At 45.7% G+C, this 71,344-nt stretch overlaps 1 protein-coding gene across 3 annotated transcripts; it reads left to right on the top strand.

Annotated features, from left to right (window-relative positions):
* Positions 1–22,821: 22,821 nt before the first annotated feature.
* Positions 22,822–70,901, top strand: DCLK3 (doublecortin like kinase 3). Of its 3 annotated transcripts, XM_027581828.2 has the most exons (5): positions 22,822–22,855; positions 43,761–45,592; positions 62,687–62,819; positions 65,490–65,657; positions 67,884–70,901. In XM_027581828.2, the coding sequence occupies exons 2-5, from the start codon at positions 43,901–43,903 to the stop codon at positions 68,075–68,077; spliced, it is 2,187 nt and encodes a 728-aa protein (XP_027437629.1). In that variant the 5' UTR covers positions 22,822–22,855; positions 43,761–43,900; the 3' UTR covers positions 68,078–70,901. The 3 variants fall into 3 exon arrangements, with proteins under 3 accessions (XP_027437629.1, XP_027437628.1, XP_027437627.1); XM_027581827.1 differs by lacking the exon at positions 22,822–22,855 and having other exon boundaries at positions 43,770–45,592; positions 65,569–65,657; positions 67,884–68,039; XM_027581826.2 differs by lacking the exons at positions 22,822–22,855; positions 65,490–65,657 and having other exon boundaries at positions 43,770–45,592.
* The last annotated feature ends 443 nt before the right edge of the window (positions 70,902–71,344 follow it).

Below are 71,344 nucleotides of genomic sequence, written 5' to 3'. Positions count from 1 at the left end.
GTTGGTGATTAAGAATCTAAGGCTATCCTCCTCTTCCTAGTAGGGGAGGAGACACCTGTACAGAGAGAGATTTATGTTACTTTGACAAAGGAAAATTGATACCCTGCTTTTAGGCAGATGGGGGGAAGGTAGAGAGCTTCCTTTGAGTCTGTTCCTTCTCAAATGCTTTCAACTCAAAATAATCCTTATGCCAAAGTGGAATATTTTAGGATGGTATATTCTGATCCCCTTCAATATTATTTTATTTCCTACAAGATTATCTAATTGGTTTTGCTTGTGTAAAGAAATAGGATTATCTATTTTAAATATGCCATACAGAGGGCACCTGGGTGGCTCAGTCATTAAGTGTCTGCCTTCGGTTCAGGTCATGATCTTGGGGTTCTGGGATTGAGCCCCGCATCGGGCTCCCTGCTCGGCGGACAGCCTGTTTCTCCCTCTCCCACTCTCCCTACTTGTGTTCCTTCTCTCGCTGTGTCTCTCTCTCTGTCAAATAAATAAATAAAATCTTTAAAAATATATCTATATATACACAATACAGAGAGATGAATATATCATAAGAGGACAACTCAATGACCTTCCACCGACTGAGCACGTCCATGTAACCAGTGCCCAGATCGAGAATCTGAACATGACCAACAACCCCACCTGTGCCTCTTTAGAGTCACAATTCCCTCTGTGATAACCACTATTGCCTTGAATTTTAACTTTCTATATTAGTTTTGCCAGTTTTTTTTAACCTCATATAAATGGAATCAGACAATGTGTGTCTGACTTCTTTTGTTCAGTTTTGTGTTTGTGAGATTCATACATATTGTTGCTTGTGGCTGTAAATCATTCATTTTCATTGATTGTAGGGTACTTCAGGATATGGATATATCACCATCTATTTAGTCTATTCTATTATTAATGGGCATCTGCATAGTTTGTAGTTTGTGGGCTATTGTGAATAACACTGCTTACAGATAGTTTTGCACATATCTTTTGGTGAACATATGTACATATTTCTGTAAAGTATACACCTAAGAGCTGAGTGCTCCATCATTGGGTTTGCATATGTTCATTTTTAGTAGATACTCAACCGAAATGATTGAATTACTATTTTTTTTCAACTTTAAAAATTGTGGTAAAATATAGATAGCATAAAGTCGACCTTAGCCATTCTAAGTGTACAGCTCAGTGGTACTAAACATATTCATAATGTTCAACCATCACCACCCTCCATCTCCAGAACTCTTCATCTTGTAAAACTGAAATTTTATACCCATTAAATAATATCTCCCTATTCTGCCTCTCCTATAACTGGTTTTTATGTATTAGCTGTTTCTGAAAACCATGATGAACTCTGTTATTTATTTGAATAGTTGATTCTGTTATATTTTTGTGCATGGAAACTTCCCCTTCATCGAAAAGTTGTTAGATCAGAGAACAAGAACATTTTTGCATTCCTATACAATTTGGTGTGTTCGTTATATGATTTGAAGAATTACCTCATTTTTTAGAGTTGCCCACCAGTCTTTTAATTATGTCTAAATGAATCAGACTTCAGATTTGTGTGAGAAAATAAACCACGCTAGGGATATCTTTGCCTTATCAGTCTCAAATGTTGTATTTCCTTCAGGTTCTCTACCATTTTCCGATTTTTTGTTTTGTTTTCTGATTCCCATAAGTGCTGCTATTTACTAGGTAGTTGATTAAAGAGGCTCATGGAGCGGGGGGAGCCTGGCATTTATTAAATGTCAACTAAATATGAGGCACTATACGAGGCACATTATCAATGTAACTGGTATACAAAACCAGCTTAGTTCACATTTTTTATTGCTAATGTAGTTATGCAGCAGGGCTTGTTCTTCCCTCTATTGGTCCCTTACAGGTCAAGGAAAGTCTGAAGTCCAGTGTCACCAGTTACATAATAATAAACAAAACACTCCTTGTAAGAAAACTGCTATTTGGTCCTTTTTTTTAAATAGGTTTATTGAAATATCATTTGGATACAGTAAAATTCCCCCTTCTAGGTGTACAGTTCTACGAGTTTTGACAAATGTTTTCAATTGTATAACCACCACCACCACCACCACCACCACCACCACCACCACCACCACCAGTGTCAAGATACAGAATGGTTCCAGCATCCTGAAAAGTTCTCTCATACCCATTTGGAGCCAATCCGTCCTCCATTTCCATCCTTTATGGGATTTTTGCTCCTACAGTTTTACCTTTTCCAGAATGCCATGGAAATGAAATCATACACTTGAAGTTTTTGTGTCTGACTTCTTTCATTTAGCAAATGTGTTTGAGAATCATCCATGTGGCACCATTCCATTGTAGTAGTGGTCCATTAGATGGATGGGCCGTAGTTAATTTCTCTAACCACCAGTTGATGGGTTGGGATGATGATGAGGATAAGTGTAGTAAACATTCAAGTACAGGTCTTTGTAGCTTTCATTTCTCTTGGGTAAATACCTAAGAGTGGGAGGCCAGCTCATAGAAGATGTGTATGTTTAACTTCATAGGAAATTGTCAAGCTCTTTCCCAAACCATTTTGCACTCACCAGCACAGTATGAAAGTTCTAGCTGTTCCCCATCCTTACCAGCATCTGATATTATCAGGTTTGTTTTTGCCTTTTTTTTTTTTCTTAATTCATGCTCATAGGTGTATGAGCATTTCTGCTCATATTCCTACTGCTCCCCCTGCTTGGTAATATTGGTTTCTGGTCCTTCCAGGGTAGAATAGGGGAAGAAAGGACAGAGAGGAACTAGGGCTATAATAAGATGTCTCTGCAGCTCTGGATGTGACAGGCATAAGACACGGAATCCTTTTCTTGCAGGGTGCTTTCTGGATAAAGCCCCATCCCTGGGCAAACCCGCAGTTCTCTCTAGCCAGGTCAAGTCTTCTTCTTCTTCTTCTTTTTTTTAATATTTTATTTATTTATTGGAGAGAGAGAGATTGAGAGTGTGTGAACAGCAGGAAGGGGGGTAGGAGCAGAGGGAGGGTGTCAAGCAGACTCCACGCTGAGCAAGGAGTCAGACGCAGGGCTTGATCCCATGATCCTGAGATCATGACCTGAGCAGAAATCAAGAGTAAGATGCCCAACTGCCCAACCGACTGAGCTATCCAGACTCTTCCTTTACAATTCTTTATTGTAGCTCTTAACTCTTGGTTTCTCAAGGTCAGCTAAGATAATGCAGGTCACATGATTAGACCCTCAGGCAGTATCCTCGGCTTCTCCAGAGCTAAATTCCATTTTTCTTTCTAGGTTGCCCTCCTAGACAATACCTAAGGCAACTCACAGACTAGCTTTTTCTTATGAATTCTCCAAATCCAGCCTGTGGGAAATACTCTCACATTCTCTACCTAGACATGCTTAAGGAGTACAGGATAATTCCACTGCAGTGCATTCTGTCCTCTGTCCATTTCATCCAGCCTATTTCTTGCCCTGTTGATTCCCTCATGGGAATCAGGTAAGGGCCCCTGTAGCTCCGTAACTGTAGGGCAGTCAGCTTTCTGAACCCCTCTTTCCTGTCTCAAAGCAAAGTGAAAAGTACCACTCACCCTTACCTCCAGAATTGAAGCATGAATCTCAAAACAACTCTCTTTTAAGATGTATTCTGCAATCATATTGTTAAGAAACTGGCGTGTGAGGAATTCTAAGGGTCCTGCTGTCCATTTTGGGATGGCTACTTTGCAAGTCCTGTAGGGGGCTCTGGCCTTCAATTCAATTTAATATCTGATATCTATAACCTTGGGATCTCATTCCCAACCTCCATGTTAACATTCTTTCATGTAATATAATTTCCATTAATTCTAAAAGCAAACTTACAATGAAGGTATTATCAGCTCCATTTCTTTTTTTTTTAAGATTTTTTATTTATTTATTTGACAAAGAGAGACACTGCGAGAGAGGGAACACAAGCAGGAGGAGTGGGAGAGGGAGAAGCAGGCTTCCCGCTGAGCAAGGAGCCCGATGTGGGGCTCAATCCCAGGAGCCTGGGATCATGACCTGAGCCGAAGGCAGACGCTTAACGACTGAGTCACCCAGGTGCCCCTATCAGCTCCATTTCATGAGGAGGGTAGAACTTTAAATTACTCTCTTAAGCTCCCCAGCCAGTGTGTACCAGTGGTAGGATTCAGGCCTAGGTTTGTCTGATTCCAAATTCTGTGTTCACTCCATAATACCACATAAATAAATGTTGTAGGTTGGGTTCACTGGAAGGAGATGCTGAGACAGAGTGTGGGGTTCAAGATGTTTATAGGAATCAAAATCTGGGAAGGGAAGGGGGTCAAACAAGATTGGGCAGAGAGAGAATGCTGGCCCACCAAGGCCTTGGCCATCCTGGCAGGGTATCCTGGAGTGAGTATCCTGAGGTGGCCTGAAATGCCTGGACCCTAAAGTCCCTACCTCATTCAGTCACCGATGTGGACTGCCCCAGGAAGGGCCTGACTTCAGCTGAGACAGCTTTCTGCAGCTGATCCCGAAGGAAATGATGATGTAGGCAACATGTTCTCTCTTGGTGGGTGCCCTGGGTGGCTCGTGTCTACATCTGAACCACAAAGAAGACCCAGAGCCCCTCCTGGAGGGAACTTCGTCCCCTTTCCAGTGAGAGGCATAACTTGTTCTGGGTTAAGACAGAGGGCAAGATATCATGGGAGCTACTTCTGTGAATGTCATCTGCTGGGAGAGGTGTCCAGAAAAGGCCCATTCTGAGGAGCCATGAGGAACTGTGGTGTCTGAAGAATGGGCAGCCTCAGCTTCAGGGAAAGTGAAAGTAGGACTCAAGGGTGAGTGTGGGCCAGATCATGGAGAGGCTCAAAGTTGGAAGGGAGTGGGACCTCAGGGACCCAAACTGGATGAGGAATTTCCAGCACTGGTTTGTGCTAAACCCAGTAAGGGGGCGGCCTCTCTTATGACTCATCTTTAAGCGGACATGTGAAGAGGAGCAAACGTTCTCTAGATGAGAAGCTGGTAAAGAGCATTTGAGGCAGAGGGTAGAGGATAGGCAAGGACCCCAAGGTATAGAACTTGGCTGAGTCTTGGAATGAGGCCAAAGTTCAGATCAGATCAAAATGAGCAAGTGGAGGGGAAAAGGCCAGAGAGGTACACATGGGCCAAATCATAGGCTGTGAGGAACTTCACATTTTACTTTGAGAGCAAGGGAAGCCATTTGAGGACCTGAAATAAGAGGGAGCCATAGAAGAAAGATCCAGAAATACGTAAAATACAGACCTAGGCTTCTATGAATAAAGAATGTGTGTTGGATTCTGAAAGGTGATCAGGAGTTAGACAGATGAAGGTAGAGTGGGCATGTAAGAATGTTCAGGACCAGGGATCACCAAGTTTTTCTATAGCAGACGAGGTGGTAAATATTTTCAATTTTGTGGGTCATACAATCTCTACTGTTGTTGTACTACCAAACGACAATAGACAATGTGTAAATGAACAGGCATGGTTAGCTGCCTTCCAATAAAACTTTATTTACAAAAACAAGCAGCAGGCAGGGTTAGCCTGTGGGGCAGCCACAGTTTGCCAAAACCACTTATTCTAGGCCAAGAGAACAGCAGGTGCAACTGAGGTTGGAAGAAATGAGGTACAATCAAGGAACTGATTCCAGGTCAGTGTGACTGGAGTTAGTAAGCCAGGGGTGAGTGGTTTACAAGAAGGGTGGATGTGTGGGGCAGGTACTAGATGATTTGTGGTCTTGTAGGCCATGCTAAGGAATTTTTTTCTTAATAGGAAGTGATTGAATAATCTACATAATTTTTATTTAACCATAAACACATATGGAAAGTGCACATAAGCACACAGCTTGCTGAATTTTTCACAAATGGAATATCCGTATAATCAGCATCCAGATCAGAAAATAGAACATTACCAGAAACCAAGGAGGACTTCCCTTACAGCTGCTTCCAGTCCTCACTCCTTCCAAGAGGAAGCACTATCTGGACTTTTAACAACATATACTGTATTTGTTTGCCTGTTTTTGTGCATTATATAAATAGAATTATACAATATGTTCTCTGGTATCTGGCTTCTTTCACTCAAAATAATATCTATGAGACTGATCTGTTATTTTCATAGTTATAGATTGGTCATTGTCATTGCATGAACATACCACACTCGGTTAATCTATTCTAATGTGGATGAGCATTTGGGAAGTTTCTAGTTTTTTGGCTGTTACAAATTATGCTGTGCGGAACTTGTGTGACTATAATGAATAAATACATATTTGTGTTGGATATATATACTTAATGATATAATTGCAGGGTTACAGCATGGATATATGTTCAGTTTTAGTAGGTAAATTGTTTTCCAAAGTAGTGGCATCATTTTACGTTCTCATCAGCAAGTATGAGAGTTCCGGTCTCTCAGTATATTCTGTATACTTGGTATTTTGCCCCTTTTTCATTTTAGCTCTTCCGGTTGTTTTGTAGTGGTATCTCACCATGTTTTTAATTTGCATTTTCCTAATGAGTAAACAGGGGAGCAACTTTTCAAATGTTAATTGGCCATTGGAGATTTTCATGCAGGAGCATGGCCCAATCGTATTTGCATTCTAAGAAATCCTCTCTAGCTTCTGGTGTGGAATAGGTGGGTGAAGAACAAGAATCTAAGCAGGGATAGGAATTAGGAGATTATGGTGGTGGTTGAGGCAGGTTGTGATGACAGATTGGATGAGGGTGGTGGTAGTTGAGATGGAGACGGGTCATTTGAAGGCCACTTCGGAGGTAAGTTGACAGGACTTGTGATGCACTAGATGCTGGAGCTGAGAGAGAGGGAGGTATAAAAATTGTGGCTAGAAAATTTCTGGTGAAGCCACCAGCCCTTCCTATTCTATATTTAGGTTGCTTTCATTACATATATTTTCTTTAAGACTTTTTTTTTTTTTTGGTTACTTTCCAAAGACTAAAGAAGAAAGTTTTAATTAGAAAAAAGAAACAATACAGTAATTGAATATGACCTTTTTATTATTCATTTTTATGGGATACTTCTTTCCTATTATCCAGGGTCTCTAAATTTTAAAGTTTCAGATGAAACAATGCAAGGACCTGGATAAATATGTTGGTTGTGTGAGAATTCTCGTAAGCACAGGGACCTTTAGAGACCGTGGGTCTGGCTGGTGGGTGAAGCGTTTCAGGAGATTTTTTTATGACCTGTTCTTTCTGTGGCTGGTCTTCATGCAGATTTTGGGAAGGATGCGACTCCTGTGGGAATCCAAAGGATCACCTGGGATCTTAAGTGAACCTACGCTGAGAAAGCCCTCCTCCAAAGCTGGCGGGGCTGAGAGGGCTTCCAGAAGCCTGAGAAGCAGTGAGAGAAATGTGGCAAAGTAGGGAGGGGAGGGCAGCACCCTTATTTCTGGCAAAAGCTCAAACAGGCTATGGTCACGAGTGGCCATCACTTTCTTTCATATTTTTCATTCTTTTAGAAAAGCCAAAAATTACTGTTTCCTTCCAAGGTATAAAGCCTGATCTTAACCAGGACAACAAACTTTATCCCTGGCTTTCAACAAGGCAAGTGCACACCTGAGTGATCTTTAGCCTCCATCCCAAGATGAGCATGACAGACAGACAGCAACTATTGCTCATGGGGCTCTTGTCCACAAAGTCCGTATTGGAATGGAAGATGTGGCATGGCAACCCCATCTATGAATTCTTCCCTTGAGTCCCTTTCTTTGGGGGAGTGTCTTCTTCCCCTGACCTGACTACTCAGAGCACTCCAGCCTCATGGGCCTCATCCTCATGTAAGCTGAGCAGAAAGAAAGGGCTTTGGGAGTCTTATTAGCTATTCCCTAGAATGTCCCTGAGTCATGTCAGATGTTCCATGCTTTAGGTCTCAAGAGAGTTGTTGATGACTATTAACAGCAGCATTATTTTTATGTCTCCAAAACACATTTTTTCCAGTAAGTGGATTTCTTGTGGGCAATTCCCACGACACACTGACATCTGTCTCTATGCCCTTGAAGATGGACTTTTCATTGAGAATTGAAAATTTAATGATGAGCGCCAATGCTTGCATGCTTGGGTTTCTCTCAGAACTTCCTTTCAATCCAGATGTTTTCCTCTAGCAATTTCCCAAAGGTGAAAAGAGCAAAATTTCATCTGATGACATTTATTTGGAATCTAATCAGTATCCTCCAGCTGAGGGCTTCAGTTGTGTCTCTTGAAACCTCAAATTCCCACTCAGTTTGTCATAGACATTGTGACTCTGGTAAGAGGGAAGGGAGATGAGGGGGGTTACCAAGAAGTGTGAGGGATGATGGTTCTTCTGAGCACAAGTGCTTGATAATCAAGACATTTCAAAGACACAGAATTGTAGTCTTCGGCGTTAGTTCAAGCTGGACGGGAATGTCTGTGTGATGTTAGATAAGTTACTTAGACGTTGTATAAAATGGAATCAATAGTATCTAAAACTAATGGTTTTTTCAGGGTCCCAAACCCCCAGCAAAACGTCTCACAGAGTAGGCATGGGGTAAATATTAGTTTCTTTCATCTTTCTGTATCTAAGATTATTTCTCCAGCACAGAGTCTTAGAAAGGAAACTTCTGAGGAAAAGAATGCAAGTATTTTTTTTTTACAGAGTCTTGAAACCAATTATATTTTGACGACCGTACCACTATCAAAGCAATGGTTATGAGCATTCATCTTTCCACGTTTGTCAGCATTGAGTACAATGGGCAAAAAGGGGTTCTGTCTGTTGTTATATTGTTTTATTTCCTCACTGCATTATGTTGCTTTGAGAGCAAATGCAGTTGAACATTTTCCCACAAATTTTTTTTAAAGATTTTTAAATTTTTTATTAGAGAGAGAGTACAAGCAGGGGGAGCGGCAGCAGAGGGAGCCCGATGCGGGGCTCGATCCCAGGACCCCGGGATCATGACCTGAGCTGAAGGCAGACGGCTAACCATCTGAGCCACCCAAGCGTCCTTCCCACAAATTTTTAACACTCCACAGACTTCTGGGTTACCCTCTGTATACTCGGACACCTTGCCTTCTGCATCCCGGGACTTACATAATACCTTATCTTCCATAAGCTCTCATTTCAAAATTTTGTGTTCTCAAAACAGTCTCATCATTTAACTTTACATCATTAACATACTCATCATTTAACTTTACCATGAGTATGTTATAAATTTGACTATATAAAATGAATCTTTACCAAGATAATTCTGTTGTTGTGTGTCTTATACATTAAGATTTCCTATAAGGTTTCAGTTGAAAAAAAGTTTTCTGCTTTAAAAAAAAATGTTTGAAAATTGCTGTCATATCTACTATTATGGTACAACATTAAAAATATAACTTTCAATAATTAATAGATTAACCAATAAAAAATCACTAAAGATAATGTAAAATTTGGAAACATAGTTAATAAGAATAATCTAGAAGACATGTATAGAGCATTGTATTCAGGAGTGGATGAATGCCCGTTCTTTTTAAGAACATGTTGAATATGTAAAAAGTTGACCACATGTGAGTCCATAAAGCTATCCTCAGCAATTTTTAAAAGATTGGCATTATGTCCATATACAATTAAGTTAGAAAATGATAATAAATATATAACTAGAAAAATTATATGTTTGGAAATTAAAAAAAATTCCCATTTTTTTTTTTTAATTTTAAGTAGGCTCTGTGCCCAATGTGGGGCTTGAATTCATGACCCTGAGATAGAGAGTTGCATGCTCTACCGACTGAGCCAGCCAGGCACCCCTAAAGACTCCCATTTTTAAAACAATTCCTGGGTCAAAAAAGAAATCATAATGGAAATTAGAAAATACTTAGAATGGAACAAAACTTGTGAGTAGTTCTTAGAAGAAAATGTGGAGCCTTCAAATGCTTATCTTAGAGAGGAAGAAAGCCTCCAAATTAATGAACTAAGCATTTAACTCTAAAAGACAGAAAAAGAGGGAGGCCTGGGTGGCTCAGTGGTTAAGTGTCTGCCTTCAGCTCAGGTCATGATCCTGCGGTCCTGGAATTGAGCCCTGTGTCAGACTCCCTGCTCAGCGGGGAGCCTGTTTCTCCCTCTTCCTCCACCCTTCCCCAACCTCATGTTTGCTCTCTTTCTTCAAATAAATAAATAAAATTTAAAAAAATTAAAAAAAATAAAAGACAGGAAAAGAAAGACAGGATAAACCCCAAAAGTAAAAGAGTAGAGAAAAAGGTAAGTGCAAAAATTAATGAAATATGAAACAAGCATAGAATAGATGTTGATCAAGCTTAAAGTATCTTTTTAATGAATAAAATATGCAAAAAGAGGGAGGGCTTAAATAAATAATATTCAAAAGAATAACATAATGACAGTGCTGCAGAGATTACACAGAAATTGAGAGTGTGGGACATCTGGGTGGTGCAGTCAGCTGAGTGTCTGACTCTTGATTCTGGCTCAGGTTGTGATCTCAGGGTCATGGGATCCAGCTCCATGTTGGGCTCCATGCTTAGTGTGGAGTCTACTTAAGATTCTCTCTCCCTCTCCTACTGCCCTTCCCCCCACTCGTGCGCTCTCTCTCTCTCTCTTTAAAATAAATAAATAAATCTTTAAAAAAAGAAATTGAGAGCGTGTTATGAATTAATTTATACCAATAAATTTTAAAAATTAGATTAATGGATGAATTTTTAGATAAACAGAACTTATGAAAAACAATTCTCGAAGCAGCAGAGAATCTACGTAGTCCTATAGCCATATGATGACTTGAATCAAGCATTCAAAATCTTTCCACAAAGAAAATACTTGACCTGTCTGACTTTGCAGGCAAATTTTATGAAATATAAAAATAAAAGCTAACTCCATTTTTATATTTACTGCTCTAGACAATCTAAAAAATGGAATACTTCTGTTCATTTTAAGATGCAGTCTAGCACAACATTGCTAACAAACACTTACAAGGAAAGAATGAGGTAAGATAAGTTATATATCAATCTTATTCATAAATATCAATGCAAACAACCTAAAGAAAATATTATCTAACTAAATTCAGTGACATATGAAAAAAGTCAATACATTATTATTTAGTTGGGTTACTCTAAGAATACAAAATTGTCTTAAAAAAAGATTGTCCTAAGTCTAGGAAATTATGTAAATTAACATATGAAATAATAAAAACCATATGATTATTCTAGTAGACACAGAAAAAATTTCACTAAAATTCAATATGCTTTTATTATGAAAAGCTTTTAGTAAATTAGGAATAGACAGGAATTTCTTTAACCTAATAAATGCCATCAGTTAAGACTATAGCAAATATCATACTTAATGATGTAATAGGGAAAGCATTCCCTTTAAGGTCAGGAATGAGTAGAGTAACTTTATAACTTATCACACAAACAGTACACTTTACTTTTTAATAAAACTATAAGTTTATTTGGACTTCGTCAGTTTTCTACCAACATCTTTCTTCTGTTTCAGGATCCATTTCACAAACCTATGTCACTTTTAGTTGTCATAGCTCCTTGATTTGCTCTGCCAATCTGTAATTGTTCCTCAGTCTTTCCTTATCTCTCATGACCTGGACACTTCTGAAGAGCACTTCAAGTATTTTGAAGAATATTCTTCAATTTGGGTTCCTCTGATGCTTTCTCGTGGCTAGAGAAAGGCTGTGGATTTCTGGGAGCAAAATCACAGAGGTGGTGCACATTGTGGCTTTGTAGCTCCTCTCTTCAAGAAGTGAAGTTTATGTTTCCTCTCTTGAATCTGAGCTGGCATTGTGACTTGCTGTGGACAATAGAATGTGATGGAAATGATGTGATGTGTCTAGGTCTCAAAAAAGTCTCACACACGTCCGCTTGTTTCTTGGGACACTGAGCAGCTCCTATGTGTACAGGCCTGAGCTAACCTGTTGTATGATTATAGACCCCATGGAACAGAGATAAGCAATGCCAGCCAAGGCCACCCTGGACCAGATAGCCTCCAGCTAACTTATCTGCTGACTACAGGTTCATGAGCGAGCCCAGCTAAGACAAGAGGAACTGCCCATCTGAACCCAGTCTAAACCATTAACTCACAAATCATGATCTGAAAAAATAGGTGTGATTTTAGGTCACTAAGTTTTGGGGTTATTTGTTACACAGCAAAACTAACTAATACACTCATTTCCCAGCCTGCAACGGTGTGGTATAGTAAGCAAACATAGACTTTGGTGTCAGACAGACCTGGGTTGAAATCCTGTTTTTGTTGCTTATTAGCTGTGTGGTCTTGGACAGTCACTTCATCTGATTCATTTTTGAAATGGGAATAACAATTTCCACAAATAGTTTGTTGTAAGGAGTAAATAGAACAATTCATATAAAGCTAGCAACACAGAACTTAGTACATAATAGATGCACTATAACTGAGGTTCTGTCCAAGAACCAAGGTTATACCTTCTTAAAATTCAAGGTGTAGGAGGTGCCATCTTTCTGGGAACCAAGTCTTCTGTCACTAATTGTGTGTCATTTGCTTTCGTTTTTCAGAGAAAACATTCTTTAAACCGTATCTTCACTGTTTTCATTACCATTAATTTCCATTTGCACTTTTCAACTTCTCTTTTCCTAAAGACTGAAATACAGTGGCTGTTTCTGCAAGACATTTCCTTGGTGATAACCTTATTCAGCACCAGAGATCTCTGGAGATCTGAGGCACAAAGTTCTGTAGACACGAAGGAATAAAACGAATCCCACCCATTCCTTTAAACGAAAGTTATCATGCTGCCAAGTGCTGTGGAATTATATAATTATAAGTTTTGCTTTGTTAGGTAATTGTGCTTTTTAAATGCTTTCCTGAAAATAGCTTTAAAGAAATCTACATTATTCTACCTTCTCTGAAACTTAGGGATTCTGTGAGGGGGTTTTGTCCAATTTTCTTGGTGCTAAATGCTGCAAGAAACAATATTATTAAAAGTGAACGAAAACAAAGTTAGGACATTTTTTTTTCATCCTTAGTCTTTTCAGTGACACAGAAAAGGCTGTTTCATTTCCCTGGGTCTCATGTTCTCCACCCACTCTGACTGCAAGTGGGATGGTCTAAAGATTCATGGAAGACTTGCAGCATTCTTGAAATTTCAAACCGGGAAGGTTCTATGCAACTGTAAAGACAAATTCAAGGACTACATACAAAAGACAATGGATATCCAGACCCAGCCCCGACTGCCTAACTTTCATATTGCAAACATAACTGTGTTGCAGTTGTATTTTTATTTTTAACATGCTTATTTGGGAACTTATTCTGTTTTTTACTTTAGACCATTCATGGGGATTTGGATCACGCAACTTACCAACTTTAGGTTAAAAAAAATCATCACAATTTTCAAATATGACAAAGCATGACATTAAAAAAGTCAAGATGAACAGCAGTAGTTTCAGATCACCTAGGAGAAGAGTATTTTTTTTTTCTCACAAGGGTATCTACATCTGCCAGCATGAACAGTAGGTCAGGCTCACTCTCTCTCTAGCTGTTTTCTTTCCTAACTCCTTATTTCTACTACATCACAATTGCAAGCCCTTAGGAAACCAGCAGGTGTTTGATAGCTCTATTAGTTTGTTTGGATATTGGAATTGGACTATCACTCAGAAATCGCATGCTGAAGACTACATTCAAAGTCTGTTAAGTTGACAGTGACATTGCACTCTGCGCCCTGGAGGGTGAATATTTGAACTTGGAAGAGCTTCCTTCCTGCATTCCAGTTCTGCTCTTGCTTGACTTGGCCCGGGAAAGATTTTTCTTCATGGTCTGGTGCAGTGTTTGAATGTGGCCTTTAAACATGCTCAGTAATATGATAATGACTTTTCTCTGATGAATAAAGAAAAGAAAATGTTGGGTAAATATCCTACTCAGTGATGGACTCATCTGTGCCAGAACTCAACCTCCCTCTGGAATTCTGCTATCTCATCTTTGATATTTCCAATTGTGATATATTTATTAGCTTTGAGGTTATAAGTTCAGCCTCTCTAAGATACTGTCTATGTCATCGACACTTGCTACTTGGAATCACAGAAGAGGTCCTTTTTTATGTTATCAATGACACGAAAATACCACTTTTACAATCTCATCTTCATCTCTGTAATTCTCTGTAACACTTCTTGAGCGGTCATCCTTGAGGGTAGGAAAAGCAGAATTGTTCTCAGTGCTCATTCCTTCTCACAGCATGCTGAGAAAGCAAACACTGAATCGCTGTACTTTGATCATGTTCATGATTTTTGCTGGCTCCTTCGACGTGATACCAGGACGAGCAGGCATGCTGTTGACCTCTGACTATCCTCTGCTGATAAGGCTGTGTGTGGATTGGCCCTGAATCTTCCTTTATGCTTCCCATGTGGCTGAGGCTCTAATCAGTCCTGACCCCAACCCTTGTTTTCCAGTTTACAGCACAGCTGCCAAAGCAATCTCTTCTCCCAGACCGTGAGAGTCACTGAGGACTTTGCCCTCATGTTTGGGTCAAGAGCGGGATTACATTTTGCAGTGTTTCATCCAAATCCAGGCTAAAGTAACTTCTATCACGCACACACATAGTGCATACTGCCCTTTCCTCTTGTATCCCACTGATTTTATGTGACTCCCCATGTTGTCATTTGATAAGGGACTTTTGCCAGTATCCCTCTCTGCTTTCTCTCCAGGCATAATTCTGTCTTGATTGTTGCTGCTGATTTTACAAGATATTCACTCCTGTTTTCACTGTAAGGAATACAGCATGGACTCACACACCTGCAGCCTTGCTCTTTCTTTCAGCCAATAATGAACAATTTGTCAGTTTCACACTGGGGCATGGAACGTTCTGGGGAGAGTGGAGAGAAACTGGCTAACTATAACTGTGGCTCTGTCACTGTACTTCGTTTGAAAATGATGAAAAGCGTAGATGACTTCCTACCGTTTTTTCAACAGGGATTCAAGATAGATTGTTTTCGAGCATTAGGGTTCAGTAGATGATCTAATGATGGTCAGATTTTACGTCTTCACTGTTGAACCTCCTACTTGCTTCTAAACTAAATTAGCAAAAAACCCCACCTGTGTGTGTGAAACCACATGCCAGTCACTTGTCACATCACATCACTTGTCACATCATTCACTTGTCACATCATTCACTCATCACAACACAGACAGCAAGTTTGATGCTTCTACTGGAGTCTTCACTATTTACATTTAAAACATTACTTAAAAAAAAAACCATCATTTAGAGTGGCGATGTTTACGATACTATTTTCTTTACCACTTTTAGGCTTTGATGAAAGGCTTCATACAGCTATGAAGAGTCAGTGGAAATAAATAAATAGAATTAAGATGCTCTGTCAAGATTGTAGAAGAAACTTCCAATATTTTAAGCTCTAGACAAGAAAAATTGCCCAAGACCATACTGGAAGAATAATGACACCCCAGTTAGGGAGCATAGCACAATGATTGTGTCTGACTTATTACAGTCTAGTGGGTTCCGTGCCAACAGGACAATGGAATTATGTCTGCAGTGGTGGCTAATAGAAATTCAAAAAGGTAAACTAGCTAAAAGAAAAACTGAGTTGTCTTGAGAAATTGCTTCAGATTTCATGAGCTCCTTCTCTGACATCATGCCAACAGTCAATACATGATGGATAGACTTCAGGGTTATGACCTAATTACTCAACACTACATCTTTTAGAAAAAGAAATCGTGGAACTATCACAAGGATATACTTATTCTTAATTTTTTTTAATTTAGATTGTGGATTGAGGGAGATTCTGAGGTGGGAGGGTCACAGCAATCTTATTTGGAATGTATCTTATTGTGGGATCAGTCACTCTTCATTGTTTTTGAGGATCTTTGTGTCCTCATTGCCCAGCATGGTGACATAGTGACTGAACATAGTGCCCGGTAATTATTTACTGGATGAATAAGTGGATAAATTCATCAGGCAGCGAGGCATGGTGGAAGGAGCATGGGCACTGGAGTCAGACAGACCTGGATTCTGATTTTACCTCTGCAACTGATGAGGCTGCTATGTGACTTTGTGTGAATTTCTTAACCTTTCCAATTCTCAGCTTCACTAAGTGTTTAAAAACAGAGGGGACAGCTTCAGAAAAATGGTAAGATGACCCTATCTTACAGAGTTATGAGGTTTACAAGAGATGTCCCTTTGTGGAAGCTCTTGATAGTTCAGAAATGCTTGTCTACCCTCTTGCATTTGATTTCTCTCCTTGGTAGAGATTTTGAGAATGTTCAGAGAGGGTATAAATCTACTGAGTGGTTGGACACTAAAGGATTAGATTAAACTAGAATGACTGTCAAACCTGAGAATGAGGAGCTTGAATTTTTTTTTTCCAGAAAAGTTTTCACCATTATTAAACATACAACAAATAAGTACACTTTGGTGGCTTCTCCATTCCATCCAAAGACAGACCACAGAAATGTGTTGACAATACAGCCGGGCTCTGCAAACTTTTTCTGTAAAGAACGAGGTAATAAATATTTTTAGCATTGTGGAATACACAGTCTCTGTCACAGCTCTTCAAAAGCAGCATAGACAATATGTAAAGGAACAGGTATGGCTGTATTCCAATAAAACTTTATTTACACACACTAGCAATGGGCCAGATTTGACGGTGTGTTCCACACAGTATATGCAGATCCTTGCCTTAGAGCAGCAACCCTTCAGCTAAATATAAGAACCAGGAGGGGTGTTTGGGTGGCTCAGTTGGCCTTCCACACAGGTCATGTATCTGGGGTCCTGGGATAGAGCCCTGCATCAGGCTCCCTGCTCAGCCGGAGTCTGCTTCTCCCCTCTCCCTTTGCCCCACCCCCTGCTAGTGCTCTCTCTCAAATAAATTAATAAAATCTTAAAAAAAAAAAGAAAAAAGAACCAGGAAAGGTCTGTCCACTTTCTCTCTGTTTACCTTTGAGGAGAGCACCCATATCCGAGGTAACCTATCCTTTGTATTTGACATCTAGATGAACAGGAACAATTCATCTAAAGCCAACCTAGTCACTGATAAATTTATTTTAAAGTTTTATATAAAAGGATCTGAGCCCCTAATTTAGGAATTCCTTTATAGGGTTCCCAGTTTCAGTGTGTCCCATACATAGGCATGAACCATATGTATGTATACATTTTGCAAATGTGCATAGGCCAATGTATGTTTTTAACTTAGCCTACATGTCTTATTCTGGAATATTAGGATTGGAAATCATTTATTTAATATCTCTTCTTTTTTTGAGGGCAAGTGTGGTAATTCAGTAAGAGATTACACATACTTTTGTATTAAAGTCTAGCTTTCTCAGACTTAGGCCCTGTTTAGTTTTCTAGTTATTGTATCTAATTATAGGCCCAGTGTTTTGAGAGATGCTGCTTGTTTCAAAAGTAACATAGTATCCTATGATACTTGAAATCTTGCCCTGAATCTACTGCTCTACTGTAAGGACTTGAGAATGTTTTCAACTTTCCATTTATTACTATTCCACATTTGAAAATTGATTAGTAGTTTTGCAAATGGGTTTGTTTTTATTGCTAGAGTAAAGAAACAATGATCTGCGTCTGAGTGCAATATTCTTGGGCATCAGGAGGGCCCAAATGGCAATTTTAACAGGATCTTGTACCCAGAAAAAGTGGTAACATTTTAGATATATTCCTTCAATCATGTCTACACACAGCTGACACAAAGTTATCTGAACCAGAATGAGAAAAGTGATTATATGCATGAAGGACATCCGCAGGAAACCCTGTATTTTATCTTAGGCAGTAGTTTTGACTTCTTCCCTTTTAAAACCTTTCACTGGTGTTGACTCAGGCTAAACCTGACGAGTCTTTCAAGCCAGACGAAAGCATCTGGGCTGACTTCAGGGAGATAAGAATCTCTGGCTGGATGGAATGTGCCAGTGACTGGGTAAGTTGTCAGCACTGGGGAGAGATCAGATTGGCCATGCTGTGGTCACTTCAAACACCCTACTTTCTTATCTTCCTGCTGGTGGTGAGTAGGGACTAGTTAGGGCTTGAATCATGGCTTGGCAGTTTACTTACTGGGGGGAGGTGATGTGGGAGTAAGGGCTGCTCAGGGGAGATGGAGCAGTGTATGGGAAAACATGGCAGCCAAGACAAAGCACGGAATGTGCACGAGCTGGAGCCCAGAGGGTCCATGGGGGAGTGGCAGGAGATGACAGTTCATAGGTAGACAAGACTAGAGGTTGAAGAGCCTTGAAGACCATTCTAAGGGGTTTAGAATTTAACTCTCAGGACAGATTTTTATTATTTTCATTGGCAGATTTTTAGTGGAGAATTAATTATGTAACATATAGAGCAATATTGGCAAAGATTTCCTTGAGTCCAGTAAGGCTGATGATCTGGGTGTAAGTATGGAAAGGATGTAGCTGTGTAAGGGAGGAGATGCTTGGTGTAGTCTGGATGGGATGTAATCAGAGTGTGAACAAGGCGATGGCAGGTTGGCAAGGAGAGGAGTGGGGGAGAGTAGAGGGTTTGGTGACTGGGAGTGAAGCTGACATTCATTGCTGGGTTTATGGCTTGGACATCTGAATTAAATGAGACCAAGAATCCAGTAGGAGGAACAGAATCTGGGGGGATGGATTGATGAGTTTTGTTTTGGATATGCTGTGAGAGGTGCCTAAGAGAGGCCTCTGAGGAGCTGTCTAGTAGGCCACTGAGCTGATCTTGAGAGAGGGGAGATGAAATTGGTCTGAAGTTGGTACTAAGGCATTGGATAAGGTCAGCCAGGTCAGTGAGTCTACCAAAGCTAAGAGCAAAGCCCTAAGACAGAGTAATTTAAGTCCTAAAAAGAGGAAGAGGGACCTACAAAGCAGTAAAAATGTTTTCTTTGAGAAAGTGGGGTAGAATAAAAAGCGACTGGTGTCATCGAAGCCAGGAGAGGAGAGAATTTCAAGACTGATCACATGCTGCAGTACGATGAAATAAAACAAGGACTGTATCACGCGGCGCTCACTGAGTCTGACAGATAAGATCGTTAGCAGTGCAGTTAAAGCAGCAATGCAGAAAGATAGGAACAAGTCTCATCCCAGCACGTCTGAGGAGCTGGGCAGAAGGGAGGGTGTGGAGATGAGGAAGGTGCAGTAATCTCTCAAGAGGCTGATCTAGGGAGGGAAGGAGAGACATCGTGACAGCTGGGGGTGGGGAGGTGCCTAGAAATGCCCTATCCATATGGTAGGGAGACATGTAAAGTGTCACTGGAGAGAGCACATTGCAGATTTGTTGGAATAGTGGTCTGTGTTAAGATGCTGAATTTCTCTCCTTTTCCTCCATCTCAATCTGGAGTCATCCTGGGCAATGCTGGGAAGCAGAGCAATTTCTCTTAGAGGCTTCATTATCCCTTTATCTAGGTCTTTCCTGCAAGTTTCTCTGGCAGTGGTATCCCACCTGGGATTGACCTCCTGAAAATTTTCTAGCTCTTTCCTCAACAAAGCCTACCTGGTGTCCTGGATATGTCAGTCAATTTCCCTGCCATTAGCAATTTCCCCTCCAGGCTTAGAATATCCCAGGCACAGCCTCTGAAAGGCCCTCCTCCCCCTACCCGGGCCCCCCCAGGCTTGACTTCCATTCCAATCCCTCTAGCTGCTTTCCCACAGAGCCATGGGTATTTGGACCAGGGATGGACTCCTACCCCAAAGCAGCTGATCCCGTATAAGTGGCCTGGTCAGAATAAATAAGCTGGGCTGAGTATGTTCCTTACTGGAGAAACTGGTGTCTCAGATGGATCAATTGCAGGAGATATTTGAGAGTCAGGTCATGAGGTGGTAGCCAATCTGCTTTTGGATATTTGTGAGATTTCTTCAGATATCCTTAAATCCTTAAATCCTATCCTGTGCTCCCTGCCACTTTGAGCTAAGGGGTGAATTTTGATCACTTGCAACCAGAGTAGTTCTGACACCCTGACTAGACCAACAGGAGTATTATTCCATTCGCTTCAGCTATGCTCAATGAGTTGCTAGTTAAGTGGTTCACTGTAAGCAAGATGGTTCTTTTCTGTCTTCTATTTGACATAAATGATTGCAAATGTACGTGATCAGTGTTTCTCCTAATATGAAAATAAAGTGATTTCATTTTTGAGTGAATTGATACCAATCATCACTTAGGAGCTAATAACAATGGACTCTGACTATGGTGACTTAAACATACAAGGATTCACTCTCTCTTAAAAGGAAAGTCCAAAGTTGATAGTTGAGGGGTGGAATGGTAGCTCCAGGATGTAAGGGACTCAGGCTTCTATTTTTTCTGCTCCGCAATTCTTAGGGCTTGGCTTCCATCTTCAAGGTGACTGACCACATGACCCAAGATGGCTGCTGAAGCTCCAGCCATCATCAACCATCATGTGTGCTAGCTTTTGCCATAATGCTGAGAAACAAACCAGCCCCAAACTCAGTAGCTTACAATAATTGGCATTTCTTTGTCTCACTCCTAGGTCTGTAAGTCTGGTGGGGTAGCTCTGCTTTAGTCTGCAGGTTGGCTGAATTCAGCAACAGGTCCAAGTTTAGGTCTGCTACATGTTTCTTGACATTTTGCTTCAACCAGCTGTTGGCAGGAGCATGTAATGGTTAAAGCAAATCACAGGAATACATTCCAAGCCTCTATTCCCATTATGTCTGATGACATCCCATGGGTCGAAGTCAGGAAAATGGTCAAGTCTAAAATCAAGGTTTGGGAAGTACATTCCATGTACCTTAAAGGGTGGGTTGTCTAATTCTATTAAGGGATGGGGTGAAGAGTTGAAAATAATAATTGAACCAACCACACATTATGTATGAAATCCTGGACAAAAGAAGGAGGTTGAAAGGGACAAAGGAACATAGCTATTAACCACATCTGTTTTTAAGGAGCCCATTCGAAACCCCCACACAACCCACCCTATTCTATTTCATTGGCCAGAAACTTTCCATGAGACCATCCCTGATTGCAAGGGAGAGCAGGTAATGTATTCTTTATTCCAGGCTGCAGGGTGCTCAGCTAAACACTGGGGTCTCTTTCAAGGTCAGAAAGAGGGAAGAAGTATTCAGGCAACTAGTGATGTCTTTCACAGTGTTCAACAAGATGCATAGTATTTACCCCTCACTGTCGCTAGCTAATCTGATAACTTCAGTTATGGTGTTCATCATGCATCTAATTAACATATAAATGATTATCTAACCAGTAATTAAACACTGCTGGACTGTTGCTTTTGCAAGAAGGAAAATATAAGTCATCTGAGTTCTCTTCCACAAGTTAAACGTTTTTCTCAAACTCAGTTTCCGTTTTATTTACTCCTAAAACATAAATGATGGGGCCAGGAAGAGTGGCTGCTAAAGGCTTCTAAAAAGAAAGTATTTAAGTAGCTGAAAGGCACTTACCTCCGAAAGAAATTTCCAAATAGTCTCTTCCTTCAGGCTTTTGCTTGAGTGTTACCTTGTCAGTGAGGCCTTTCCTGACTACCCACTTTCCCCTTTCCTTACTTCCTTTTTCTCCGTATCATTTATAACCATACTTGATTATTTCATTATCTGCCTCCTCTCTCTAGAGGGTGACTTGGAGGCAGGTCACTTGTCATTTTGATCACCGTTGGTGAACTGGATTGCTGACTATGGTCTTCTACGATTGCTTTGGGTTGTCTGGTCATCTTGCCAGCTAGAAGCAGAAGCTTCTTTTTCACACAATGGCTTCATGAGGCTGTTGCAGCCATTCTGTGACCCTGAGTCTGGGGAGAAAAGGCAATCTGTTGAAGGTGGGCTTTTAGAAGCCTGGAACGGTATTTGGTCCTAAGCTCATCCTTGAGAGGCAGAAACAGCCTTCTTTTAGGCTTGTTCTGTGTGAGAAAGACAGATGCTGACACTTGGGACCCCGCCTGGTACTCTTAGCTTAATCTCAGTGTTCTGTTGAACCCGAACGATTTCACAGAACATCAACATTGGACAAGGTCGCTCTGTGACCTGATGGATCGGGCAAAATCAAGACCACTTCTGTAATCTTGTCAGTGGCCACGTGGAGAGGTGTGTGTATGGTGGTCCCCGGCATTCACCGTCTGTCCCAGGAGGAGCCTGAGAGCCGGTGCTTGAGGATATGGGTCCCCTGGGCCTGGGACCTGGGATATCTGCAAATATGAGGAATGGGCAGGTGGTACTTGGAAGGGGTACAACCGTGCAAGGGACATTGAGAAGCCTTTGGATGGTACCAGGAAAGCATGAGGCTGAGGGCTGTTTTGTAGCCTTTGCCTTAGAAGCCACGGGTGTGGTCAGAGTGGGAACAGGTCTCTGAATCCAGGGGGCCACAGGATGTAAGTGGCTGCGGGACCTGGGGTCAGCGTGCTAGAGTAGTGGGAATGAGGTGAGATGGAGGGAGTGGTGCGGGAAGTCTGGACTCAAAACTGCCAGGAGGCGCAAGGGCTGGGGGGTTCCTGAGGCTGTCTTTGGTTTGCCACCTACAGAGAACGTGGGCGAGGCTCACGTTCAGAGCAGGATCCCTCCTGGCTCCAGGGCGTGCAGGGCGGGGAAGGAGTGCGGGAAGGCTGGATCGGGCGGGGCCGCCCAGGGGTCCCCGAGGGCCACCTCCCGGCACTAGCTGGCGGAGTAAGGGTGTGGGCGCAGGTTCCCCGCCCGCCCCGCCTCCAGGGCCAAGAGCAGCGCGCACGCTGGGCCAGCGCGGGGAGCGAGGCTGCGGCGCCGCGCGGTTGCTAAGCCCGGCGCCCCCGGAGACGTTCCTGGTGGCTGTCGCCGGGCGCGGCGCGGGGCGGGAGGCGGGAGGGAGAGGAGAGAGGGCGGGCGCGGGCGGCTGGCCACTCGGTCGCGCCCCGCCTCCCCGCGCCAGCTCGGCCGTCGAGCCGCGGCCCCGCGCTGCCACCGCCGCGCCCCGGGCGCCCGAGCTCGCGGCCCCGCCATGCCCGCCGCCGCGCCCACTCCGCGCCCGCCGCCGCCCCCGGCCCGGCCCGCGCCGCCCGCCCCGGGTAAGTGTCGCGCGCCCGGGCCCCAGCGGGTCGGGGACGTAGAGACCCCGTTCCTTGCGGGGTGGGGGCGCCGTGCCAGCCCCGCAGGGGTGCCCCAAGCGCTGTGCGTGCGTGTGTGTGTGTGTGTGTGTGTGTGTGTGTGTGTGTGTGTCCGCGCGCGCGCGCGTCTACACCCGCTGGAACTCGCTTGCTCGGGGATGGGGGATAACGCTGTCCACAGCTGGTTTCCTCATCGTTGCCAGCCAGAGGGGCCTTCCCGGGAAACGCGTGGGCATCCTTCGAGGTGCTGTGGGGCTGCGGAAGAGTGCAGGCAGCCGGCAGGCAGCTGACGTTTATGGAGCATCTCAATGTGCCAGGTGCTTTGCCTGGAGTTGACCACCTTCCATCCTTTCCACAACCTGTAAGGAAGGTGGAATTATCCCCATTTCTCAGATGAGCAACGGCCCTGCCCAGAACTCTTGACTTGCCCGAGGTCATATGGCTTGGTAGCTATAGAGCTGGGATTTGAGCCCAGGTCTCCGGACGGAGCTCTCCGACCGAGCTAAAAGAAAGGAAACTCCTTAGAACTAGGTAAAGAAACACACAGGAGAACTAAAGACCATAGGATAAAGGCTACGGGCAAAGCATTTGGGAATTAACAGAAAAAAAAAAAAAAGAGTTCGTGAAATCTCCCGTCACTTAATTTCAAATCTAAGACCGCATTTACACTGCCTTCTACGTCTGGCTCTGGGGGCGAGGTGTTGGGAGGTGGAGAGAAGACTGCGCCAGGGCTGGGCAGAGGCGGCTGGGGACACCTTCTCAGCGGATCCGCCTGCTGGGAGTGGGGGTGGGGTGGGGTGAGGAGAAGTTGTGGAGGGAACTCAGTTGTTATTCATCGCCAATGTTAGTCATCCCTTCACCTCACCCCAACCCGTGGATTCTATTTCCTTCCTTTACTCCGTGTTTTGTCCAAGATGACAGTGGTCAAATTGAAGCTGGTCCTACTACCATCACTATGTTTCACCACGGGTCTTGGCATCCGGTGGTCCTGTGCTTCCGTGACTGTGTTAGGAGCTGTGAGGTCAGTCTGGGTTACTCCTGGAGGGGTGGTCTGGTGGGCTGGTGTCGAGCTGACAATCACCATCACAACCAATAAGGCATCTAGAGCCGTAGCCAAGCACTGGGCTTTTCCTTAAGGGGCAAGGTAGCAAGAAGGAGGGGCCTTAGGAAGTAAAAAAGGAAAGGCATGCTGGGGTTGCTGGAAAAGCATCTCAACTTAAAATTTGGATTGCTTTGGGTGGTGCCATAGAAGGCTTCACTGGAGAAAGAATAGAGAGGAGAAAACGATGGCTGAAAGATGCTCTGTAACTTACTTTGTTTAGATGTAAAAGGTCTTTGAGTCATGTTCTTTGATGGTGAGCTAAAAAAGTGTGAGAAGGGAGAGTCTCCGCATAAGAACCCCATGAAGCCCTCAGAATAATGGAGGTGAAGTCTTAGTTTATCATGCCAGGCTGCAGGCAAAGTTTGGAGAGAGAAATGCTAGACTGTTGAGTTTCGGTGCTAGGCTCATTGTCTGTGGAACCCACAGTTTCCCCACCTTTTCCTTTGGTGGCCTCCTATTAACGTCTAAATTTGGCCCTTCTGGTAGTGAAGCAGAGCCCCTTTTGAAGATGCATATGTGGGGGAGTTCTTTGGAAAGGATGTTTTGTTAACTGCCTGGTAATGTAGGTCAGGAGAGGGAAATGCAGGGAGAGTGGAAAAGTGGGGAAGAAGACATTTGTACTGGGAATCAGGGAGTGGCGTTCCATCCCCAGAGGTCTGCGGCTTCCTGGTGACCTGGGGACAAGTCACTAAACTTCCCTGGGAATGTCAGCCTCTTCAACTTTGTTTTATTTAATAATAATTGTCAAGCTGACCTCAGAGGGTTGTTGGTGATCGAAGGGGAAATGTTTTCATTGACTCATCAGACGCTTATTGAGCAAGTCCATAAAATCAGTAGAGGGAGAACGGGCAATCTCTCAGGGCTGGTGGTGTATGTGGAGACTTCATGGTGTAGGCAGGAAGTGATGGAATAGAGAGAAGCTCCAGTTCAGTGGTTGTATGAGGGGGCAGGGAGGAGCTGTCATTGGTTTGGAAGGCTAAGTGTTCATAGAACTTTGCAAACAGCAGTATGCCTTGTAGTGTATAGTTATGGGGGTTAGAGCTCTTGAGTCCATTGGAACTGCCTCCAAATCACTTTAAAGCTGTGTGATCCTTAGAGGGTACCCAACTACTCTGAGCCTCCATTCCCTCATTGGTAAAATGGGCATGAGCAAATTATTCTGGGGATTTAGTGGTGTAGATATTAGCAGATATTATTGCAAATGGAAAGTATTACTATTAAAGTTACCTTTTAGGCTGAAGAGATTCTATTTGGGTGCCTTGGCCCAGTGCTTCTCAAATATTCTTAGGCATATGACTCATGTGGGAATCTTGTTAAAATGCAGATTCTGATCCAGGAAGTCTGGGGTGGGGCCTGAGATTCTGCTTTTCCCACCAGCTCCTAAGTTCTGTAAGTGTTACTTGTTTGGAGACCACACTTTGAGTACTAGGCCTTAGGCCCCTCTTAGGGCTGAGGAGCACTGTGCTTGAGGAGATGATGGGGAGGGTTGGGCCTCCTGGGCAGGTCTGGTTGTTGCTGGGGCAGAGACAGCTGGGACTTGTTCCCTGTAGGGGTAATGGATCTAACTTCCTTCAGGTGCCTTAGACTAGCCCCCTGGAGGAAGCTCTTCCTGGCCAAATGGCCAAATGGTGCCTACTCTCCCTGCATGCTGGTCTTGAGGCTGTAGAGATGAGGAAGCCGCTGACCCTGTCACAGTGTGGTTGGGGGTAGGGTGGGGATAGGCATGTGAATGTGTGATCTTTTACATGGTAATATAAGCATTCTGTATAGTTCATGGGTAATGGTGATAGGGGTCAGAGGGAAGGAATAGGGAGGAAGACTTCCTGCTGGTACTTATATCTGACCTGGGTTTTGAAGGATGAATCACAGTGGTGGGCTGTGGGGAGGAGAACAGAAGAGGAGGGGGCTGGCATCCTAGGATTAAGGAACAGCATGTGCAAAGGTCAGGTGTCATGAAACAGCTTGGTGTGTTCAGGTCATTGAACTAAGAGCTGTTGGGTGTATGAGTATGAGTAGAAGGGCTTGGGCAGGGAGGCTGGGGTGGGCTAAGTCAGGATGGGCTAAGCTCTGCTGCAGTAACAAAGCAAATTCACCCTCCTCATAGCTTAACCTGACCAAGGTTACCTGTCACTCACACTCTGTGTCCCTCCAGGTCAGCAGAGGGCCAAGGTGGAAGAGCTTTGCCCATCTTGCAGACACACCATTTGGAAAATGTGGCCTCTGTAGTCACCAGCACAGGAGGAGATCGTGGGAGGAGAATTGCTCTCTGACTCCTCTGTGCTTCGCTCTGTAACTGACGCATTGTTGCTTGTGCCCACAGCCCATTGGTCAGACCTCACTGGGAGGGGGCTGGGAAAGGTTGGGGGGTGACGTGTGTGGATGGAAAGTTCAGAGAACATCACTGTCTCTCCCACATAGGCCTTGTTATGGACCTTAAGCCTCATTCCGAAGGCCAGGTTTTCTCAAATGGGAGGTTTATGTGAATTCCTTTAAAGGAAACAAAATGTTGTAGATTCCTAGTGGTGGCTTAAATTATTTTTTATTATAATGCAGTTCAAAGATGTAATAGCATGAAAGAGGTCTATACTCTATGCTTGGAGCTCACATATGACTATAAAACCAAAACAAATATATATGTAAAATATCAACACAGCCACAAATTGAGAAATTCAAATTAACTGGATGAATTTAGTGTGATGGATGAAGTTATTTTCGCTACAATGAAATCACTGTTTCTGATTCTAAAAACAACTGTTCAGGTCATGTGAATTTGGTATGATATGTGTCGTGCCACATGGGTTGCCTGATGGCTCAGTTCTCATTAGTTCTCTATGTTAAGTCTGATTTCTTATTTTCTTATTAGCCTGTGACAGTTAAAATATTTCTGGTCGCCAACTGTATCATAAATGCACGAATACACCCCGTTAAATGATGTGGCAGCACTTGGCCATAACATGGTTGTTCACATGATCCAGAATACGTTTCTGTTGATTTTCTATGGATAAGCTTAAAAGAGGTTATCATGGAAATGGAAGCACAAAGTTAAACAAACATAATTTGAGAGAACTTGCAAATCCCCTAGAATGTGTCTGAGGATCCTCGGGAATTTGAGAAGCAGGTGGAAAAAACCCCTGGAGTGTTTAATGAAGGAGGCAGATGACCAGCTTTATGGCTCAGAGACATTGCTTGCCCAGGTGTGGGTAGGTGGGGGGTAGGGCGGAAGGCCAGAGGCTGGCGGGTCGGGTCCCACGTGCTGAGGGTAGGCACCGAGGCAGTGAGTAGTTAAGGGAATGGAGAGGAGGTGCCAGGTTTGAGAGAGATTTGGGAGGTGGAAACCACAGGACCCGGAGATTGGCTGTGGGAGGTGAGGGGAGGGACGAGGAGTCAGAGATGGCTCATCACCATGGGGTGGGGGTGGCTGATGGTGCCACTGACCAGGGTGAGGACCACCCACATCCACGGGAAGCCCAGAAGAGCTCCAGGCCGGAGCTGGGCTACCCATATTCATCGTCCTGTCTTTCCTGACTGACTTGGGCTCTCCGGAACCGATTGCAGTGTCTGTTTTGTTTTTTGTTTTTTGTTTTTTGTTTTTTTTTCCTTTCTAGGACTTTTCATTAGTACTCATTTGGGACGTGATTGGCTTTGTTAGCCTTTCGGTTGCGTCTGCAGGTCCTGACCCCCTGGAGCAGGTTCTCTGTGGCCTAATTAGGCACATCCTTTGTGTCTTCTCTATGTTTTGAGAAAGTGAAAAATATTTGACAAAATCGTGGATGTTTCTGAGAGAGAAGCTGTCATACCATATAAAGTGAGATTAGTTATCTGCCTTCAGTTTTTAAGAGCACCAAGTCTGTTTTTTTTTTTTTTTTGGACAGAGATACTCAAAATTCTCCGAGGAGAGCACAGGTGCGGCGCAGGTTAAATGCTCTCTAGGTAACTACGTAACAAGGAATCTGGAAACTCTGCCCTTGGGGGAAGCTGAGGGCAGAGAACACAAGGGCACCCAAACAGACATACAAATAAAAATGTCACAAACCGAAGGCAAATCTCTATGGTGACCAGAGTGAGATCGTGTATTAATTAAAGTTACCAGCACGAAATAATTTAAAATGTCACCTGGTGTCTCCTCTTTGTGTGAATTATTAACCTCACCTACCCCCCTCCATGGAAGCCCCAGGAGCCAACTGCCAGAAACGCCTTACATTCTGCGTGTCCCCGCTCACGACCAACTGCTACTTGTCTCTTGACCTTGGCACAGCCATCACCTTCGTGGCAGAGCTTCTGACGTCCTCCAGGGGATCTGCACCCCTCCGCATCTCTTTGGAACTTGTGACAAATGGTGTGTAAGCAAGGGCTGACCTGTCACCCCCCAGAGACCACACGCTTCCAGAGGACAGGCACAGGACAGGCACTGTGTCTACTCATCTTGGAATGCCCCCCCAGACTAGTGGAGCATTTTTCCTAAGAGCTGACTCCGCACCCACGAGCTAGGCACCTTTGAGCACCATTGTTGGTCTGGTTGGAGGAGCCATGGTCTATGCCACAGTGGCCTGGTTTTTGGAATGTCTCCTCTGGGAATGGGTTGGGTGAAGCTGGTTGTTCAATGTAGTTCAGATGTTGTGTTGATTTTGGATTGGCTGTAACCAGAATCCATGCCCCCCCAGATACTCACGTGCTCCCCTTCTTTAGCAGATGCTATCAGCCCTGGCTTTAGTTCTTGTTCTTAACGGTTCCCCCACAATCCACTGCAGCCCCGTTTGAGGGCTTTCTCTGGCCGTAGGGGAATGGCTCGCTCATTCTTGGAGAAAGCCAGAAGTTCTGGGGAGTTAATGCTCCCGGGAGCCGCCCTCAACCCCTTGTGGAGGGCAGCGGGTGGATAAATATCACAGTTGCCTTGCCCCTCTGGTGGGACAACCTTCGGGCATGTTCTACCCATTCTCTCAGAAGTTTCCTCTCCGAGCTGAGCCCAGGTTGTCCATAGCAGTGACCAGCTGGCCCATGCTGCTGGACTGCCTCATTGCTTCACCCTCCCCAGCACTTCCTGGGATCACCTCCCAGCTCAACTCAAATCCTGACCCCAGGCTCTGCTTTTGGGAGAGTCCAACCCAAGACCCTTTTGGGTTGACTGGGGCCACTTCTCTCTCAGTCCCATTTTGAGGACTATGGGTGGAAGTGCTGTGTGTCGCTTGTCTTGCAGAGCAGAGAAGAGCCAGGGCACTGCCATTGTGTCCATCCCACTTGGAGGGTCTGAGATGGAGGAGGGCTGCTCAGTCCACGTGGAATTCATACGGGCAAGAACTCTTCTAATGGTAGCTGCTGCCTGAGGCTCCTACCTACCTGCCATGTGGCACTGTCCCTGTGGGGTGCCAACGCCGAAGTCAGTCCATCCTCCATTTCCCCATCCTGTGCTGAGAGCTTGGGATCTTACACCTGTGACCTCCTTTAATGCTTCCTGTGTGCAAACTCTCCTTCTGCCTTCGGTGGTTTGATTAATATTAAAGTACAATTTATTTATGTGTTTCTGTGGCTTCTAAGTCATCTGGAATCCAAATTCATTTTACTTCCAATTATTAACCAATTTTTTCAATATTGAATAAAAATGATTCTTACCTTCCTGATTAGTTTGTAATGATCTTGTATTATACATTAAATTCTCATGCGAAGTGGTATCTATTTTGAGGCTACAATTTTCTTTTTTTCCCCTAAAATCCAGCTATTCTTGTGTAAGTACCAAGATCTTGCAATTGGAGCTCCGTAATATATTTTACTATCTTCATTACTCATTTTCATCTCTCTCCTGTCCTCCCTCAAAAATTGCATCAATACTTAAATGGCATCAAACCTACAAATTACACTTGAGAAGAACTGATTTTTTTTTTTTTTTTTTTTTTGAGAGAGAGAGAGGGAAGCGGGGAATGTGCAAGTGTGGTGGGGAGAGTAGGGAGAGGGAGAATCTCAAGCAGGTTTCATGCCCAGCACGGAGTCTGACATGGGGCTCGATCTCACGACCCTGAGATCATGACCTGAGCTGAAATCGAGAGTCAGACACTTAACCAACTGAGCCACCCAGGCACCCTGGCAAGAACTGATATGTTTGATTGACTAAGACTTCACATTCTGGAATGGAAAGTCATTTAAATTTGCTTGTTGGGGTCTCTGACCGGCACTAGACATCATTAGCCCCAACATCATAGTCTTCCCTTAGATGATTGACACTTGTTAGTAATAGCATGTTTATATTGTGAGTCTGGATAAAAAGATGATGTCAGTGATCTTCAGTGAGGCAAAAGACAGGCCTACTATGTCAACCATTAATGTAGAACAAAATAAAAGGACACCACAGCCCTGGTCAGCGTCTAACCTTGTGTTAAGAGTTAAGAAAACCAAAATCATTGGCCATATTAATTTAAGAAGGAAAAGGAGACAGAAAGCAATCGAGTGCATTAGATTGAAGCTCCTTTTTCTTTTTGGAACTTGGAGTCAACTAATGACCAAGGGTTGCAGGCCCCCCGAGTAATGTAATTTTGAGGAAGCTCCTGAGTAAGGTTTTAAGTCTGCTGTGCGCTGGTTATTTGAACCATGGAGTGCTTTCTCTTTAATGCCATAGTATTAATTTAGAATTCAAAGGAGTTGATCATTTTCTGCAAGAATGGCATAGCTAAAGATGTCTTACTGGTTTGGAAGGTAGTATTTTCCAGGGATGTTCCATAGTGTGAAAGGGAAACAGGAGTCCACACTCACATTAAGGAGAAATAAAGAATAAATGAGAACATCTGAGAACCAGCTGAAAGCCCCCCGTGGTTCCCATGTTCCCAGGAACATTTGTTTGTTATTTGCTCCCCCCGCCGCCGGTTGCTTTGTCTACATTATAAAGCAAAGATAACAGAGGCTGCCTGGTTCTCTTTTTTAGCTTGCTTTCTTCATTGTGAGTACAAAGTAGGTGTCTTTGTGAAGCTCTTTTCTTAGAAAGGAAAGTGGAGTGTTGGTGGAGAGGTGGAGAGGGGACGGGTAGGGAGAGTGATCTCTTTCTTTATTTTGCCCCTCCCCCCACATGCTTACTTGGCCATAAACAGGATGTGTGGGCTCTTAAGTAGTCTTAAGTAAGGACGTTAACAAAGAAAAAACATACATGATGGGTTTTTATTCTACTGGGAGGAGGGAGTGGAGTTTTAAATACCTGCCTATTCCAGGGAGGGGAAAAAGGAAAGTTTTATATTCTCCGTGCTGCCTTGAATAACTGTCAAAAATTCTCAGCAGTTTCTGGCTAGCTGGCTGCCTCGATCTGGAGGCTGGCATTGTGTTTTCTTAACCTACAATTAACTACCATCCGCTCCAAATTCAACCAGTAACAGTCATATCCTTTCATGCGTTTTAAGGAACTCTTTCTTAAAGGTTGTTTAAGTTCCTTTCCTACCCTTGAAAATATCAGTTTTTGGTGTAAAAGTTACAAAATTAGATATTGGGAAATCACTGATGATCACCACAAACTATTCTTTCATTCACTCACATTTACTTACTGAGGGTCTCCTATGCCACCCACCGTGGGCACAGTAATTTTAATTAGTTTAAATTGAAATTGCAAATAGCCCCATGTAGCCAGGTGGCTGTCGTATTAGCCTGTACAGAGCTGGAGGGCTGGGAGACAGGGATTAGAGCCTCAGGTAAATATTATGACACCAGTAGTGGTAAGCTGGGAGGGAAACAGCCCCAGGGTTGGTGAGGGAGGGGGATGGAGCGGTTGAGGGTCTTCATGGAACGCCTCTTGGAGAAATGATTTTAGATGGTCGATTGCAGACCAGACCAAAGGTTGGAAGGATGGTGTGTGAGAGTTTGAAGACACTCTAGGCATTTCTGGGTAATTAATTGCCTTTTGTTTTTAATGAAACATGAAAGATGGATGCCTTCTATGAATGAATTTGAAAAAACATGCCACAAAACACTCATTCTTATTTTGAGATTTAAAGACCTTTCATAATTTTAGGCAATGGTGTGGGTTCATGTTCCCTAGAAGCAGAACCTGAGCTCGGGATCCTTGTGTATATGATTTTGAGGGGAAAGCTGTCAGGAGAAGGGAGGTGGGGGGCCAGGGGAGCAGGGGACACAGCTAAGCAAGGATGTGGTTTCCACTGGAGACAACCTCAGCCCAAGCCCATGGGAGTTCTGGAGAATGCACTGCACACAGAGCTGGGCCCCCCCTGGGTCTTTGGTACCATTCCCTGTGCTCATTAGTCACTGATTGTGGGCTGCACTTGCGAAGGTAAAGGTGGGTGTGTAACCTCCTGGGTGGGGGGGGGGTCTCCAGTCAACAGAGGGTAATTCTGGAAACTAGAGTAGTGGTGGCCCTTTAACAGCCTGGTGGGTCGGGGCCACTGCCTGGTAGGGGGATTGAGTTGGGCACCTGCATCCATGACTGTGCTGGCTCTGCAGAACATGGATGACTGAGTTGCTTTAGACAGACTTTGGGGCAGAAACAGATTGAAGGTGTAGGATTTCTTTGATCATCTTGGAACTTCCTGATAATTGTGGACTCAGCTGGTAGGTTGTGGTCATTAACACGATTATGGATCTCTTGGGTTCTTTCACACACACCTGTTTATTGCCAGCCTACTGCCTGCCTGGCATTAGGTCTGTGTGCTTGGAACCTTGCCAAGCAAGGTCCCTTTATTTAGTAGACACCAGCCCTGCCAGTGACATATTTTTGGCAAATGTCAAAAGAACGCATTGCAAGGGATCCTGAAGAAGCTTAACCATAGAAACTGCCAAGGTTTACTTCTATCAAGGTTCTGAAGGCACCAATCTTTGCCAAAACATTTATAAATGGTGCTCTCGAAAGACCTTCATGCAACAGTTGGGCTCTTTGAAGGAACTGTACACATTTCTGCCCACTGAGGTTGGCTTCTTTTTTAAGATTTATTTATTTATTTTAGAGAGAGAGTGACAGAGTGTGTGCGTGTGCGGCCCCCGTGAGCGCGAGAGGAGCAGAGGAAGAGAATCTCAAGCAGACTCCCTGCTGAGTGCAGAGCCCCCACGACCCCGAGATCATGACCCGAGCCAAAACCAAGAGTCAGCTGACTGAGCCACCCAGGCGCCCCTATGTTGGCTTCTTAGCAGAGGTGCTGGCTTGCCTTGGGGCCACTGGATTCAGTGTGATTGAACCATGATGTACTGAGTGCTTACATGTGCAGGTGACCTTATGCCTGTCATCTTGTTACAGTCTTCATGGCCATTCTGGGAAGCCAGGCCGGTGGTGGCCATGCAGGCCCCCATGGCAGCGAGGACCAGCAGGTACTATCCCAGCAGAGGTCCCTCTTGGCTCTGGCACTCAGGGTGGGTACTGGGCCCACTGCGGGAGCTTTATGGTGCCTGTTGGCTGTGGGTTGCAGCCTGGGTCCTGGCACGGTGACTTCCCTACTTTTAGATTAGAGGAAAACCAAACCCAGTTTGAATTCCCTAAAGGAAGAAGAAAAGTTTGTACCTTAATCTGCTTTCCCCCAACATCACTCTGTTTAGAATCTTAATACACTTTGGGGAGTTGTGTTTTTAGGTCATCCTGTCTACGGGGATATCAGGGAAAAGCTCCCTTGTTTATTACCAGCTGCAGGAACACTGTGGGACTTTATTTTGCCCAGTTGGGATGCTGGCTGCTTTAACAATTAGGGGTTAAAGGCTGCTTTGCTTTGGTCCTGTTGATGGGTTGGCGACCTGCTCTCTTTCCTCTCGTTGGTCCCATGTGCTTTGCTTTATTCCACGGTTACGAATGATACCCCTAAATTTGCCTGAGGCCGTTGATTGTTTTTGTTCTTACTAATTGGCTGTGTGGCCTTGGGCCCATTGTGTACCCTCTCTTGTCTATGTTTGTATCTAAAAATCGAGGGTGTTGGGCTACTGGCCTTTTGGTTCTAACGTGCAAAGAGTTTCACCCACACAGTCTCTGCTTCCACACATCCTCCTTAAGGTTCCCTTTGCATCCTCCTTAGAATGGATCCAAGGCATTACTTTTGTTTACAAAGGATGTGTATTTCCACATAAGCAGTTTCTGAGAATTTTAGCAGTAAACTCGATCAATTGTGTGATGACCATGTCTTCAATATTTATGGAAAGTTATTCCTCTGTCAGATGGACCCAAACCTCAGATAAAGAGCACAGTGGAGCTACTCAGGTTATTTCTTCCTGAGGGAACTTTGGTAATATGTGTCTTTCGTGGAGTCCATCCATTTTATTAAGTTGTCTTCTTTATTGGCATAAAATAATTCATAGTATTCCCTTATCATTATTTTATGTAGAAGGCCCCAGTACTTTCCCCAATATGTTGTCACTCCTGAATATGAGGGAAAACTATGTATTTTTTGGAAACATTTCCTTTTAAGATGCTTTACTTGCTTGTTATTTATTTATATGTTGTACATGGTGGCTGTCTTATCAAGAGGTCAAAATCGTTTAAAAAGTGCTTTTTAGGGGTGGTTAAGCGTCTACCTTCGGCTCAGGTCATGGTTCCAGTGTCCTGGGATCAAGCCCTGCTCAGCGGGGAGTCTGCTTCTCCCTCTCCCGCTGCTTGTGTTCCCTCTCTCACTGTGTCTCTCTCTGTCAAATAAAGAAATAAATAAAATCTTGAAAAAAATGCTTTTTAAGGAATCCACAGGCTCTTTGCCTCCTTTGTCCTGTATAATAATGCTTAGCAGAGGGTCCGCTGGCCCCGCAGATGAGCAGCTGATAAACAAGGAGTCAGAGTCTGTAGGGCCAGGCACTTTCAGATGGTTCAAATATTCCCAGTGTCTCCACATCAATCTGAGATCCATCCAAACCAAAGCATGAAGATGCAGAAAGGGATAGATGTGCTCAGTCTCTCTAGAAAAAAGAAGATGGGGTTTGCTTGTAGAATCATTTCTGCCACCCCCCCTATAGAAATGGACTGTGGTGTAGCTCTAGCTAGCCCAGTGTGTTGAGATATTGTTAGGACACAGGCCAGTGGAGACTGGTGGTCTGGAGAAGGCCCTTGGGTGCGATAACCAGCCAGAAAAAAGGAAAAGATGAGGTCATGGAGGCATCAAGTCAGCTGGAGACTGTACTTTCTCCTTCCAAAGAGCCTCTCTGAACAGCACCGAGAAAAGCAAAATTCAGCCCAAATCAAGGTTCTTGGGCCGCAGCCGACAATTAGGATTAAAAATCCAGGTCATAGAGAACAAAGGAGCCATGCTCTGTTGGAATTTTACTGAGTGAGAGGTGACACCCCAGGGATGAGATCGTGGGTGAGTTGGGGCGTGTTGGGAGGAAACAGTAAACCCAGGGGTGAGACAGAAATATAAGCTGTCCCCAGGGGATGCTTCCGTCAAAGCAACCCAGCTTTGGATGTCGCAAAGGGGGACAACATGAGCGACAGGGCGGCATCTGGTGAGGCTCAGCAAACCCAGAGCCGAAGGGGAAAAGAGGAGCATAAAAGCTTCATGTGATGAAATCATCGGAAAGCGGGAGAAGGGTTCATCTGGAGGAAAAACTGTTGAAGAGAAATGGTTATTCTTGTGGTCCCTGGAATGTCTGAGGCCATGTTAATATTAATGCCCAGCTTGGAGTTCCAGTGGCCCCACCTGCATACACAGGACCTCAGCCAGCGTCCCCGAGTCCCCAGGACAGGATGTCACCTGTGCTCAGGCACACTGCAGCTCCTATTCTTTCTCCAGTGGTTAAGTCACTCCTCACTCCCCCACCTTTGCTGTCAGTGTGTCCCCAAGGCCCCGCATTGTCCTCTTCTGCTGTGCTGGGGAAGGCGGGGCAGCTGCCTCTGTTTACTCTTGCACCTTGTCACCTGCGTCCCAGAGCCTCACACAGGCTTTTGAAACCCAACTCATTTAGTGTCCCTCATTGACTCTGTGCTCCGAGGATTGGGAGGGCAGGTGCAGATGCCATTCCACGCCTCTTTTGTCACCGTCTCTTTTCTTCTTCCTTCCTCCCAGGTTTCTGGTACCTGTGCACGAAACACCTCCTTCTTCCCCCTTCGCTCACTCCCTTGTCTGCCCATTTGGCAGCTGGTGCATGTAGATTCCACAGAAGTGAACCCACCCCTGGGCCAGAGCCGCCCCTGGATCCCACTTGGGATTTGGTTGGGTCATGCCACCATGCTTTCAGGGTTAATCAAAGGCATATGCCCTAGTCCAAGGACTTTGTAATCTCCAGCGCCATGGTCTGTGTATTTTGGTTCAGCTAGCCACTTTGGGGATGCAAGAGGTAGTCTGTAGCAGTGCTTCTTAAACTTCCAGATGCATCAGACCACCTGGGGATTGTGTTAAAATGCAGAATCTGATCCTGTAGGTCTGGGCTAGGGTCTGAAATTCTGCATTTCCAACAAGCTCCCAGGTGAGTCTCGTGCCGTGGGTCCACTTTGGGTCGTCAAAGTGGTCCTTCTCTCCTTCACTTCTGTTTGCTGTCCTTAAAGGAAAACTCAGGCAAGGACAGTCTGATTGGACTTTCTGTTGCACTGCACTGGTGATGTCATGTTTTAATTACATACCATACGTTCCTTACTCACATGGTGAAAATAAAGGTACTGTGGGTTGTAATACTACTTTAAGGAATTGGTTTATGGGCCACTTTGAAATTGCTTATGGGTGACCGGCATTCCCAGAAGCATACTCTGGAACTTGTCTCTATGTCTGTGTTTCTCAAGGTGTGGTCCATGAGCCAGCAGCATAGGCATCATGTGGGACCTTGTTAGAGATGCAGGCTCTCAGGACCTATCCTAGACCTTGACTGGCTGAATCAGTTCCTGTACGTGAACGCAGTCCCCAGGCGGTGTGTGTGCCACTGGGGATGGGAGCTGCGGCTTAGCCAGTTTAGTTGGACGCCAAAGGAGGCACAATAGTGACAGTGGGGAAAAGTTCCTCCCTTGGTCATCGGTCCTCTTTGTCGTGGGGTGTCCTGGGATGTTTGGGGAGAGAGGAAAATGCTTTCTGGCTTGCATGGAACATGAAAGTTCTTCAGACAAAATAAAACCAGCAGAAGAGGAAGTGAGAAGTGTGATGGGGTAATGAGGTGGGTAGCGTGTGCGGGATGAGATCAGGGGATCATGGTGTAGGGAAACCCAAAGGCGGGAGGAAGAGTATTACCGAGGGGGATGGGATGAGCTTTGAAAGTGAGGAGATATGTAAGCTTGTTCACTTTAAAACCCTCTTTCAACTAACTCATCGCAACTCCAAAGTAGCTGGGACAGTAATGTTTTTTCTTTCATTCCTTTTTTTTTTTTGGTTTAAACAGAAATTTGTTGACTCCTGGTTATGGAGTCTTGAAGTCTGAAATCCGATGCTGGGAATGTTGGTTCCTTCTGAGGGCCGTGAGGGAAGGAGCCAGTGAAGGCCTCTCTCCTTGGCTTGTAGATGGCCGTCTTCATGTTCACATGGCATTCTCCCTGTACAATTGTGTGTGTCCAAACTTAACGCCCTTAAAAGGATACCAGTCATGTTGGATTATAGCCTATCCCAGAGACCTCATTTGAACTTGACTGCCTCTGTGAAAACCCTATCAAAATCATGTCACACTCTGAGAGATGGGGGTTCAGGACTTTGGATGAATTCAAGGGCGGGGGGGACACAGTTCTGCCCGTAACAAGGTTGTATAGGCAACTTTAGTTTTGCCTGGTCAGTATCCTTTGCGCTTTCTTCTTTTTCTTCATTGATTTTTTTTTTGTTAATTAAGTACAGTTGACACAGAATGTTACATTAGTTTCCGGTGTGCAACATTGTGATTCAACAAATCTATATGTTATGCTGTGCTCACCACAAGTGTAGCCACCATCTGTCACCGTACATCACTACGACAGTATCATTGACTGTATTCCCTGTGCTGTATCTTTCATGCCTATGACTTATTCATTCCATAACTGGAAGCATGTACCTCCCCCTCTCATCCCCATTTTGCCCATCCCCCCAACGCCTCCACTTTGGCAACCACCAGTTGGTTCTCTGTATTAATGGATCTGATTCTGCTTTTTGTTTAGCAAATTCCATCTTTAAATCAGTGAGTAGCTTAGGAAAAAAGTATCAGGCATCTGTTAGGCAGGCTATAACAAGGACTGGCAAATATCCTTCACTCAGGGACCATACAAGGTTCTTGTGCCAATAAGCTGGGAGGTACATAGGAAAATGGGCATGAGTAGGTCAGCAGATTAAAAGACAACCCAGACCACGGGCACCTCTGAGATGAGAGTTGAAAAGAGTCTTTTTAATTATTCTGTTTCTGATGTCTCAGTTGATGTGCTGTTTGGTAATAAAGATTAAGTAATGACATCATTAATTAGAGACTGAAGTGTCATCAGCAATGACGGCAAATAAATAGCACGTCAGGTTCATCTTATTACCTCAGCTTTATTTGATTAATACAGACGTTGGCTAGGCTTGCAAGTTATGAAACAATAGCATTTTTGAGGCTTAGTGACTGGAGGCTGCATTCCAATTTTTTATTCATTTAGAAAACCCTCCTTGGATGTTTGCATAATCAAATGTAAGTTCACAAATGTTTCTCCTGCCTCATAATCTGCATATGAACAAAATGAGTTTGCTCCCAAACAGCCCCTGGAAAAAGCCCAGGACAAATGATTACTCAGTGAAAGGAAAAAATGATTCCAGCTGATCCTTCTTCATCTTCAACAAAAGAATGGAAGTGAACAGTTTCTCAGCGCTGCGTCCTGGGGCCACACGTGATCAATCTGGTGAAACCACTCAGAAATATGAGTTCAATAAAAGGGAAAGTATTCTAGGAGGAGCTTCCCTGCCAGGAAAGGGGGTTATATGTCACTAGATGCATTGACTTTCTTCCAGTCACTTTTTGTTGTTGTATTGCATATTACCAGATGTTTTGAAACACCAATTTCCATTTCTTTTAGTACTCATAATTTGTAAATGCTTAAAAAGTGATTATGTATTACTTATGCCTGATAGCAATTTGGTGTGATTCTCCCATTTCTTTTTCTCATGTGTCATTATAGCTCTCTAGAAACCAAGGTGAGAATTCCGAAGTTAGTGCTGACCTCAGACATTGTTTTTCTTTGTTAGACATATGGGTTAGGATTTGAAAATGACTAGGAAGAGGTACATTCTTTTTGTTCTGATTAAAAAAGACAAGTAAAAGATTAATTTTAGCAGAATAGTTTGTGTTTTTTAAAATCTTGATCCTAAACTCCATGATTAGCAGCCTAAACAAAATGTTATTAAATGATCACACAGGAAACGGGATTAATGTGACTTCCCATCATTGTGCTAGCCTGGTCAGCATGATAAGGTGTAGAGCTGACCCTTGTAGAATCAGGTTATGCTACCTCATCTGAATCGTGGCAGCAGATAGGAGACAGGATTGCCAGGGGCCAAAGCTGTTAGAAGCAATAAGAGCAAAATGCCCGTGCAGTTATTGGCTCACACCAGTCAGAGAATCCTAGGATCAGTGAGCAGGAAGTTCATTTAGCCTCCCAGAATTGCTGTATGCTTCAGTTTGCTGGACTATTCCTCTTATTATCCTGTCCTTACTGGTTTCCTATTTCAAACACTACATGGGTGACAAATTCACCTGCTGAATCACACTTAGCATCTTTTTCTCTTTGTTCTCTAGATGTACAATGGATTTGGGGGATATCCAAGGTTACAAGACCTGTTTTCTTTTGGAGAGGGAAGAAAAACAAGCGTATGCTGAGCACTTTCAGCATGAGTGAGGTATCATGGTTGGCAGATGTGGAGACTGAGGCGCAGAGAGATTCTATAACTCTGCCAAGGTCACATGACTAGGAAGAGCCTGGTAGAACCAGGTTTAAGTGAGGTCTCTGACCCTGTGTTTGGTGTTCTTTGCATGCCTCTAAAATGAAGCCATTGCAAACTCTGAAGAAATGCTCTCCCTTGCCTGTTATCAGTCCCTCTTTATAAATGCTGCTTTGGCAGCTTTCCTTGTATTAAATGGATGTCTGTGATTGCACTTTCTTCCACCTCTCTCATTTAATCTCTTTAGGAGGTCTGGGGTGTGACGTCTACCAGAGCTGAAAGGAGAAACATTCAGTTGTCTACAAGGAGAGCTGGCAGACTGAGACGTGGTACTCATGTTGGATGTTAGTGCCGGGAATGGGTTCCCCAAATCTGCAGTGCCTAGTATCATTAATAGTGAGATGTGCTGAAGGATAGACCAGATGTCCAGCAGCCAAGTGCCTGTATCCAGTCTCAAGCATTCACGTGAAGGAACAAACAGAGCTTCAGAGGAGGGAGCTGACTGTGATAGTGAGGTCAGGGAAGGTTTGGCAGTGGATATGGGTCCCAGGTCTTACAAGATGTTGAGGCTTGGGTGGGTGTAAGGAGTGGGGGGTGGGTGTGCGGTTGGGATGGGTAGAGGGCACTGGATTATGGAGGGCCTTACATATCAAGCTGAGGAGTTTCAGTTTGGCCCCCCAAGAAGGTAATAAGGAGCCATTGTAGGTTCTTGAGCAGAGGAGTGGCTCAGAGTAAGCAGTGTTTATTCTGCTGTGTGTGTGTGTGTGTGTGTGTGTGTGTGTTAGGGGGTTAGAATGACTCTGGGGAGAAACCCTATAAACATTTGTATTTAGGGTGTCTGAGGCAAAAGCAGCAGTATTGTCAAGTCAAGGCCAATTTATGTTGCTGTAGAAACTTAGAAAAACAGAGTGCTACAACAGCATCTTTTTCTGTGTCACTTTGTGGGAAGCTACAGGCTTGGTGACCGAGGACTGGGAATTAGGGTGTTTAATTTTCACTATCTCTACCTTCTTTAACTATTTGTGGTTGATGTAGGGGTTATTATCCTAGATCATTTTAGGTTGAGTCACGTGAAATTTCCATTCTTTTGCAGGTCAAAATGGAAGTACTGGCAAATTCACATGGTTCTATTTAATCAATTTTGTAAATTGTTGGTGATAAGTAGACACAAGCTGGTCTTTAGCTTTCTGGTTGGCTTGATGGGGGTACGTACCAGGATACTGCTGCTTCTATTTAGCCTAAATGTACCACTGTTGTCCTCGGGAGGTGAGGCTGTTGCTGGAGACAGACCCAAAGGTTGTGCTATATTCTTCCTCTCCCTGCTTACAGACCAGGCATTCAGGGTCTCCTGATTTGATTCTCTCACCTTTAAAGAAGAAAACTTTGCTCTGGACTAAGGATTTTTAAGGGGGGAGGAGGACTTGCACCTTGATGTTGTGTTTTCCTAGCACTGCCTAGTAGCTTGATGCAGCCAGAACCCAGTTATGTTGGGGAGGTGAGGGATTGGTAGTTCTCACGCTTGCCCCCAGACACCAGAGGTTTTGAATGAGTTTGTGATTGCCTGGGCAGTGGACTGCACATGCCCGATGGGGGTGGAGCAGAGCTGCTCTGTCTTCACGTCCTTTGTCTCTGTGCCCTGGGATGGGGACCACTCTTATGGAGCCTCTCCTGGGTTCAGGGATGAGGTGTTCCCAGTGTACTCCCCTCACCACCAGGAATCAGGGCTGGATCTGGCTGAGAACATGCCCCTCCCCTACCCTGACTGTGGGTACCACAGGGCCAAGTCATCGATCACCATACCTAAACTCCCTAGTTTCACTGCACCTTGAGGCCACAGGTCCCATCATGACTCACCTCACTGTCATCCTTGGTCACTATTCAATGTGTGAGCACTACCAGTGTCTGTCCTGTTTCATGAGGACTCTTGTATGGTTCCCTGACATCCCATGCTGGATCCTTCTCTGGGACCCCCCTGAGCCCCCTTCCATGCTAAACTCTTCCTGCATCCCTAATGTATTCATCAAATGCTCCTTTGTCCTTCTGGTTCTCCCCTAAAAATCCCTCTCCTTTCCCTTCCCTGGAACAGAGAATTCTTTTCCATTGACTTAGCCTGATAAGTATGTATGGCAGGTCCTGTGAGGAGCACCACAAGGAAAACAAATGACAACACTAGTCCTCTTGTGCACACACATTTGAAGGCCCTCTTCCTTGGTGTCCTTCCTTAATTTTCCCCGTGAGGAAACACAGACCAGTATTACTGCGGTAGATCTTTCTTCCTCTCAACTCTCTGACAAAAATGGAGGCAGATTACAGAGATTATGAGAAGAAAAGGAATAACAGATGTCCATAAATAGTTGAACTGTAAATGTAAGTGTTAAGCTCATAAATTGATGGCATATGGGATCAGTACCAGCCATTACTTGTCATCCAATCTGACACCGGTGTCTAGATGGAAATCATCTCAGGACAGATTGTGCATTATAATTAAAAAACAAAAAACATTCTGTGTAAATATGCTGGGCCAAATTGCGCATCCTGGCACAACTGGGGTTCTTGCTACAATTCAAATGCACATAAAAATGATTATCTTTAATCTCTTTTTAAAGGAAGTATAAACGGCAGATTCCTACATGTAGGGTAGGACAGATGGACCTGTGGGGTAATGTAAGTAATCCGCAGCCCACCCTCATGGTGTAACTCGGTGACACATTCTGTCATTTTCCTGTTTCCTGACCTGGACCGAAATGGAAATTGAACCAATTTTGCCTCAACTGCTTTATTCTGGCTGGGCAGAGTTGATCAGGAAATATGTCCTGTTTTATTCAATTATGCAGTTTATCAGGAAATACATTGAGAATGAGCACATTTTCATTATTAAAGCCCTGATCATTAATATGACCTTGGTTTCTTTCTTTCCTTTTTTTTTTTTTTTAATATCAGGAAGAAAAATCATTTAGAGAAGAAAGTTTCTATACCTACACTGAAACTTGTTTCAACTTCCTTTCTCTTTCTCTTTCCCTTCCCTTTTTTCTTTCCCTTTCTCTCTCTCTTTTTCTCTTTCTTTTCTTTCCTTTTCTCTTTCTTTCTTTCTTTTTCTTTCTTTTCTTTCTTTCTCTCTTTCTTTCTTCTTTCCTCCCTCCCTTCCTTCCTTCCTTTTCTTTCTTTTTTGCAACCTTAAGAAATAGCCACCATGTCACGCTGGTCCATGAATTCTTGTGATGCCAAGTGAATTCTGCCTTATCAATATAATATATTACTACCAAAATGATAATTATCATACAAAAGAAATATTGAGACTGTAAGGACAGTATTAATAACTGGCCATTACTGTGCGCCAAACACCGCTTTAAGTGAACTTTAATTATTTTCCCATTTGCTCTTCACAAAAACCCTGGAAGGAAGGTGTTCTCATTCCTACTTCCTAGATGAAAAAACAGAAACCTGAGTAATTTACCCACATTCACGCAAGTACCCAGTGGCCATGCCAGGATTCAAATCCAGATCTGTCTTCAGAGTCTGTGGTCATCACCTCTTCACATTTTCACCTCACCTTGAGTGAGCTGAAAGTCAAGCTGAAAAAACTCTTCTTGGCAAAGAGGTGGGTGAGATTTTGGTTAAGGTTCCAGAATGTTCTGACCTCTTGTTGGTATTTCCTGGGCAGCGAAGCTTGGACCTTTTATCTCAGCTGTATATCCCTGAAAGACAGCTCACGTTAGGGTAGCAGAAGTTGTGTTTCCAGGGTCAGGCCATGCCTAGTGAGGCCTCTCAAGGTGTGGCACATAATGGGGGCTCCTGGGAGGCTTGGAGGAGCCACTCAGGCCCAATGAAGACTCGTTCTACTTTCCTGATCTCTTATAGGGGAGACTGGGGATTAGACCAAAAGTGCACAGGCTCCAAGATTTTAAGCAGATCCTCAAAGATCACACTTCTATAAAACCGTAATAGAATCAGTGACCTTCAGTAGAGCTTTGGTGAAGGCCAAAGGGCTCTTTGAACCCATCATGACTGACACTGTGTTGTCATTTTCCTCTTGCAGAACATCGAGGCCTCTGTGACCACTCGCTAAAATCTTTAAGCTCCAGAATCACGGAGCAGAAGCTGCAGGGCACATGGCTGCCTGCTGGCCGAGGGAATCTGGAGAAACCACTCCTGGGGCCACATGGCTCCGTGGTGCCCATGTTCAGCCCTCAGAATGGTCTTCACTCCGTCCATGCTGACAGTAGTACCCTAAAGCCCAGGGTGGTGACCGTGGTGAAGCTGGGTGGTCACCCCCTCCGGAAGATCACTCTGCTCCTCAACAGGCGGTCCGTGCAGAGCTTTGAGCAGCTCTTGGCGGACATCTCTGAGGCCCTGGGCTTTCCCAGATGGAAGAACGATCGCGTGAGAAAACTCTTCAACCTCAAGGGCAGGGAGATCAGGAGTGTCTCTGATTTCCTCCGGGAAGGGGATGCTTTCATAGCCATGGGCAAAGAACCGTTGACGCTGAAGAACATTCAGGTAGCTATAGAAGAACTGTACCCCAGCAAAGCCCGGGCCCTGACACTGACCCAGCACAGCCGAGCCCCTTCTCCGAGGCTGAGAAGCAGGCTTCACAGCAGGGCCCTGAGAGGGGGACACCACTGTGGGGAGACCGAGGCTGCCAAGAGCTGCGGTGAGGCTGCCCGGTCCAAGGCGGCCATCAGACATCAGGGAAAGGCCCCCGTGGAGCCAGCGCTGGGGGACAGGGCCAGGCCCCAGAAGAAGTGGGCCGGGGGGAAGTGGGAGCCTGAGTCGGGCGGCAGGCCGCCCAGGGAAGCCACTCTGGAGAGACCTGCGAGCGGAGAGAAACCCCCCGGCGTGGAGATCGAAAGGACCTCGGGTGAGCCCATCCGATGTGAGAAGTGCAAGAGAGAGAGGGAGCTCCAGCAGGGCCTGCAGAGGGAGCGGCTGTCCCTAGGGACCAGCGAGCTGGACTTGGGGAAATGCCACAGGTATGACGCAGCGGAGAAGCTGGTGAGGACCAGGAGCTGCAGGCGGTCCCCCGAGGCCCACCGTGCAGCCGGGGAGGAAGGGTGGAAGGGCGAGAGCCACAGGAGCAGCCCCAGGAACCCCCCTCAGGAGCTGAGGAGGCCCGGGAAAAACCCGGACAAGAAGGAGGACAGAGACCCCGAAGGTCAGGAAGGTCAAGCTCAGGCAGCCGCCAAGGCCAAGAGGGAGCTCAGCGAAGCCCAGCCCGTCAGAGAGGAGGGGCTGCGGGACGTGAGGAGGGAGGCCAGGAGCGCCTGCAGGAACAGGCCAGGCAGCCGGCCGCCCAGGGAGCAGCAGGTGGAGCCCGAGGCACTTCCGGAGCCGCGCGGGGGCGAGCAGGACGCGGACCGGGAGAAGCAGCCCTGTACGCCGGCGTCAGGGGCCAGAAAACCGGCCGCTCGCGGGGAGAGGGAGCCCAGGGGCGGTCGGAAGCGGCGGCCTGCGGGCCTCCTGGCGACCGACGTGCACAAGCACTACGAGGCGGGCCGCGTGCTCGGGGATGGCAACTTCGCGGTGGTCAAGGAGTGCCGGCACCGCGAGACCCGGCAGGCCTACGCCATGAAGATCATCGACAAGTCCAAGCTCAAGGGCAAGGAGGACATGGTGGACAGCGAGATCCTGATCATCCAGAGCCTCTCCCACCCCAACATCGTGAAGCTGCACGAGGTGTACGAGACGGAGGCGGAAATCTACCTGATCATGGAGTACGTGCAGGGCGGGGACCTCTTCGACGCCATCATGGAGAGCGTGAAGTTCGCCGAGCGCGACGCCGCGCTCATGCTCATGGACTTGTGCAGGGCGCTGGTGCACCTGCACGACAAGAGCATCGTCCACCGGGACCTCAAGCCGGAAAACCTGCTGGTAAGCCCTGACCTCCTGATGGTCGGGAAGCATGTCTCCTGCGCTGTTTTCCCCCCATTCTGGGAACACGGCCTTCGTGTTATTTTAACATTCTTGTGCCAGTAGTTAAAACTCTGGTTATAGGTCCTAAGTTGCTGAGATGGGTTGGTGTTGATGACATTATTGAAAAAGCAACCTTCCAATTTAAATAAAATGGGAAGTGCTTCCTCATTCCTGGGAGAAAAATGCTTCCGCCTTGACAGTGACCGGGTGGACTTAATTTCGGGTGTATTTGCACAGCCTCTGGCCTTGGTGCCCGCAGCAGATTCCCCTGTGGGCTTTGTATCACCCTCGCACGGAAACTCCCTCTGGCCTTTTGAAGAGAACCTCTTGTCAGGGGTATTCATAAGGCTCAGCGCTGCAGAGGGGCCCTTGTGTGAGGTGGGTGAGAGGCTGTCTCAGGAGTCCGATAACCTGGCTTTCTTAGTTACTTGCTGTAGGATAAGTCTTTCACCTCGCTGGGGCTTTGTTTACTCATTTATAAAAGAGAAATAGCAATAGTACTTGTCTGGCATGGCTGAAGGAGGATGTCTGGGAGCTGACCTGGCATTCACCGCTCAGCTGTGATGTTTTCCTGTTGACCATAGACAGCCTCACAGAACACCAGCATCGGATAAGGACATTCCACTACCGTGATGGATCCAGACAAAAGCAAGACTCCTTTACAATCATGTCCAAATGCAGATAAAACCAAGATTGTCCAAACCACAAAGATGGCCACACATTCACTTTTGGCTACTAGGGGTGACTTCCTCTTACCTTCTTGGTAAGAATTACTGAGACACCCAATCGTAGAATCACCCTCACTTCCTGACAGTATCCAATTTGGAGCAAAATCCTGCTTTCTTGAGCCCTCCCCCAAATCACCTAACAACCCCAGTGTTAAAGTCCTTCGAACACCCTCTTATTTGGCTTACTGGATCCCAGTGGTGTGCATTCTCCCTTGTTGCAATGAGGCTGTAAACCCAGTGTTCCTGAACTGCAAGTGTGTTCCTGGTGATCTCTGTGAGGACAGCATGCTTCACATGGTCACCCTCTGCCACCTTTATCCTACTTTTTGTTTCCTTTAAGATCTTATTTATTTATTTGAGAGCGAGAGAGACAGAGAGAGAAAGAGGGAGAGCACGAGTAGGGGAGACGGCAGGCAGAGGGAGAAACAGACTCCCCGCTGAGCAGGCAACCTGATGAGGGGCTTGATCCCAGGACCCTGGGACCATGACCTGAGCTGAAGGCAGATGCTTAACCAACTGAGCCACCCAGGGGCCCTATCCCAGTTTCTTCTTAGCCCTGATCGCCACCTGATACGTTCCCTATTTATTCTTCCTTTTTCTTTGTCCTCTTACAGGAAAGACAGTCCCATGATAGCAGGTGCTTTGTTTTATTCAGACTTTACCCCCAAACCTTGAACAGTTCTGTCACATGGTGAACCATCTTTAAATAGTAGTTAGATGAAGGAAGGAATTCAGACCAGAGCGTGTTTGCCTGCCACACAGCAAGCATTCCGTCAGTGGTGGCTACCATCATTATTATTCCTTTAGAAATGACTCTGATGTTAAGGTGGATATCACGAGCAGGTATCCAGAGCCAGATTGCTGCAGATAGAGCACCAGCGAATGGGGAAAATGATCTCCATGAGCCACGTTTTTGTTTTTGTTTTCCTTTTTGGCAGGGCTTTACCCTGTTTTCTTAAATTTCATGCCTGTAGACCCAGCCTGGGAACATCATTCCACGGTACCTTCATCTATCTGTAAACTGCTTCCATGAGCAAACAGAAATACCGAGTAAATCAAACAAGGTATCTGGTAAAATGAAGTCAATGTTGACCACAAAGTCGAGCAACCTTGTTTTGGCCCAAATTTATAGAATTGAAGAAGCAGTTTGACTGGTTTCTTGAGAGGTCTGAAATACCATCACATGTCTCCCTCTGAAAAAAATTCATTTCTTCCTTAGCTGAGTGTTCTCATCCTTTTTTCAACTGCTTTTTGATTATTTCTGTCTTTTGGGTCCGAGCCCGCGCGTTCTCCATGTGCGGTGCACTGTTCACTGTTTATTATGGAGACATTTGAATGAGCCTCTGATAGTTTCACTGAATTGTCTCAGCAGAAGAGGTTCTGATTAGAGGCCTGGGTGGGTCCCCCTGAGCTGACCATTTTGGGCACGGGCCTAACCAAGCATTATAATGGTTATACAAGTTCTTGAGTATGTGGAATGAGATAATGTATTCTCTAGGATTGTTTTCTTTTGGGGACAGTCATCTCAGCTTGCATTTTCTCAACCGGGTCCTTGAGCCAGTGTGTCGAGCCAGCTTATCTCTTGGGCAATAGCAGCTCTTACTTGTGTTATGGATTCACTCGTCAGCAGTTTTTAAAACAGAGAAAGCACCGGTTTAGATTTCATGGAGAAGTTTACTTGAGGAATTAGAGAAACTGCAAGGAATATGTTTAGTTTGGACAAGCTGGCTGAGAGGTCAGCTTTGTCAAATGACCTTTGAGAGGTCATTTGACAACTCTGCCTGGATTTAAATGTCAGGACATGTCTGTTGTTAGTGCCCTTAAGGGCAATGAGGTGTGTACGTGTTTGTGTGTGCGCGTGTGTGTGTTTTCTAGAGAGAAGGCACAGCTACAGAGGAGCTGTAATTTTTTAGTCTCAATACATGAGTTATTCATTGATGTTGGTTACAACTTATATTTAGACCCTTTTTTATGATTTCAAGGAAAGCCCACTTTTTTTTAAATAACCTTTTTTTTTTTTTTTTTGGTGGTATGGCTCCTTCGGAAACTGCCAAAAGCTCCATATTTGAGCCATCTTTTGTGAAATAGTTTAATACCTTTTCTGTCCCGTGGATACTTTGTCAGCTTGCATTTATCAAAATGAACAGGTCTGTCACATTTATAAGCCACGTTAGTCCTTTTTCTGGGTGAGTGAAGTTCAACATATTGTTATGTCAAGTCTAAATGCTCTCTAATGTCAGTGTTTTTGGCTTTTCAGACAGAGTTCTGGATAGTGTTGGATTTGGCAGTGGGCTCATTGTCTGGGCTTAGAAGGGTGTCATCTCTCAACTTGCTGGTCTGATAACACATCACAAAGTTGTTTGGTCTTCTAAGACTTACCAGTCCTAAATACCACCGTGGTGAACACTGTCCCTCAATGAATGTGTTTCAGTTGCCTTTAATTTAGTGTTTTGCGCTTGTACTGAGCTTTGTATTATCAAAGTGATTGTTTCTTTATCCTTCAGTAGGTGGCCACTCTGTGTTAAGACCTGACTTTGCTAAACTTAGGAAAGGGATTTCACGTTAGAACTAATACCTGACTACACGAGTGATTATAACTGTTGCTTCTTTTAGAGACTTTCTGAATGTGCAGAGAACTCTTTATGAATATAGCAAGCTTATCATGTTATTTTAATCAACAGAAATACTCATGTCTAATAATTCGGCCCCGGGGTACAATTTTAGGCCTGTATTACTGAGTTTTTATCTATTTGTACTGATCACACTTCCTGATAAGATGCTAGCGCTCCTCTTCCCTTTGGTTATTTCGACTCCTGAGATCTTGCAAAAGAAGTTTTAATTATGAGAATTTCCAGCTTGCAGAAATGTTAATTGCTTCTTCTGCCAGTATGTGCCTCCCTTGGTAGGGTTGGAATGTGCTGTGTGTTGACGGGGCCCTGGGAGGACGGGAGGGGGCGGAGAGGAGCCAGAGAGGTGAGGATGATGAGAGCGGCCCATGCAGGATGGGAAGTGGGCAGGCCAGGCCTCTGATGGCCTATAGCTGCGATATTGCCTACAGCAAAGAAGGCTGAGCGAGTGGGTGGGGGAAGACGCTGAAGAGAGGTCAGACAGGAGCAAGGTCATTTGAGACCATCTGTCCCAGAGGAAGGGCAAGAGAAGGGACAGGTTCCCGCCCTGGAAACAGGCTGAAAGGAAGAAAATGGGCAGCAGGCATGGTGCCTGCAAAGTGCTTGGAGCAGAGACCCTCGGAATCCAGGGCAAATGGTGGTGGGCAGCTGTGGGGTCAGGTCACAGCTCATCAAGGATAAAGGTGGTACTCTTGTCTGGCCTCTCGTGAGTTCTGGGAAGGAACAGACTTTTCTAGGTTTTTAACTGCTGAACGCAACTAGGACAAGGCCGTGACTGACGTCCCCAAGGCTGGTAAGGAAAATCTGGAAGGATAAAAAATGGCCCAACACACTCCTTGCCCGTTCTCCCTGGAAAAGAAATCTATCCAGTCATTTTGTTCATTTTAATTCTCTAAGTTCTTTTTTCCACTTCTACTTGGATGCACAAGAAGGACTCAGTGCTTCGTGCTGTGAGCAGGTCTGCGGTGCATAATTCTCCCTGGCCGGCACGGCTTCTCTTTTTCCAGCTCCAGCTTCAGTCTTCTTTCCCCTTAGCATCTAAGACAGAGGCGTCCAGGTCCTCTCCTTAACAGCCCCAAGTATTCATGAATGCCTTTATATACTGATGGCATTCACTAAACATTTGATGCCTATGAAGCATACCTCATTAGGGTATACTTAATAAAATCAAGAAATGGGGATTTCAGCGATAACAGGAAATCACGAAAGAAAAAGTGCAGTGATATAAGCCTTTCGGTCATTGGCCAATATTGATCAAGTTTGTGAGAAGACAGGTTTGTAAGAGACCATCTCAATCCCAGGGTGAATTCCAGCAGGAGACATCAGAGTTAGGACTTTAGGCTTGTATCAGTGAGAGTGGCTCATGGTCTCCATTTTAACAGTTTCCAGGAAAATAAAAAGTATCCACATACTAAGTGAACCCACATATTGTCTAAGGCTTGACCACATAGCCAGAAATTTCAGGAAATTTCTTAAAGTCTTCAAAATTCTAGATACTGGGTCATTTTGATAACTGAGGTTTTCCTCTGTTCCTTCTGAAAGAGTCACCTACGAGGGTGGATGGTCTGATAATACAGCGCTTCTGTAGTAAATTATCAGCAACAGAGACAACTTTAAAGCACGATTGAAAATGTTGCCGAACGTTGCTAAATCACTTCTAAAATTGTGACTCCGTTCCCCCAAGGAGTCCTGAAGTTCAGGTCCTTTAGTGAAGGTGCATAACAGCAATCTGCTAGTCTTAATACTTGTGTTCATGTGTGTTGTTGCTGCTCTGAGAGCTATTTCTTGTGAGCTATTTGAAGATCTAAGATTAGGTTTCTTCAAAATCTGTATTTTCAAAATGCGCTTAATCTGAGGAAGCAAATTGGTAAATCCCTTCAGAGAGTGTCCAGGGTCTAAGATCTGGTTGTCTAATTGCAGTAATCTGAAACCCCTGGCACTGTTTCAGGTTCTTCCAGATGTCCTACGTGTTAGGGGTTATGTGAGGATGTGGAGAGGAAGGCTTGGAGAGGGAAGGAAGGAAGGAAGGAAGGAGAGGGGCAGATTCAAACAGATCCAGGCGCAGAGATAGAGATGGGGCGGGGCAAACTCAGCTGTGAGTCTTCTCCCACTTTCTCATTCGTTAAACCTTGCCGACGTGATTGTAACGTTCTGACTGGGGCTTCTGGCTCAGGACTCCATAGAACTGGGCATTCTGTGTGGATGCGGGTATACTGTTGATACCAGCCCAACCTTTAGTTTCTAACTACCGTTTGGGCAAGGAGACTCCACTTTTCCGTATCGAGACAAAACTCTTAAAATCCCTTTCAGTCAGTCGGATAGAATATATAGAGTCAGGTTAAAGGATGATTTGTCTAAGAATCTCATGTGGGCCACATGCTCAGGCATTTGACCCCAGGTGCCTTTTCAAGATGGTAAATTTCCCCTGTAGGAACCATCTCTGATGTTTTGACCTTGTCAGGTCCCGGGGCACCACTGGAGGCCCCTGAATAAGGAATGGTGACCATGACAATAGTAATTCTGTTGATCATAACTTTGGCTTTCCTGGGTAGGACCTTGACCTTGGGAATTTTGATAAATTACGTGTACGGCCATACCGTGGTGGGCTTGGTGTTCTATGTTAGTTCATTACCTTTCCGGGAAGGAGTTGGAGGCGGAAACATAGAGATGTGTGCCCATGGAGATACTGCTTGTGTGTTTGCATCCAGGGGAGCGGGTGCATTGTGAGGGCTGAGGAGAGGATAGGAGAGGGAGAAGACACCCTTCCTGGCTCTCCTTGTTGCAGCTGTGAGCTACCTTCCAGCTGCCGTGGGACCACGTGACTGCAGTGGGGTAAATCAGCGCTTCTTAAATCGCCACGTGCACAGGAATCTTGATAAGATGCAGATGCTGATTTAGTCGGTGTGGGAGGGGCCTGAGATGCTGCATTTATAATAAGTTCCCAGGTGGTGCTAATGGTCTGCAGAGCATACCTTGTGGAGCAAGGGCTCAAATAATGAAGACATCTAGTTGTCTCAGTGACAGGAAGCCTGGAGACAAGTGGTTGCAGGGATGGTTAATGGAGCAGGTCAGAGATCTCAAGGCAGTTTTTGCCATTTCCCTCAGGGCCCCCAAGTGTCTGCCATGCGCCAAGGATCACACTGTCACACTCACATAAATGGCAGGAGAAATAGGGGGTGGACGCTTGCTGGTGTTCTCCCTTTCTCAAGTGGAGGACGCTGGCTCAGGAGCTCCTCAGCACACTTCCTGTTCTATCTCATTGGCCAGGATGGGTCCCTCAGCATGGGTCTGGCTCAGGGTCATGGGGGGGGGCGGCTGCCACGTCTTCCCTCACTCTTCTCCGCATCCCCATTGTGGGGTCACAGGGATGCTGCCGAGTGCTCTTTCAGGAGATCTGGGGGACTGCTGGATGTAGGACAAATCTGGGGGACTGCAGTTTTCAGGAAAGCATGGATAAGAAGTGCCTGCCAGGTCTCTGTTTCCGGAGTCACCCAAATTTCAGGGGTTATTTTTCTGGATCTCTTGGGGCCCCCCAGCCTCATAGAAAGTTGGGTCTCCTCATTCTATGGTACAAGGCATCTCTCAAATGCTTTCCCTTCCTCTCAGCCTGCTTTTGTTTACCCTGCCCTGGTGGGGACATAACAGCCCTGTTATTCTGCACGCAGACCCCCAGGCCTCCCGCCCTGACCCACACTGTCTCCTTGTCCAGCTGTGGTTGCATCTGGGGTAGCCATGCCCTTTGGGCTTGGTTTCCACATGTGTGGGGGTGGGGCTCTTGGATAGGGAACGAGAAGGGTCCTTGCAGGGAAGCTTCTTTCAAGGGCTGTGCCAAGAATGACCTTGGGGTTCCAGCCACCCTCCTCCGCTAGTTTATCTGTTTTCAAGTCCGGATTTTATGTGTCAGTTTGTTTTTTACCTGCGGATCAAGCCCCGCCCACATTCCCGGGTTGTGGGGGGCAAGTGAAAGTTCTTTAGCTTTTAGGTACTTAGGTGTGGCTGCAAAATGGTAATGTTTCTAGTATTATTTTAGGTGAAACTTTGGTTTTAACAAATGTCAGGGACTCAAGGTGGTGAAGGATAGAATCAGGGAGACTGCAAAAATCTTCACTTCCTTTTAGTTAATTAATTCAAAGGGACTGGATTACACCTGTGATGGGGAACACACGGTGCTTGCTATAGACCCAGCACTGCTCCAAGCCCTTTCCTCCTGCTGCCTGCTGTATACACCCTGTGCAGTAAGTGCACTTACCACTCTTTACAGGGAAGGAAACTTAGGCCCAGAGAGGTTGAGTAACTTGCTCAGAGTCACACAGCAAATGAGGAGAAGTGGGATTTGAACCCAGGACCCATCCAAGCTCCTGGACACTCTACTAGACTGGTGCTTAGCAGATCTTAACATTTTTTTTTTTTTTTCTGTCCCTAAGTGCTAAAACTGAGATGAAAGAGATCCTTTCTTGCTGCATGGTTTCAAATCCTGGTAGATTGTAGCATAACCACAGAAAGTTAGGTCTGCGTGGGAAGTCTAGAGACCTCTCCCATATCGTAGGTGATAAGATAGGCTCAGAAAAAGTCAAGGTGGGGGCCATCTGGCTCTTTTGGTGTAAGCAGAGCTAAAACAAAAATCCAGGTAATTCCAATCCTACTTCTGAGCTCTTTTGCAAAACACATGTTGACAGTTCAGTTGCTTGACTGGATTAAATGATTTCCTTAGAAAGTTCAATGCTGAATGTGGACTCTGGTCCCTTGAGAGATGGGGGGTGGAGGGGAGGACCTGGCTGGGTTCCAGTATCAGGGAGACTGAGAAGCTGGTGAGGAGGAGCATACTCTTTGTGTTTCCATACAGAGAGAGGGGAGAGTATGGAAATCACACATTAGTCCAGGCGTTGGTTTGGAAACATCCTGCTAGTTACCTCAATGGTCTCTTTTACCAGGGGGTAGTCACTTTAGTCTGAACCTGATGGTGATGGCCCTATTTCTCTTGTTCTACACCAGGATTCTCCACTGACTGTTGGCATTTGGGCAGGATGACTCTGCTGTGGGGGCTGTCCTGGGCATTGTAGGAGGTTTAGCGGCTTCCTGGCCTCTACCCACTAGATGCCACTAGCATCCCCGAGGTGTGATAACCAAAAATGTCTCCAGACACTGTCTGGTATCTCTTGGGTGGTAGTAGAGGACTGTGCCTGGAGAATCACTACCTATACTTGTTGCACTGAGACATTGACTCTGTGCTCCCACCTGATTAGAGCCCGTGTCCCGTCAGAGCACACACAAACTTTATTGTCATGTCATTTTAGCACGTTGGTCACGATTCTATGCACTCTGCATTTTCATAGAATTCTCGCATCAACCCTATGGGGAAGGCTTCATTACTTCCATGTACACGTGGGGAAACTGAGGCTACACCACACCAAGGGGATGGCCGGAGATCCCCCAGCAGGGGGTGTTTGGCCACAGAGCCTGGGGGGGTAGTCCCTGGATGCCGTGTCTTTTTAATCCAGTGTTGGGTGTGGCCAGCCCTGATGCTGAAGAGTGGAGGGTGGACTGTAGATGTTCCCTGGCTCACGTAGGGCGGGCCCGTGGTTGGCCGCTCACTTCAGGTCACCACCTGATTGTCTGATGTGATGAGCATCTCAAACTCAGGATGCCGAAACCGGGTTTCACACGGAACCTGCGCTTCTCCCATACTTCTCCAGCCCAGAACACGGCTGCATCATCACCTAAACAGACGTGCTATCTCCCAACTTAAGAAAACAAACCTTGTTTTCTCCACGTCCCCCTCAGCTACTACCCCACTTTTATGAACTACACCCCCCCCCCGCCGAAAGACAGGGCAGACACCCCCCCCCTCGTCTGCCCTGTTTGTGGTTTTCCACATTCTGTTCCATCCTGAACTCCAGGCGGGCTCTCATCCCCATATTGGGCTGCAACCCACCTTCTCTGTCACATGGGGCCCCCACTGGCCCAGCTGCTGGTGGCAGGAAGCTCAGCTGCCCCAGAGCCCCTTTCCTCACCCTCCCCATTCAAACCTTATCTTCGCCCTTAGGATGGCACTTGTCCCCACCTCCACTCCACCACAAGAGACCAAGCCACCATCATCTCCTGTTGGGACTATGGTAGTGGCCGCCTCACTGGTCCTCTCTCTTCCTCTAAAGGCTATCTTCCTCCCAGAAGCCGGAGTGATCTCTGAATGTAAATCAGACCCTATAACTCCTCTCCTCAGTCATCATTGGCTTTCTGTCACACTCAAAGTAAAAGCCAAGTTCATTTCTGTGAGCTCCAAGGTTTTGCATCATGTGGCCTCTGGCTTCCTCTCAGAGCTCCACTCCAACCGCTTACTCCTTCACTCTCTCCACTCCTGCCCCTACTTGCTGTTCCTACATTGGGCCAAGCAAGCCCCTGGACCTTTGCACTTGCTATTTTCTCCACCTGAAAAGCTTTCTCCTCAAATTTGAATGTGGATCACGCTTGACTTTTTTCAAATGTTACTTTCTCAATGAGTCCTGCCTTAACCACCCCATTTAAAATAGCAGCCCCTGCCGTTGTCATTTCTAGCACTGTCCAGTAGAACTTTCTGTGATGATGGAAATGTCCTGTCTCTGCACTGCCCAGTACGGTGGCCACCACTACATGGACACTTAAAATGTGCCTTGAGTGTCTGAGGAACTGAACTTTAAATTTTGTTTAAAGTAAATAGCCACATGTGGTTATTGGAAACTATACCAGACAACACAACCTTTATTTCACTTTTTCTCTTTTTTACCACACTTATCACTGTGGAACACTACATATTCATTTGAATATTATTTATTAATAGAAAGAAGGTTTATAAGAGCAAGGACTTTACCTGTTTCATCCACTGCTCCTAGTACCTAGAACAATACCTGGCAAACCCTAGGCATCTAAATGTTTGTTGGGTGAATATCAGGTGTTAATGAAGTAGAAAAGTACCAGATGAAGGCCTGTCATTGGCCTGTCATGACAGGTCCCAGGGAAGACTTTGTTTCCACTGATGCTTTCAATCATTGTCTTGTATTAGGGTCTATCTTTTGCTGTTGAAATATAAATTGATTCTAGGCATTGGTATTTTGGTATTTCAGTGTCAGTTGGTTTCTAAGATCATAAAGTCCTCATAGCCAGTTGAAAATGGGACCTTGGAGGGAAAAGGCCGGAAGGACCATGAAGGATCAAGTAAGAAGTAGGCTTAACCACATCTGAATTTTTCTTGGCTTGGGGTGGGGTGGGGTGGGTGGGGGGGGCGGTGGTACTACTTGCTGCTTGGTCTATACTCTGCTGCCATCTTCTGTTCAGAGATGAACATTGCAAGGTCACATTTAAATTGAGGTACCATTGAAGGACAGGAGGCTGTTAATTGTTCAGAAAAATAAAGATTCCTCTTGAAGCTTTGAGGCCCTCCAGGTGTTATATAGGTGCTTATGTAAATAATAGAGAACACCTGGATTCAAATCAGGGAACTTTGGTGTGGCTGGGAAAGGGGGTGATGCATGCAGATGGATCAGCAGTCCTGACAGTGCTGTGTGAATTCATCTCTAACACTCTTGCAGTTGGAGGGCAGCTGAAAACCGAGCTCTGGAAGGAACATGACCCAGAGCAGTGAGTCTCTATGGACCAGAAGACAGAGAAATGGAAATGTCAGTGAAGCAAGTTCAGATGTGGGCACAGGGGCTATGGGCCAAACCTGGCCAGCCTGGCCCACGAACGTGTAGGGAAGGAAAAAAGCCCTTTTGTCTCCACCCTCCTGGGTTCTTTGGCAGGACCCTGGAAATTAAATCGAGAAAAGACAGACTAACAAGAGAAAAACAGACGGAGGGCATGAATGCAGCACACGCACATGGGGGAACTCTGGGATGAGTAACTCCAACGGGTAGTTCAAAATCGGGGCTTTATAGAGCGTCGTAAAAGAACGATACATTTTTAGAGAAGTGACAAGATAAAAGAAAAAGGGTTTCCAGGATTTTAGGGACAGCAAATTGTGGCAAGTAAAATCATGGGAAAACTAGTGGAAGATAGGAGTTGTTTAATAATCAATATGTCAAAGTGGAATAACTTGGGGTAGCATGTTCTGAACCCCTCAAAAGGCTTTCTGAGGGAGGGGCATCAGAGTGGGACACCGAATGGAGTCTTTGGCTGTCTTTATGGCCACGCAGTGCCCCATTCACTGAGAGGCCTGAGGTCCACTGTCCTGATCAAATTACACGTGGAACGTAGTGTTCATTTCTGAGGGTTCTTTGTTAAGAGAGGCATCGATGAAATGGAGACCATCCAGGACTTGACGGTGCACACGACTCACCCTGGGGGCTTGTCGACATGTAGGTTCAGGTTCAGTGGGTCTGGGCAGCCCAGATCTCTGCCCAAGCGATGATGGTGCTGTTGGTTCAGGCAATGAACTTAGTGTAGGAAGGAGCTAGAAAGGGGTGATGGTCAGGAGAGTAGGTCTTATAAGGATCAATTGGAAGATCCTCAGATGTGAAGTTAGAGAAACCAGAGGTGACCTGCGGATCCTGATAGCTGTTTCCCTTTGGGACGAGTGTGGCTTTCACCAGTTCCCTCCCCGAGGGCAGACTCAGATAACTGTGTAGGGGGTGGAATTTGGAATCAACACAGGGGTGAACCTCCTCACAAGTTAAAGTGGCCACAAATGGGATGAACTGCCTGTTAAAGTTGTGGGATCCCTTCCATGTTGAGATTTCAATCAGAAGTGAACAGTCGTTGGTGGGAGGGTGTTTTACACACGTTCCCATCTGGGTGGAAAAGCTGATGGTTTCAGAAGTCCCTCGGATGCTAGGAGGACGAGTTATGCCGGGAGGATGTCATTTGATTTCACGATTAAGGTAGGGAATTGTTCTGAAGCCAAGAATGGGAGGTGCCTGTAGAAACAAAACAAAATGAAACTCACACAGTCAGTGCAGGACCTTAAGTATAATCAAGCTGCTCACGTCGATGAAATAGATGAGAAAGCCGCAAGTCACACGGACGGCTCCAAAGGATGTGACGTCTCTGCTGAGAGTAGAAGCTGGAGACAGCAGAACTAAAAACACCGGTGGTCTCAAGCCGCTTTCTGGAAGGGACAAACGGCTCCACAGATCTCAACCAGACCCTGGGCTCAGCGCCTGCTGTGGGCAGTGCCGTGGGGATGATCCCAAGTCACGCGCGGAGCGGGATGAAACCGTGAAGAGACAAGAAGCAGCATGCCATGTGTTAGGAAGGCCACAGAATGATGTAAAACGCGGATTCGGTGTTTGGAAGTGCGTGCCTCAGCATGTGGACATTTAACCTAATAAATGTGCGAAACAAAACACTGGGTGTCCACCATGTTGAATCTGCTGGTCCTTCAGCGGAGCCAGGGTTTGGAGTTGGGGGGGTTTCTCTGAGGAAAGGACCGGTTTGTTATTTCTCCTGGGGGCGTATTTTATTTTGGTGTTATCAAGGCAGCCAGATGCTTTTCCTGCTGATCATTTGGTTGGGAGAATACAAATATTTGTGGGGGACATATTTTTTCAGCAGTTACCCAGCAAATGTGATTAATGTAGATGATCCAGCTGGAAATTCTAGGCTCCATACTATTTTGTTGTCCTCCCCTTCCAAACTCGTTTTTCTAGTCTAAATTATTCTGATCATTAGCTCCCTGTTTCCTTCTGGGCTCTGTCTGTCTCGCTACGCAGACCACAGCCGAATCGCATTTTTGTCTGCACCTGTGACTGTCCCTTCAGTTAGGTTAATTAGGGAGGCATTGATTAGGTTGCCTGCGGTAACTCAGACTCGGTAATTAAGACACGTTCTCTTCTAAGAGCAGTAAGCTCACTGGCAGGATCCAAAGCAAGTGCAGAGAACTTCCTCTTGTCTGGGGAAACCAGAGAGTGCGTGCCCCGTATTTCTGGGTGTTGCTGTGCCCATGGCTCTGTTGGTGTACAGGGAGAGCCGGTCTTCCCATTGCCCTCGGCCCCCCAGGCACTGCTGGGAGCATTGGCAACCTTTGTCCCCATTCCAGGAGAGCTGTGAGAACATGTGCCTGCAGACAAGTTGATAATTTCTCCTATAGGTGGTCCCAAGGAGCCTCTCCCCTGGGGTTCAGTCAGCCAGCCTTGTCCCTGTTTTATCATAGCTCAGTAATTAACAGCTCAGCTCCCCTTTGCCATGAGCATTCAGCTTCTATGAGGAGATGCAGGGCAGGCAAGAGCTGAGGGGGGGCTGGAGCTTTCACAGCAGAGGATGGACCAGGGCCCTGCCCGATATATGGGCCTTCGGTTTGGACAAGGGATACATCAAGGACAACCTCCCATGCTTCTCATTTTCTCTGAAGTCAGTCCTGCTCTTGGGGTTACAGAGGCTAAAATAATAGGGTTTACTTAACAAACACTTATGTCATGCTTCTTAGGTGCTGGGGTACTGTTTATCCCACCTTACAAATGTTAATTCATTAAATTCTCACCACACATCTCATTCACATCTCACTTTACAGATGAGGAAGTGGGGGCACAGAGAGGACCAGTGACTTAGCCAGTTACACCAGTAAATGGTGAGCTGGAGTTTGCACCTGGCTGTTGGGCTTTAGAGTCTGTACATGTAATGGGTGCGTGACGCTGAATCGTCCTGCAAAGGGTTATTTCAGTGCGGGACATGAGGAAGCCGCCCAGAGCACCCCCCTCCAGGAGAACCAGAAGCAGGTGGACCTGAGGCCGACCTCTGCCAGGAGGGGACAGAGCCAGTCACCTCGACCCTGATTTTACCCATTTGTTACAAAAGGGGCTTTTGCCATCAATCCCTCAGGTGGTGCTGGGTCCAGCAGGGGTCCCTCCAGGGGGGAAGGTGGCTGTATTCCTGGGGGCACTTCTGTGTGACCAGGATCCCCAGGGCACTGGCTGTATGTCTGGATTTCAAGACGGCCATAGGGGCTGTAATTTTTTTTTTTTTTAAGTGGAAAATAGAAGTTTTGTTGAGAACGTGCCTTGGAAAAAACTCCAAAGTATAAATTTACTTAATCTTATATGTAACAAAATTTATGTTTTAATTAAAACTATGCATTAATTTCTTCCCCCCAGCTTTATTGAGGTGTGATTGACAAATAAAATTGTGATATATTTCAAATGTACACCATGATGATCCAATCCAATACACGTATACATTGTGGAAGGATTTCCACACTCACGTTAATTTCCCTGTCCATCACCTCGTAGAGCTGCTTTGTTTTTTGTGGCATTTTTTTTTTCTTGTAAGGATGTTTGAGATCTCTCTTGGTACCCTTGGACCACCAGCTTTCCCCAGTCCCTGGTGACTGCCGTTCTACTCTTTGTTTCTAGGAGCTGGACTTTTTCTGTTTGTTTTTTAAGATTCCACTCTTGTCTCTGCCCTCTATGGATAAATTCCCCTCTGGGCCCAAGACCTTGACAGCCCCCAGCTTTGTCCTTTCTGTTGGGAGGAAAGGCAGGATGTGACGACAGGTGCACCTTTCCCAAGAGGCAGAGGACAGGAGGGAGGAAAAGATGTCACACTTGCAGAATCTACCATTCAAAACTCCCTGCTAGAGATCGCGTGGGCCGCTTTCTGTGAACAGGAGGTTGGAAGGATGGGTAACAAGGCTGCTAAAGGGGCTCGGAACGCCTTCCAGGTAGGGAACCAGCATCTTCCTGGTGTGCACAGACCAGCTGCCAGGGGCGGCTACCTGGATTGCTGCAGAGCAGGGCCCGCGCGGGGCCGGAGCTGGAAGCAGGCAGGTACCACCGGGTTGTGACACCTCGCTTCCTGCCTCCCGGGAACGAGGGGCCGTGGGAATCCTTTGGCTTCTGCCTTTATTTCTTGGTGTCCTGAGACTTGGTCAGGGGGAAGGCTGTTGCTCTGAGTCTTAACACTCTCTGATGTTTGGAGGCCAGACCTCCTATGGGTCGCCCTTCTGCCTTACTTTTTTGGGTACCAACTAGCGTTGAAGAAGGTTGGAGTTCTGATGTGCCCAATGATTTAACCTTTCCCCAGAGTGCAAAAGCGCCTGCGTAGCAAGGAGGGAGCCAATGCACCTTTCACTTACTGCAAAATATGCTAGGTTTGCCCCCTCGCTGTTTGTTTTTACGTGAAATAGAACATATCTTTACTTACGCTGTGTCTTGCGTGGTGGTCTAAGTATCTGCTAGACTCACCTCTTGAGATTCATTTCTTTAGGGGAAGACCCACCTCTTCCTAACACATCATCTAGCATGCAGACGCCTTGAGGGAGAAGGACAGGACACATCAGCTGGGCAGTGGGAATTGGTTTACCAGTGATCAGAAAGCTGGCCACCGGAATTTGTTTGGAAGAATGAGACGCAGGTGGGATCCATTTTGACGAGGACAGAGGAGAGCAGGGGCTCTCCGTCTTCATTTCACAGTGAGGGTCACATCTTTTCTGTTGCTCTAAAAATGACTGATTTTCCCCTTCTCCAAAACCTGGTGGAAGTGGGGTCTAAAGAGTCAGAACTAACTTCTTTCACCTTCATGCAAAAATGTTAACAGAACCCAGTCTGTCAGTTCTCATATATATATATATCTCATACATATATATATGTACCATATATATATATATGAATAAATCCCAATTTAGTAGTATTAATTCTGTATTATGTGGAAACAAGGACAACCACCTCATCCTGGTTTGCCTGTGACTGTCCTAGTTTATTTTTTTATTTATTTACTTGAGAGCAGGGGAGGGGTGGGGGGGGAGAGAGAGAATGTCAAGCAGACTCCCTGATAAGCTCAGAGCTCGACACAGGGCTCGATCTCACGACCCTGAGATCAGGACCTGAGCTGAAATCAAGAGTCGGATGCTTAACGGACTGAGCCACCCAGGCGCCCAGAGATTGTCCTAGTTTTAAAAATGAAAATCTCACATCCTGGGAACCCTTCAGTCCCTGGTGGCCTGGGACAGTTGGTTACTTTAGAGGAGGACTTCGCAGGGTAGATTATGGACACTGATTGGAACTCCTGACATAAGCCTAATTGCTGGAATTGATTACCTCCCTCCCTTTTTAAAGGAGAAGACAGGCTTAGATGAGTAAAGAAATTGGTCCAAGACCATCCAGAGGCAAGTCTTGGATTTGGAACTAAAGACTTCTGGTCTGTTTGGTCCTTAAGACCTTCCCCAGTCCTCAAATTAGGGTCTGTACCTAGCGTTTCTCCACTGCTTACTTACTTCTTCCTTCTAATTTCTAGTTCTTTCCCTTTTTTTTTTTTTTTCCTGCCCAGATTTCGCATTCCCCAGAGACATTTTCTAGTCCTCACTAATGCTAGTCAGGGCTCAAAATATCATTGATCCTTGTTCTAACTCAGTGGTGCCCAATAGAAGTTTCTGTGATGATGGAAAGGTTCTATAATTGCACTGTTCAATATGGTAGCCATTAACCCTCAATGGCTCTTGAGCACTTGAAATGTGGCTAGTGTGTCTGAGAAACTAAATTTTTAATTTGATACAAATTTTAATAGCCATCTGTGGCAATATGGTACTACTGTAGTGGACAACACAGTGAATCTAACTCATTGGTGTTTTACTTGAAAATGTGAGTATCCGTCACCGAAATCAGGTTGGGTTTATCAGCTATAAGCTCAAGTAGGTTTATCGTTTGCTTTTCCTGACCTTGCGTGCTTGTTGTCTCATTAGTTTTTCTTCTTTGTTCTCATCACAATTTTGGTGATTTGGAGATTTTGTTTTCTTACAGGTTCAGCGAAATGAGGACAAATCTACCACCTTGAAATTGGCTGATTTTGGCCTTGCAAAGCATGTGGTGAGACCTATATTTACTGTGTGTGGGACTCCAACTTATGTAGCTCCTGAAATTCTTTCTGAGAAAGGTACGTGTTATACCTTGCTCCAAGGGACTCTGGTTCACTTACTAACAAATGTCTTATTTTTAATATTTAATATTTTTCAATATGGGGCAATCAAAAATCTCAGAGTTGGCACCAGGCTTGCACTTGGATTTTAATGGAGATACTTGAAACAGAGCCCCCACCAAAGCATGTGGACTTTTTCCTCATCTGGGCTGCCCTTACAGTGGAGTGTTTGGGGTGTGTGTGTGTGTGTGTGTGTGTGTGTGTGTGTGTGTGTGTGTGTGTGTGTGTGCGCGCGCGCGCTGGCAGGAGAGCGAGATAAAAGATGATGGAGAATTAGCCAGGGGACTCAAACAAGCAAGGCTATTTGTGCCACTGACCCAAGGCTACCTGTAATGGGAAAAATTTGAAGCAGTTCTTATGGTAATCGGCTTAAAAATTCCTCCTCCAACTTTGAATTTTAAGGAACAAGGTGTCCCATTTCAAACCCCATGAGTAGTATTTATTACCAGTTTGTATATCATACGAGGATCCAATGAACTGTTTTAGTGGCACATTCCATAAAGTACATAAAAAGGAAACCGTTATTATTATTATATGGCTCCAAATATATGAATGACTGTTTAGCCACTGTAGCACTTTGGGAGAAATGAGTTCAGGTGTCATATGTAAGATGGAAAGCTCTGGATGGGTTGTGGGGTTGGTGGGGAGAAGGGAGAGAGTTTCCCAGCAGCAGAAGCATCAGGGAAGCTAAGACGGGGAGACAGGACTATGCACGGGGGTTGGGTGGTAGAGCCATTGACAAGACTGGTCTCAGTTTTGCAGAGGGCGATTTAGTTGGCTGACTAGGTTGAGTCTGGATTCTCCACAACGGGGGAGGCTGAGCAGAGGAATTTGGACTCAGTGTGGCCAGCAGAGTGGCTATGGTACTGTGGTGACAACCACAGACATTTTAGTGGAGGTATCAATGACCTGGGTAAAAGAAGGAAAGCAAATAGTCTCCCTGAATGCTGAGGGAAACCACAGCCTTGGTGCTGATACCAACTAAGGGTGTTGGAAAGCTCTTTTGGGAGATGCGGTGGGTGGGTTGAAATTTTAAACACAGTGATTTGGTAGAGGTATGAGGATGGATACGTGGACTTGTCCAGTTGGCAGGGAGGTCAGGCCCTGGGCTGAGCGGGTGCTTTTGAGACTCCTCAACGCGGAAATGGCAGCCCACGCGGGCGAGATAAGGAGCTCCTCATGATGCCAGCAAGGGCGGCCGGGGACAGACTCTGGAGGGAGGCCCAGAGTTGGGGGATGGAGAAGGAGGGACGGGTTAGCAGCGGACCAGGCAGTGGAAGCAGGCGGACGAGGAGAGCACGGTGTCACAGAGGTCGACGGGCACGTTTCAAGATGGGAGGCCAAGCTAAGCCAGACCCTCCGGAGTGTGAAAGGTAGTACAGAGCTGAGAAAAGGCCAGTGAAGTTGGCCACAAAGAGGTCAGCAATGATTTATTTCTGTAATATATATATATATATTTTTGCTGATTTGTCTTGACACCATTGCTCTGGGGCTTAATAATGAATATCCAACTTCCCAATTATAGCTGCTGAGTGTTTTCCTTTTCCAAAGGTAAAAAGTTAGAACATGTTTGAAAATGTCCATACTGCTGTTATAGGGTTTTGTGAGGATGATTGGGCAGTGCATATCAAAAACCTTCACTGTGTAAACCTTTACTGTATTGTGCATTTAATTTCCAGAAAGTTATTGCAAGGATATAGTCAGAGATGTGCACAAATATTTAATAGATGAGGATGTTCATCACAGAATTCTAGTGTAAGAAAGTTAGGAGATACTTAAATTGCAACATAGAGGATTTATTATGTAAAGGGAATACTGACAGCTATTAGAAATCATGTTTTTGAAGAATTTTTTTTTAATATTCTTTATAGGAAATTCCTCCATAGGAAATGCCATGGTATATTAAGTGAATGAAATAGGGTATAAAATATGTCCAATGTGACCCTAATCTCGTTACAGGAAGTAGAAGTATGTGTGGGTGTGTGTTTGTGTGTGTCTGTGGGCTCATGGGGGGATACAGCTAGTAATGTCAGTCTTTTTATAATCATAAGAGAGAGCCAGTAAAAATATTTTTTCAACGTGAAAGACAGTGACTGGGATGGAGAGGCTGCTGGGGTAGACCAGGACTTCTTGAGTTGTCTCTGGGGAAGGTTTTAGAATTTCTAATATAGTGCGGGCCCACATGAAGCTCTGCTACGTGGGCCGAGGTCACCGCTCATGCCACGCGTGACTTACCACGTGTGCTCGACAACCCGCGAACTCTGCCCTAAACTCCGTTCAGTGAGACGTGTCCTTGACCCTGGAGCTGGATGTCATGGCCATGCCCAATTGCTATGAGTTTCCAAACGTTTACTTTCAGTTTCTGTGCTTATTTTATCCCAGACCGGTAAGAAAGGGTGCCAAACTGGCAGTCGTCTGAGGACCAAGCTTTGGGTAACACTGGAGTCGACCCCCCATTTGTAGGCATTGGCAGCAAAGCACCCCCCCCCCCCCATGTGTTTAGAAGTGGCTGGTGCTTACTGAAAGCTGCGGGCCTTGGTCACCCAGAACCACAGTTCCCCACATTTGTCACCTCCTGTGTGATCCAGCCTGGTCTCAGTTTGGCTTGTGTCTCTGCCTGTCGCACAGGTTACGGGCTGGAAGTGGATATGTGGGCCGCAGGCGTGATCCTGTATATCCTACTGTGTGGCTTCCCTCCTTTCCGCAGCCCGGAGAGGGACCAGGACGAGCTCTTTAACATCATCCAGCTGGGCCACTTCGAATTCCTGGCCCCTTACTGGGACAATATTTCTGACGGTGAGATTGGCTCCCCCAAGCGGGGGACACGAGGCGACGTTAGAGCTGGAGCCCGTCCTGGGTTCTGCCGGCAGAGCAGGTTTTAGGTCAGCTGTGTAATGAGGCGTGCAGGGGCCACCTCAGAACCGGGCAGGGAGAGGGGCTGTCGGCCTGCGCTTCATCCTTTGTTACCTGTGAGCTTCGTGGAGATTTATTTGTATAGCACTCTGGGAAACAGGACTTGCTTTGGATTCAGTGAAAAAGTCTGACCACTGGTTGCAGTTACTAGATACTTAAGGCAGTGGAGGGACCTCAGAACTGAAGAATATCAGAAATATAAACCCTCATTTGGAAAGATCACAGTCATCTCGGATATAGAAGTACTGGGAATTGAGCAGCCTGGGAATGCATATCTTCCTGGTGAACAGCCAGGGTTTGTGCAGGGCTGTAGTTGGAGCACGGAGGCTCTGGAAGGCAGTGGGTGACGGTCTTAGCTATCTTAAGTGGAACAGAGGCATGTCGGGTCTTCCTCCTTTTTGGCCCCTTTCAAAACCCCCCTTTCCCCTTTTTGCTACTGATTTGTCGGTACCACCCATTACCCTGATAAAACTGGGAACTGGATATTCGGGGGTTTTGAGTCTTTGAGTCTCTAGCTTAAAAAGTAGAATAGGAGTGATAACTTTATTTTCCCTCAATTTCCCCAACCATGTCATCTAAGATGAGTTATTGAACTGCCCTCATCCCCAGCCTCAGTCTCCTTACTTGGGGTTGGGGGATGAGGCAAGGAGAAAGCTTCATTTTCTTCGCCCCTTAAGTAAGGTAGAGAGAGGGGTGGCGTGCTGCGGGTGGAGTGAGGGTCTTGAGCTGAGCAAGCCAGTGGTGACTTGGGAGTTGAAGGACTGAAAATCATTTTAGAAAGTTCTGTGAAGCAGTGTCCTTAGATTTGGGTATGGTGGCCCCTGCCCTGAGCCCCATGCCTTAGAGAGGGCCCTACTCTGGTTATACCCACCCCACAGAGCAAGGGGATTCTGGAGCCAAGGAGATGTGTCCTCCAGAACCCAGGTCCCCCATTCTAGGTCACTTAATCAGAACCCCAGAATTCTCTGCCCAAATGGTGCAGGCCTACTTCCAAGACTGGGGAGACCTCTTTACCCAGAAACTTCCTATATTGCCCCAGGGTAGCCAAGGAGGCTCTGTTCAGAGGGGTAGAGAGAGCTTGGACATGTTGGTGGGGTGTTCAGTTGTCCACACTTGTACATGTGAGTCTGAGAATTCCCAGTTTAAACCTGACCCACTCCCCGCTGAGTCCTCTGGGGATCTTGATGGAGTGATGCTGTTTGGGGTGGGTGCCCAGGCACTTTGTTGGCAGAACTCACCCAGCTTGAAGGGGGCGAGGTAGGAGAAATCCTGTGGCTTCCATGCTTAAGAGGCGGCCGGAAAGTGGTGTAGAGGAGGGGCTCATTGGTGGGTGAGCAGCTGATCTTAAGCAAGAGTCATCACCCAAGAAAGGTAGGGAGAAGTGGGTGGTGTTTTTCTCACGTGATCAAAAAGGAAGCTCAGGGAGCTGACCAGGGAGAGCCAACAAGCCACAGAGAAGTCGTTTCTCCCCCCCCTTGCCTGCCACCTGGCCCACCAGTTGCCCCCCCCCCCCCATCTCTCTAGAATCAGTCATGATCTTGGGCAGGAAATGAAATTCATTTTGACTTGGTGCTGTTTTGTACTTAGGTTTCCTTCACGTGTTTCTCAACTTTGTCAGGGTGAAGGCATATTTACCAACTTAGGAAGGAGATTGAACAGATTTTATTTAACAGCCCGACGATTGATTTCAAAATGTAAGATATGTAGACATATGGTATGTGGCCTCCATTTGTTCTCTTGCGCGGGGCGCCATGGCTGTCAGGGGTGGGCCTGGCCCCCTGACTCTAGAAACGAACGGACATCCTCTAAGGCTCTGCTGTCCCGACATGGTAGCCCCTCGCCGCTCATGGCTGTTGCAGTTGAAACGTGCACTCGTTGAAAGTCAACACATAAAAATTCCATTGCTCAGTCTCGGTAGCCATGTTTCAGATGCTCAGTGGGTAGTGCAGACATGGAAGGCTCTCAGCATCACAGAAAGTTCTGTGGGGCAGCGCCCTCTAGTGTGTGGTGCTGACATAGGCGTTTGTGATCTCAGTTCGTGCGCGGGGCGGACAAATTCAGAGCCACCTGCATTCATTTCATTTTCTCTTCCTTCTCACCCTCCCACAGCTGCCAAAGATCTGGTGAGCCGGTTACTGGTGGTAGACCCCAAAAAGCGCTACACCGCCCACCAGGTCCTTCAGCACCCCTGGATTGAAACTGCGGGAAAGACTAGCACAGCGAACCTCCAGAAGGAGGTGCCCCCCGGCAGTGAAGGCCACATCCGGAGGCAGCACAAGCGGTCTGCTGAGCAAGCCTCGTAGTGGCCGCCTCGGGTACTATGCAGCCCCCTTCTCCCCCAGGGACAGAGAACGAGACAGAAATCCAGGAGGACTTCAGTGAGGAGGACTTCTGCCCCTCATTGGAGAATCAGGGGAAGGAGAGAGATGCTTAGTATATTTTAAAGCATATTTTAAAAAATGAACTTGAGTCTTACTGTTAAATGTTGTAACATATTTTTAGATTTGTATATTTGAAGACTTTAACACATTTATTTTGGGGGGGGTTTAAGACTATCAGGGAGGACTTTTTGGTAATAATGTTGTGTTTTGCTTCCTCCTTGTAATCAAGTTCATGGTAAACAACATGAGTGGTGCTTACCAGGATCTAAACTCCCCCTGTGAGGGTCAACAAGGTGAATCATGGTCTTTCTGTAGTAATAAAATGACTGACAGAAGTGGGTTGTATTCCGATGACTTCTTAATGCTGGTGAGGGGAGCCAGGGAAGTAGAGTTTAGACATGCTTCCTGAAGCCAATATGACTACATCTAAATGTGGTGGACACTTGATTAACTGGCAGGACCTGTTTATTTGGGATGTGCTGGTCTTGCTGTCCAGCATTTACTGAAAATCCGGTCTGGTACTGGTGGAAGAATGGAAAGGAGAAATCATTGATTTATTCTTCCCCCTCCAGCACCCCTTTATACTGTTTTTCAGCCGATTATCCCTGAGCCTGAGTCACGTCCACATGAAGCTGGGCACTCAGGCTGTGACTGTGTTAACGTTTTCAGACCACCGGGGAGCCGTTTAGTGCATTAATATGTCAGCAGTTCCGTAAATGGATTATACTCAGGCTCCAAGCTGCTCAGAGAGTTCAGCCACGTTCCTACTGCAGGGCAGACACACGGAGGCTTCAGGATGCATGTTCTCTGATTCATTCCAGATTCCTGTATGGAAATGTTGGTCTTTTCAGACGACTCGGGGGTATGCATGAGCCAAAAGCAAAACATGATCCTGATATTTTCCAAATTGACCTTTCTGGGTTATATATATGTAACCCAGCCAGTGGGACACAGAACCAATCCACCAGGGTGGGCTTCTCACCCCGCCCCCTTCTCCCTACTGGTGTTGGAGTCCTCTGGGCAGAGGAGGACAATCAGGAAACCAGGAACAGTGAGAGAGTGTTTAGTGTAAGGAATCCCTTAAGCGGGAGTTGGAACATCGCGAAAGTGCACTGGGGCCTCTGAAGTGATCTAGCAGCGGTAACGGCAGGAAATGGCTTCCAATCTGAGGTGGGGGGGCCAAAGGAAGAGGCTGGGTGATACGAACCTGGAAACTTAGAGGAGAAACCCCTTGTAGTGGAGGCTGACTGTGCCGCCCTGATCCCTCTTGAGGAGGAAGGGAAGAGGTTGCCGGGTTGGCAGTCCTCAGCAGTAACTGTCTACGGGCATCGCTTTCAGCTGGAAGAGTCGCCTCGCTCAGGGTCCCACCTCCCTCCTGGGGCAGGCTGTGTCCAGTGACTGGTCCACGCAGGGAAGGAAGGCTCGGCTCCCTTGTCCCCAGTGGGGACAGCGCTGAAGGGCCATCCCAGCCTCAGCAATCCAGTGTCGGCCTCGCCCAGTCTTGCTTTTTTCCGTTCTCAGAGGTGACCAGCCGGAGACCACTCCCTAAGAAAACTTCCGCATGCTCATCATGTCACAGTTGGCCTCCCAGGAGACAGAGCCTGTGATCCCCTCTGGAAACGTGGGACTGCTGCAAAGTGGTGACTGGTGCTTTCACCTCAGGGGCTCCGAGGAGGGAGCCGGGGCCCACACACCTGAGGAGAGGGTACCACCCAGTAGGCAGTACCATGGACTCTTGTTCTGCAAACGTGGAGAGAGCCTGGAAGCTGGAACCAGTTGCCACTGGAATGGCACCAAAGGCACTACATCCAAATGAGAATTTTCAGGCCACATTAGCATCATTTGATTCTCTTGACCACTCTCTCTCTGAGCCATTTCTCCTGTTGGCTTCCACGATGCCACGTTTTTATGCTCTTCTCCCTGCATCTCTGTCTTCTCCTTTGGGTTTCCTGTATAGCTAGGTTCAGCCTTCTTCCAGTTGCTAAAGGTTGTTTCATCATTAGTCACCAGGGAAATGCAAAGTAAGGCCACAGTGAAATAATACTGTATACCTATTAGAATGGCTACAATGACAAGACTGACCATACCAAGTGTTGGCGAGGAGTTGGAGCAACTGGAACTTTTGTATATTGCTGGTGGGGATGTTCAATAGTCTCCCCTCTTTGGAGAAAAAATTGGCAGTTCCTTTAAAAGCTAACCATATCCCGCCCATATGATCCAGCCGTTCCACCCCTAGGTATTTACAAGAAAAGTTACAGTGTTTGTCCACACCAAGACTTGTACACAGATATTAATAGGTGCTATGTTTGTAGTAGCTCAAAAGTGCAAGTAGTCTGAGTGTCCATACATTGGCGATGTATAATCAAATTGTGGTGCGTCCATACAATGACTACAATTCAGCAATAACAAGGAATAAACTCTTGATTCAAGCAACAACATGGACAAAAAAAAAGAAAGTAATTAGAGTGAAGGAAAGAAGTCAGACCAAAGCAGATTACATTTCGTGTGGTCCCATCTACATACAATTCTAGAAGATGAGAACTAATCCTAGCAAGGGAGCAGATCAGGGGTTGCCTGGGGATAGGAGGGAAGGAGAAGTTACAGAAGAACGCCAGGTAACTTTGGAGGCGAGGGATATGCTCATTATCTTGAATGTAATAATGGATCTTTGGGTGTATACATGTCAAAATTTATCAAATTGTACACTTTCAGTATGTGCTGTTTATTGTGTATCACTTATACCTCAATAAAGCTGTTAAATAACATAGTTGTAGTTTCTTCAAACCCAGTCCTAGACCCTCGTCCTTACCCCCATAATCTCCCTTTACCTGTACCCGCTATCTTGCAGATGATCCTCTACCTCCCTCCTCCCAGTATGTCTCCAGCCCAGGCTTCTCCTTGTGGCTCAGACCGTCTGTCCAACTGGCCACGTGACGCATCCACATGTGGGCATACATTCCTCCAGTCCAGAATATGTGATCAGCACCCCGTACCTGGCCCTTCTTTATTGCTCCCTCTTGCACGGAACGGGACTGCTGAGCAAATTCAAAACACAGGCACCCTCTTTGAAACCTCTGTCCCCCACCTCAAATCCAGACCAACCCCCTTGGCTTTATTTTCCTTAGTGTTTCTTGAATCCAGCCTCTTAGCTTCCTCAGTTCCCCTCCTTAGGGACATCAAGGTTATTCT

This window comes from Zalophus californianus, chromosome 1 (assembly GCF_009762305.2).
Source record: "Zalophus californianus isolate mZalCal1 chromosome 1, mZalCal1.pri.v2, whole genome shotgun sequence".
NCBI lineage: Eukaryota > Metazoa > Chordata > Mammalia > Carnivora > Otariidae > Zalophus > Zalophus californianus.
The sequence above is the reverse complement of the archived record's forward strand: the minus strand, read 5'-3'. Positions and strand labels throughout refer to the sequence as shown.

Excerpts from the sequence above, each read along its gene's own strand:
- DCLK3 (XM_027581828.2), top strand. The coding sequence starts at position 43,901 with ATGTTCAGCCCTCAGAATGGTCTTCACTCCGTCCATGCTGACAGTAGT. Across the intron at positions 62,820-65,489 it reads TGAAATTCTTTCTGAGAAAG|GTTACGGGCTGGAAGTGGAT; the intron begins GTACGTGTTATA and ends CCTGTCGCACAG. Across the intron at positions 65,658-67,883 it reads CTGGGACAATATTTCTGACG|CTGCCAAAGATCTGGTGAGC; the intron begins GTGAGATTGGCT and ends ACCCTCCCACAG.